Below are 60162 nucleotides of genomic sequence, written 5' to 3' on the forward strand. Positions count from 1 at the left end.
TGGAACAGAAATGGGGACATATTGGCCCTGGTTCCAACACAGAGTAAGGCAGTTCACTGAGCTCATGACTTCTGCCCAATGACACCTTCCGCACAAACTATTCCAGGCTCTACTAGACCCTGTCTGCATCAGCAGCCACAACATATAATCATGACTAGGAAGGGCATTACCTAAGTTTGACAGTGTTGTTTGACAACATAGGTTAAACAATGTATGATCATACTACTGTTGACTTCTGAGGGAAAAATGGGTGTAGGAGACCATTAAAAAAAAAAAAATGCTGAAAACGATCCATTTCAGAAGCTGGAAAAAGGTACAGATGTCTTGTATGAAAAAAAATAAACTTTAAACATATTTATTTATGCAGAGGTGTATATCAAATGTATCTATTTAATAGAAAGTGAATTAATGGAACAATGTGTATTCGGTGCACTCACCTCTTTATTTCAGTACATTTTTCTCCACTTTGTAATGTGGTGCTAACCCTCTTGCCATTTTTCATCCTTCTGAAGTGAGCTCCCCTCAGCACAGGGGCACAGGCCCCTCTGGTATCTTGAACTGGGAGCTGCTTGGTTCGCTCCCCCCGGCTGCATCGCACACCGCACTGCTCCTGACCACCCCTTCTCTGGTGCTGAACTGATAGAAGGTAGATTTAGATTAGATTCTAGGAAGAACAAGTGCCCCCTCCCTGGAAGGGTTCAAGGCTTGATGGGGCTCTGAGCACCTTGGTCTAGCGGGAGGCGGTCCTGCCAATGGATGCAGGGGGGCTGGAACTGGCTGATCTTTAAGGTCCCTTCCACCCCGAACCATCCTGTGATTCTATTATTCCAATTCTCCCCACACGCCCTTCCTTCCGGCACCCCAGCCGCCTTCCCCTCGGGACACCCCCTCACCCTTCCAGGGGCCGGGCGGATCCGCCGCCCCGCATCCCCGCCGGGCTTACAGGCCGACGTACGGGGAGCCCGCTGCGAGGAACGCTCCAGCGGCCACTCCCTGCGGGGAATCCCTCCCTGCGCCCCTGCCCCGAGCACCCGGCCCGGCCCGGCTCCCCTGCTTCCCCTCCCGGCCTCCGCCGAGGGGCGGGGCAGGGCAGCGCGGCCCTGCGCGGGGGCGGCACCGCGCCTGTGCGGCCGGGCCGGGCCGGGCGGGGCGGGGCGGGGCGAGGCGGCCCGGCCTCCGCCTCGCCATTAGCCGCGGCGGCGGGCGGGCTCCGCCCGGGGCGGGCAGCGGGGGGGGTTACCTGCGCGGCGCGGGGCGGCCGCGGGCCGGAGCGAGGCGCGGCGGGGCGGGGGTTGGTGGCGGCGGCGCGGGCTCCGGGCGCTCCTCTTGCGGCAGGCGGCGGCGGCCGGGCCGTGGTGCGCGGCGGCCGGGCCATGGTGCGTGGCGGGCGGCTGGCGCTGGTGGCGCTGGGGCTGGTGGCGCTGGGGGCGCCGGTGTGCGGGGGGGCGCGGGCGCTGGAGTGGTACACGGCGTGGGTGAGCACGGCCTACGTGGAGCCCCTCAGCAACCGCACGGTGCGGGGCAACACGGAGAGCGGCCGCTACGGGGACAGCTCGCCCAAGGAGAGCGCCCAGGGCCTGGTGGGCATCCCCCGCGGCGCCTCGTCCCGCCACATGGAGGGCTGCGCCGCCGACACCGACTACGACGTGCCGCTGCCGGCCGGCGGCCGCGGGCAGCCGGAGGGCGACCCGCCGCCCTGGATCGCCCTGGTGGCCCGCGGGGGCTGCACCTTCAAGGACAAGGTCACCAACGCGGCGCGGAAGCGGGCGGCCGCCGTGGTCATCTACAACGAGGCCCGCTTCGGCAACAGCACCGTCTCCATGTCCCACCTGGGTGAGCGGGGGAAGGGGCTGCCCGAGGGGCCGGGGGGAGGCTGAGGGGCAGCGGGGCGGGGGGGGGGGGGTGGCTTTGTCTAGCGCCGGTCCGGCTCGGTGGCGCGGAAAGCGGCTCTGCGCAGTGAGGGGTGGGCGCTGGGGGGGAGGGTGCCGGAGTCCCCGTTAAAATGGTACGAAGAGCTGGGTTTTCGCTTTCAGTGGCGGTGGGGGAAACGCTGGGACGATCCTCTTGTCTTCCCGGTTACGGCCTGGGGTGTCGGGGAGAGTATGCGGCGAAGCCATCGAAGCGGGCGGCCCCGTTAGTGGCTGCGGCTGGAGGCATCGGGAGGCAGGGTTTAATTCAGAGCTGCCTTTTTGCTTTTGTACCCCCGGCAGAATGGCTACAGCGGTGATAGATCCCGCACGCCTTGCGGAAACATGCCAGGTATCCAGAAGATGCCTTCTGGTGCCTTTGAAGGCATAGCTGTAGCTGCTTGGAAGACAGCTTTTGGTACAGCCTTTATTGTGATAGCTTCATAGCCCTCTTCTGCGCAGGTCTGTAAAGAATGGGAGAGGTACCAGCATCAGGTAATTATTAAATGCTTGCAAATGCGGTGGGAAAACAGGAGCCTAGAGAAGGATGTTGACTTGGCTTGTCTGAGTGTGCTGATGATCTGTAGCCTACAGAAGGGAGCTGTGATTTTTGCCAAGAACCCAGATGTTCTGTCACTGCAGTCTTTGCTTATGACACGAAAGTATTGCTGGATTTTTATGAGCATCAAATGCTTAAGTCAAAGGGAAAAAGCCCTCAAAACTAGGAATACAAAATCTGTTTGGAAGGCCTTGAGAGGAGGATACACAGACAAAGCAAACTAAGTTAAAAATGCTGCAAATGTGTTTCACAGGGTCCTGGTACAATGAGTTTAATACACAGGCCATTGTTCTTGGTCATGAGGAAGGGGAAGACCAGGGACTTGGTTGAAGCTGCATCGTAATGTGTTTCTAAAGAAAGCAAACTTTCTTGAATATGGTGAGCTGAAAATCTCAGTTAGGGAGCTGTTGCTTCATAGCATCTATGATATATCAGGTGAAATCAAGTCTCTCTCCTTGGAGTATCAGGTGGCACCACCTTGGGGGTTGGAAGCATGATAACCATTCCTCTTAGCCTGTTGTTTGCTTGGGTGGATCAGCCTGGCTTGTCTCTTGTGTTGTTAATTCCCTGTGAAGGAAGAGGTGAGATGCTAGGTAAGAAGTACATTAATTTTGATCTCATGTGACAATTAAGGTACTTTGTTGGGTAATAATTCTTTTCTTCTTTGCCAGTTGTCACCTTCTTTTCTCACTGTATTTTTCCTTCAGAGTTTTTCCACATTCCTCTCCATACCCCATCATAGCATCTCATAAATATTATTTGCTCTTTAATGGAATCTATTCCTCCTTTTCTTATCTTGCTTATTTTATCAAGTTTTTAAGATACTCTCTAACTGTACTACAGAAGATCTTGGGCTTACATTCAGGTTTGGACTAGGTGGTATAATTACAGCTATCAGTGGCATAAAGAGAAGTGCTCCCTGACTGCTGGTTGTTTTTTGCTTCTTAAACTGGCAGAATGTTGCTGATAAAACCTCTACCTATGTAAAGATTGTGCTTTGGTATAGTATATATACAAGAATACATTTGTACTTAATCATACTGACTTTGCAGATACGGGCTGAACTTCAGGATGGTTTGGATGGGGGAGGAATATAATAATATAGCACTAGCTCTGATGGAGTCACAAATCTTTGTTTGGTGGTCAAAACTTTCAAAAATGTAAATGTTTAAATTTTTCATTGCCCTTTGGGAATGTAGGGAAGAATTGCTGTTAGTGTTTCACATGTTGGATTTTTTTCAATGGGAAAAGAAGTCTGTGGAAGACAGGCAAGGAAGAATGTATAAGGGAAAGCTGTATTTTACAGGATCCAAGTTTGCCATTCCTGTGAAGGGACTTAAGGAAACAAACCCTGCTTCTGGGAGGAGTGCTGAGAACAAATACCCTGGGAAATTGGCAGTGCTGTGACTAAGCAGTGGAGTTGTATGCATAAGGAACATGCACTTAATGGATTTGCAGTTAGTGGCACTGAAAAAGATATGAGAAGGAGCAGTGGTTATGGCTGATAGAGGCATGGCCTGAATTATGTGAGGGTGATAAACTGGTATCTTTTCTGATCTCAAAGTTTTATCTTAATTTTCCTTCTAAAAAGCCTGGCCTTTTAGCTTCCTGGTGTGTGTGTGATGTGTGTGCTGCTGCTGGTTTTTTTTGTTTTTTTTAGACGTACTCCAACTTAACCAAAAAGAGAGATCCTTGATTAGGCAAAGAAGAGATTTGCTGTGTCTGGTGTCAAAGTATTTGATAAAGGACAAATATTCCAGATACTCTGCACTTCAGTTAATTGTCATGGGTACCTTGTGAGCTTCATGAGTGCAGTGAGTAGGGATTTTAACTGAAGTTTTGGAGCAGAAGAGTTGAGAGTTTGAATATGTAGCCTTGCAATCCTGTCCATCCTCCCAAAAGAAGGTTCTTTGAATATGACTAGAGATGTGTCACATGTTTTTCAGGCCTTTACTCTCTGCTTGAATTACGTTGCTCAAAATGCTGGGTGAAAACCCCTCTGCAAGGGAACTAATAGTGAAACAACTTCGTGTGTAGCTGAAGAGGGTTTTTATTCCAGTGGAAAGTACTAATTTTACCTGAATGACTCAAGGAGTTGCACTTCAGTTACTGAATGCAAATAGTATATACTCAAACTTCAGTCTTACAGGCATATAGACTTGTAGGCAGTCTCAGCTGTTCATTTTTGGTGGTGGTGGTGATGAACTTTATGCAATACAGAGGTTTCAAATTCCTTTCTAAAACCAAATAACTTTTGTATAGTATTGTAAATATTAGCTGGGAGTGGTTTTGAGAAGAGTCTGGAGAGGCAAGATGTGGATTATTGTGGAGAGTGGACTAAGGGAGTTGTGAGTCTCAGTGCTGCTTGAGAAATTAGGGAGAGGCAGTGTAAAGAAGAAAGGGTCTTCTGGTTCTGTATTATTCCTGATACACTTTGTGCTGGGTATCCAGCCATCTCTGAATCCCCTCTCAAGCTAGGATTCAAAGGCAAGTATGAGGACTATGAAATAAAATATGATTGTGCTTGACATGTGGGTGGAAGGGAGGAAGGAGAACTGGCTACAATAGTTGGAGATAGGTCTGAAGCGGGCTTTTGGTGCCTGGCTTTTGGATTTAAGGTACGCTTGAGACTTAACTAGAGTGTATGACTTCAGCTATGTAAAGTAAATGGTCTTTGATTTGGTGCAACTCTGCCTAAATACACCCAACTTATTTGTTCTTTCAGTGTAGTGGTTTTTTATGCAGGTACATTGAGCAAAACAGATGCAAATGACTTTGTACTCATGGTTCTATAAGCTCCTGCCAGCTCCAGAGTGTCAGTGTCATGTTGGCATGTAGTTCAACTCTTGCTATGTTGCTTTCAGCGTTACTCAGGTGTGTAACTTCTGTATCACTGATGCTTTCTACTGAGAACTTCTGGTACTGTACCACTGAAAGGACAGAACTGAAATCAGTGGCTTGCTTGACTTTTAACAGTGACTGTATGATGTTGAGCTGCTACATGCTTCTTAAGAAGCAGGAGTATCTTCAAAATGCTTAAGCGTCTTTTATATGTAAGAGTGCATACATGTTGGAAACCCATGTGGAAACAGGAATGTGCACCAGTGTTGATTGTTTGACTATTCTGGTTACCCATCCTCCTTCTTGAGGCAGGTGAAATCATAACATCCGCCAGGGGTTTGGTGAGATGAGGTTGGAGCAGATGATTGAGACAGAGCTTGTAATCGGATTATTAGTGTACTGTTACACGTTTGGTAAAGATTGGAAACATTTGTTTGGACCAGGAGCTAATGAGAACATTAAATGTTAATTGTGGCATATCAGTAGGGTGCCTGTGCTTAAGTGGATGTAAGCTTAAGCATTTTTACTAAGGTGCCCAAATGCTGGGAGGTTTCTGGTGTTTCTCATGAGGGCAAAAACTAGAGTATGTCTGCAGCTGGTTTCTGAATGATAAGTTGTTATCTGCAGGCATGAATGGGAATAAATGTGATAGTTTGGGATGCCTGGAATCAAGTTCTGTATGACTTTTTCCTCAGGAGAGTACTAGCTTTTACAAGAGAAGACTACCAATAAGACTGACCTTTCCCTGCTGCAGGAAACAGACCTTCATCTTCAGGGTTACAGATCTTTGCTCCTTTCCATGTATCCTGAGGATCTGCCAGCTCTCACTGCTTTATTTGGATGATAATGTAAAAAAAAAAAAAGCACATAGTTTTCAAATATACCTGGCTCCACTGAAGCATCAAACATTGAAAACAGAACAAATTTACTCTTAACAGAGTAAAAATTGCAAATTTATAAATATAAAATTTATAAATAAAAATTTATTTGTAAATTGTATGAATTTTATAAAAATTGCAAAATTATGAAGTTATAGAAAAATAAAGCCAACAAAGCATGCTCTCAGTAGATATGTGTGTGTGATACTTGGAGTTATTTTATAAATGTGATTTGAGGTCTCCGAGTTGTGTTGCAGTTGAAGAAGCTGATGGAATGACTCAACAGCATTTCAGTCTTTGAGTGATGTGTTTCAGAACAGAAGTCTAAAATTAGTGAGGAATGAGTTAAAGCTCATAATCTTACAGGCTGCTCAGGGCAGCTACTTCTCTGAGACTGCTCTTGTTTCTTATATAATAGTGGGTTGCAATTATTTTTTCTTCCCTGCCTTCTGTCTTGTGACCTTCAAGGCCATTGTGATAATTGCATGTGTATTTAATGGCAGGTTCATCACCAAGTCTTTAAAACTGTTAAAATGCTTTTAAAGGGTATTTGTTTAAAAATGTATGACATCCTCATTTTATTTCTAAAACTAGAAGGTGCCACGGTGTCCAGCAGCCTTTGCACAAAAGTATCCTGACTTCCATTTCAAGGAAATAACTGGCTGATAGTTGGACATGCTAGTGACAAAACAGAGAATGGCATTGCTGATTGTTGTGAGGGTTTGAAATACTTCTTTGTTAGAAATGATGCAGAGAACTAGATAGCAGGATTAAAATGACTCAAGATTTTGGGATTAAGAAGGAAATCTTTATTAATTTAAAAAAAACTCGATACTATCTTTTCTTCCCCAAGCCTGAATGAAACCACATAAATCTTTCCAGCACTGCTGTACCATTAACTAGCCATCCTTAGGCACCCCTCCTGTTACTTGTAATTCTTACAGTTGATTAAGAACATAGAATCTAATGTGATTTATGTATGGGGATAATAGTTCTCAGCAATGTGAGATAGATTTCTGCCTTTATACATTCTTTTTGTGTTAACTCCCTGTGGAGTTGTGCAGGGTCAGAAAGCAAGGAGTGTTTCATCCACTCTTCTTTGACACTCACAAGTCTCCCTGGTGATGCTTTCCTGCTGGTTCAGAGAGGGGAATAATACTAATTAACGATTTTTTAGTAGGCTTGAACTTGTGGTATTGTGTGGATTGGCACATTGTTGGTGAGCAGAACTGATAGCACAATCTAGTTTACTGTGGATTTGTCCTTTTGGTCTTCAGCTTTGCTGCTCTGTGTCTCCTAATGCACCCACCAGGCAAGGCCAGTACCTGCTGGGAGCTGGGTGGGTGCTGTTGGTGAGCAGAGTGGGGTACCTGAGGGGAGACACAGGTCCTTTCCACAGCAGCATCTTTTTCTTTGTCTCTCTGCACTATCTCAAAACTTCCAGAAATGTAGTCCTCTTTGGAAAATCTGCTCTCTTGCTGGGCCTGTATCTGGCAGATGAGCACAATGGTTCTTACAGTAGGTGACCATTAAGTGTGATGGTTGCATAAAGTGAAGCTGAAAAAAGGTAACTGGTGTTGGGATAGGATGGTTATTCAACTAGTATCTGAAACCTTTAGTGTATCATCCAGAGCAGACAGCTTGCACCTTTCAGGAGGAGCTGCTATATATAGAAGTGAAACTTCTGCAAGTTCCCCATGGCATCGTAGCAGAATGGACTGGTTAGCGAGGTGTCACAGCCAGAACAGTTTCAACAAAAGGAGTTTGTTTTAAATATTTCAAGCAAATAACCCTTTGTCTTAGTAGGCAGAGAGGTGGGTGAGCTTGGAATGTTGCTTTGAGTTCTGAAAACCCCCGCTTGTTGTAATGTTATAAATTAGGCAACCATTTCTTTTGACGTAGCTTCTCAGTAGTGAATCTAACATAGCCGGGAGGGAAAAAGGCTTTAAGTCTTCAGTGGGAGGTCTTGTTGCAGGTAGGTAATCTTGTGAGTCTAAAAAGGTAGCTGTGACATTACATCTTTAGCTTTCTGGCTAGGAAAACCTGTCTCTTCTTTCTTCTTCCTCTGCTTTCTATCTGACTCGGGCTTCATTTCACTTCTCAGAGATAGGTGTGCAAAGTAAGCTATGAAGCCATGACTTCCCAAGGATGTATGGCAGTGTTGTTACACACAAAGGACTATTCAAATAAAAATAGAGTAGTGAAAAATGTGGTATTTTTAACTAGTATATTTGTTTGTAGTTTATTTTGTAATACAGAGATTCTTTGATTTCTGCTTGTTGGTCTTGACAATATCTTGTAATTTTTGATGGCAGTATGTTGCTTAAAGGTTTTTTTGGAATTAGCTGCTCTTTCATATGGATAGAGTGCTTTCGAGTTCAAATCAAATGGAAAAATCCTTTGATTCCATGCTCCCAGAAGTGTCCCAAGGTATTTTTTGACAAGTCCTTTTCATGAAGTCTCTTTACATTTTGAATATTTAGTATTGAAGATTTTTCTTATTTCTATGTTTAATGTAATTTAATTTAAATATTGTATCTTTATTCCCTTTTTCACGTAGTCAGTGTAATTTTGCTATGGATTCGGGTTCAGACTTAATTGAATATGTCTCTCTTCATGGCATTCGTATATTGTCTCCGTCTGCAGCTAAAATTCCCACACTGACAAATAAAAGACCAGCTGTTCCTGAGTTGCATGTTAGAGCTTCAGCAACCTCAAGATGAGATGTGTATAACTTGCCTGGTACTTTTTTGCATGGTATCCACATGCTACGTTGCTGTGTGGAATGAGGAGTATAAGAGCTTGAACAGTAAAGATGCATCTATTGACGTTTATCTTGTGCTTGAGAGTTTCATAAAGCAGATAAAGGGTTCTTTACTAGCAAACTGTATATCAAGTTTGCTATGCCTGAAAAGAAGTCATAGGATTTCCTCTAACTTTGCTTGGTGATCTTAACTGAAGGGGCCCAAATTACCATCAAGCCAGAATGCCTAAATTTTTACTGTTATGACTGACTTTTTTTTTTTCCCCCCCTTCCAACAGGAACAGGAAATACAGTGGTGATAATGGTTGGCTATCCAAAAGGAATAGAGATACTGGAGCCAGTACGAAGAGGGATTCCAGTAAAAATGACTATTGTTGTTGGGACACGACATGTGCAGGAATATATTAGTGGTCAGTCAGTTGTGTTTGTAGCCATCGCTTTCATCACCATGATGATTATATCGCTCGCTTGGCTCATATTTTACTATATTCAACGTTTCCTGTATACAGGATCACAGTTTGGAAACCAGGTAATTGGAGATGATGATGCTTTAGAGTATTTACTGTTGTCTTATGTCAATTCAGTTGCCTAACTTGGCTTGTTTATTGGAGCATTATTGAAGATCTCTGCCGTCTTCCTGCTTTACTGTCTGTGGATGCTACTCAGTAATGGTTAGTGAGGCTAATAAGCAGTGTGCTAATTTACATTGCAAGTTTGGCTAGTTATAATTATTAGATACTCCTATGGAGTAGTGGGAAATACATTTAGCCACTTGTCAACAACTGAGTAAAGGCAGCTTCTTGTGTGATTTGTCACCTAACTTAACTTCCTTCATTTTGACATTAAAACTTATTTTCATTCTTCAGTAATTTTCATCCTGAAAGTACTAACTTCCCTAACCAGTTGGGTTTTTTTTATTGACAATAGGCCATGGTAATTTTTTTTCTTAATAAGATCCACAAGTAGTTAGGGCTAGAAGTTTTGATGCTAAAGCTTTCTGAAAAACTATTTTTGATACTTGTAATCCTACCACTCCACTGTAGAGTACAGAATTGCAGCAGACTTGAAGGAGCATGTGTGTTAAGATTCAGATCTCTTGGACTACCTGAAGTGCTCAGAGCAGTGAGTACTGGGAAGATCAGGAAGGAATAACTTTGGTCTTTATTTGTCCCTTCCACATTCCTGTTCTTTGATAGGTAAAAAAATAATAAGCTTTATTTTTTCCCCTGAGGGAAGTACTTAATCAGAGAATTGGAAGAAATGGAAGGGACCTCTGGAGGCTTTCTGCTTCAAACCCCTGCACTCAAGAGAGCAACTTATATGGAGTTGTTGTGGACCTAGTCCAGCTGAGTTTTGAAAATATCTTTGGATGGCACTTCCCTGTGCTTTTCAACTCTTGCAAAAAGGTTTGGTTTCTCCCATGGTCATAAGCAGCTCTACCATAGTTCTCTGCTAACAGTGAAAAAGAAGCACTTCTTTTTCTTTGTAAGCAGTTCTTTTGATTTTTTTATACTCAGTTCTGAACAACAACCAAAAAAATTGTTTCAAATGACTGCTTATTGCATGGATATCCCCTACCTTCTGTTTGACCATGTAGATTCTGGCTTTGGAGGAGGGAGAAAGGGATTTTTTTGTTTGCCTTCAGAAGTCTGAGCTCTGATGTGGACTTGAAGGACTCTTCTAGGAAAATACACAATTTTTCTTTTCACTAACTGAGGGTAACATGGGACTTCTCTATCAATTAAACTTGTGGTCTTCTTGACGTGTTGGTTCCCTTGAGTCTTTTTTACTAAGCTTTAAGTCTTAGAAGTTACATTCTGAAAATTCTTTCAAGAAAACAATTTTGAGAAGTGTTTATAGAAAAAGGAGTGTGTTTTTGTGTTGTAACAGTTGTCTGATGAAGAAAGTTGCTTCTTCCTGTTGGCTTTAGGGTAGTTCATGCTAAGAAAAGTTCACATACTTTACAAATAGTTTAGAGAGTTTTTTAGGGTGACATGGTATTTCCCAGAGATGGGTACCAGAGACTCCTAATAAATTTTGCCATTGGGCTTGTCATCTAAATGCTTATTAATTAAATGAAATTGCCTAGCTTTAGAAGATTACACCATTTTCTCAACTCTCCCTCTTAAAATGGCTATTGAAAACAAAAATTTACAAAACCATGCAAAGTTTGAAAATGTTGTGAAAATCTTAGTCCAGATAAATCTTTAGGAGTCAAAAGCATTCTGGAAACAAAAAGCCACTTTTCTTACCTGAATCTTCTTATGCTTGGCTTACTGACTCCACTATAATTAAACCTTGGGAGTTAAGTATGCCATGCTTTAAAGCAAGCTACTGCATAGCTGCTAAGTGAAGGTGAGGATGGGTATTTTAAGATTTATTCTAACATCAGGTTAGCAGTAGCACTTTGGAAGACCTTCTTGTCACTGAAGATGGAACAGGACTGTGCAAAAAACCCTGAGCTGATACAGAAAGTGGAATAAACTGCTGCTGCTGGTTGGTTGTTAAAGAGACTAATTCTTTTTACTAAAAAAAATTTAAAAAACAAAATACCAATTTTCAGTACTGTAAGTTTGTGTAATTATGTAAGTCATTGTAATTAGCATTACAGAGAAAAGCCACTATTATAATTTTTTTTATTCCTTTATGGTTTTTCATCAGTGAGGGCTGCTGCTAGGCAGGTCAACATCTGTTAATCGAGAGTGTTTAGTTTCTCAGTTTCTAGCAGTAGTTAGCACTTTGTCTTGGAATACAGTACTGCTTTCTTTTCTTACTTCCCCTCTAAGCATAATTAGGTCTGTTACTGTATAGAAGTCCAGTATAGTGTCTCATATCTGTTAAGCCTTTCTTGTTATGTCCTTTGCATAATGTGTCCTTTCAGTGCAAAGCTTTGTGTAACGTGTGAGACAGTGTTTAACTGAGGGGAAGCATTAATAGCTACAAGCAGCCTTTTGACCTGGTGGCCAGCTGTAGGCTGCTGGGCAGGATTCCACCTTCTCTCAAGCTTCTGCAAAACGTGTGCTTGCTCATGGGCTTGCCTAGCTAGAAGGTCTGGTTATATGGCTGTTGTTCCAGTTCTGATGCCTCTAAAGCCTGTTAGTGTCAGCTTTTCCATCCTTGATGCAGGCAGTAACAATAGGAGGCTGTGTATGTCAACTTGGTCTGTGTGGTTTGCACCAGTTGAGTTCATTTTAAGAGCTGTACACTCCTAGATAATTTTTGCTGCTGTGCCCTCAGAATGCAAAACTTGCAGTTCTTTCAATATCTGCTGGCTCAAAGTATTTTATAAACAAATGAGCTAGCCAAAGATGAGTCTTTAAATGCATTCAGAAGTCTGCATGATCCGTATAGAAAGTATTTTAAAAGCTTTGAAATGTAACTCTTAAAACTTAACTAGTGTACTAATATTTAAAATCTTTATTCAAGGGACATAGGAAAGAAACCAAGAAAGCAATCAGCCAGCTTCAGCTGCATACTGTGAAACGTGGAGAAAAGGTAATTCAGTGGCTCCGGTTATTGCTTTATTATTTCAAAACTGTTGTAATGTCTTTATAGATTTCAAGCTGGAATTCTGACAGTGTAACTGTAGTGTGACTATTACAATGTTAGGCTCATTTTAGCACCTTTGCTTAGAAGGCCAAGCTTAAAGCTGAAGAGTCAAATTTTAACTGCTTATGAAATGTAAGGCTGGGTTTTTTTCAAATATCTGGTTATACAGGATGTTACAGGGGACTACAGGGCTGGTGCTGTAAAGATGAGGAAACACTAATATCAGCTCTTGAAAACATCAACAAGTGGATTGCAAAATACTTCCTCGGACCTATTGATTGCACAGTTCTTCCAGCTGATGTAATATTTTGTTTTCTTAAAAACTTCCATCTTTTTATTGATCAGAAGGTCTTAGAAATCAAAAAAGCATTGTAAAATGAAACACTTGTTTAATCTTACGACATACAATACATTAAGGAGCTGTATCGACTTACTTGAAGTATACTTTTAATACATTGAATGTACTCCTAAAAAAAATAAAGCTATTCTAAAAATTAAAACAGCTTTGAAGAAGCTAGCTTTGACAGCATACGACCTAAACTCCTGGCTGTACTAGAATAACTGAAGTAGAAAAAGCCAAGATTTTGAAATAAAAGACTGGTTTTACTTGGAGTTTCAGGCAGCTCTGATCGTAGCTGCTAAATTAGTTTATGACTAGACTTCTGCTACTATGTAGACATTTTTTCCCACCCTTGTGTGTCTTATTTGATTAATTTTTACTTAAGGACTGATTTGCTCAGAGGTGAAAAAGAAGGATAAGGTTTTTTTAATCCATTAATAAAATCAAGGTGAGAAAGGATGTTTATGTCTAAAAACTGTAGAAGCTGTGTTTTAACAGAAGCTGTTCAGCTCAGGTCATGTGCTACAGAGAATGTCTTTAATTTAGTAAATCAGTTTCGAAATGAAAAACCCAACTGGTTTTGAACTTGCCTCTTTTCCTCTTATGCATTCAGCATGTTTAAGTAGCATTTTACAAGTATTTGTGACTTTCAGTTCTAAATTCCATCAAAAGTAATGTCTTCAAAGCTGTGAACAGAGGGATTTCATACTTAGGTTCATACAATGGTGACATTAGAGATAAAGAACAATGGAATTGAATCAAAATTTGTGTAAAGCGGTATCAAAATATAACATCAGTGTAGGAAGAAATGGATGTAAAAGAGTCAAGATGAAACGTATGGTGAGAACCACAAGGAAGCTGTTAACTGCTTTTAAGTTTGTTCAGTAGACATCTAAAAATGATTTGTATTAGAGATTTTTGCACTGTTCTGGGTAGTTCCTTCCAGTCAGTATACCCTTGACTAAAAATAAATAAAATGGGGGAAATTGACTAAGTTGGTATGTGGTATGCTGATCTTAACTATGAGAGCCATGTTAGTTTTGCGAAGTAGAATGAGCTTAAGATTAAAAGCTCTATTAAAAAAGAGCTTTTCTGCTTGGTAAATTATTTTCTTCTAATTATATTTGAATTGGCCTACTATCAGAAAATTTCTGTAACTTAATGATACAGGGTACTTTCATGAAGTAAGGTAAATTTATCTGGAAATACAGTCCTGTCTGGTCTGTAAGTGTGCTTTTTTTAAAAATCATAATGGCCAAAAGGAAATATTTAAAAGAGTATATTTCTCTACTGTGACACAGTATAGTCTTTCATTATTACTTCACTTGTGGTTCAGGTATTTAACTAAAAGATAGGTCAATATTGTAAAAGTGTACTTGCCATCATTTAGATCTTTCAGGAGAAGCTTATGGGATTATAGTAAAATGGATGCTCGTTTGAGTATGTGCTATATATGGTATGCTTAGACTTTGCTTCTTGTACAGAAAAAAAAGCTACTTGTTATAGAATAAACTTTGCTTTTGTAAAAAGTCTTAATTTGATTTACTTGGGAATTTAAGGCATTAATTGTGTAAACAGCTAGAATGCAAAGAAGGGAAAAATTTGCCCTGAACTTGAAAGTTGGCAGTACTAATTCATTTTAGTGTTTGTGGTAATGAAATTGAAGTGCTTCAGTAAGCAGCAAACTTGCTTTGCAGGGGTTGAAAGGGAAGAAGTTGGGTCACTGTCTGTTTTTGAATACTGATGTTTTATACAACCCAGTTAACATGGAATTATTTCTCTTGTATCTGGAGATACCCATCATATTAGCACTGCAGCTATAAGCATGCATTCAAGAAGGCAGTAATACCTGTTAGGAAAGATATTTATTTAACCCTTAGAAAGAAACAAATTGAGATGGGGAAATACTGTGTTTTGACTATATCTCTGGTGTGAGCTTGGAGAGTAGTTTTAAAAACCATGCCAAATTACTACTTCAGTTCTCTTCTAGCTACCAAGGGATATCTGCTAGGATGTGGTAGAAAAAAGTGGGGAAGAAGGGGTTTGCAGTGTTTGACCCCAACAATCTTGTCCTACTTAAGCACTTGCAAGTCTCTGGGACCATCAGTTAAGAATTAGATGGTGGGCTTTCATCTAAGCTGACCTCTTTAAAAATTTCTTCTTATAGTTACTTTAAACTGAAATTTTACTGTGCTGTCATGAGCAAAGCCAGCGCTTGAAACGTAACACAACTACTTAATGTACCGTGTGTATGTATTTAATTAAAAAATTAAGAGTCTGACTGCTTATAATATTTGGTATCACTTGATCAAATCACCCATAGATGGAATCTTGAATTAAATGAAATAGATGTTTGCATTTGCTAAACCATTTTATGCATCTTACATTCTGTGAAGCTAGCTATTGCACAGAGCTTGTTCTGTAATGAAATATGAATGTAATGCATAATAAATGTGTTGTCGTCTTTAGGGTTTAGATGTTGATGTAGAAAACTGTGCTGTGTGCATTGAGAACTATAAACTGAAAGACACTGTCCGAATTCTGCCATGCAAGTAAGTCACCATTCTTTCCTCCTCAGCATATTTTCCTGAAGAAGTGCATGATAAGCTTTCTGGAAACTCTACTGCAAGTTTTATGGCAGAGCTGAAGCTGTGCCATTTGCGTGGCATGTTACACGTTGAGCACTGGGAGACCATGTAGCACTTCATGTCCATGCAGAAAAAATGATCAATTGGAAGAAGTGTAGGAGTGAAGTAGAGCTTTCTTAGTGTTAAGCAGGAACTGTACATTGCAGGACTGGTAGCTTTGTGGTGTCCGTGTCGCTAGTCTCTTATCTCTTATTTCAGAAAGCTAGCATGTAAGAAGATGCTTCCAGAACTATACCTGTCCTGGTAAATTAAGCAGTACCAAATAGTCAAGGTGCTAAAGAAATAATTTTAATTTTTTTTTTTATGTATTCACTTGCACATTCTTTGAAGGCATAGCCTGTAGCTTTCGTGAGAAGTTCTAAAGGGCATTTCTTTTCTTTAGGCACATCTTCCATAGAACATGCATTGACCCTTGGCTTTTGGACCACCGAACTTGTCCAATGTGTAAACTAGACGTTATCAAAGCTTTGGGATACTGGGTATGTTGCATACTTTAATCTTAAAGGTAGAAGTACAGTGCAGGATGATAACCGTTGTTACTTGATGAGACTGAAGAAACTGGGCCAAGATGCAAGAGTAATTGAGTGAGAACCAGAAAAATAGGGGAATTTTATGGGTAAGACCTTAAGCAGGGTATCAAGCAACTTATGAATCCTCTGTTTACTATTCTGTGATAACTAGTTTTTTCTATCTCCAGCTGATGATAGTGAGGAAGTTGAAGCAGAGTTGAGGCAATTTGCCCAAACTGCAGAACTGTAACTTAATTCAGTAGATATAGAGCACATATTTGATCTTGTTGAGAACTGTTATTCCAAGGAAGAAATTACAGTTGTTCTATCTCGAGTGTTTGTGTACTTTCCACATATGCCCAGTGTGCCATCCCTGTAAATAAGCCAGTACTTTGAACCTTCCTAAAGACATTCACCAGGAGTTGGTTAAGTAGAGAAAACTACGTGCTCTCATTTCTTTCTGACAGCACCAGAAAAGGGAGATGAAGACACATGTGGTAGGTTTCTCAGTCACTGTTGATAAGTAGTCTTGAGTTCCACTCAAATGCCATAGGCATGAATGTACTTCTCTACTACTGATCTACAGAAATCTTCAGAAAATACTGGTGTCCCTTGGTTTCAGGGGAAACCTTTCTTCCTCTCACAGACTAGGTCTGCATTTTTATTAGCTTTCCTGTTACTTTGTTGCAGACTTGAGAGATCTATGGAAGACTTTTGAAAATTACTTTTTTGTTTTGTCAAATGTGACCATGCTCTTGCTATGTAATACATATACCAGATTGTGGAACTTGTTTATTAAGTCAAACATGTGAAATAGCTATTATTAATGTAATAATGTTATGTTAGCAGCTTATTTTTTGTTCACATTCAGTTCTTGTCACTGATGTAATTTGTGTTACATGCAGAAGGATATATCCTTTTGTATATACAGGTTGAAAACTGAAATACTAGAGCTTTCAGAATACTTCTATTCCCTCAATTCACGCTGTTGTAGAGAATACTGGTACCAAGCCTCACCAGGAGTAGTACCTCCTCTGCTTGTTAGGCAAAGTGAATGTTGGAAAGCAGGTTGAATGGGGTTATATTAAATACAGAAGCCCAGTTCTTTTTTGTAATAGAATGGAGTAAATATGCCTTGCTTATTCATCAGTCATTCAAGTCCCACTGACGTCAGTAATGTGGGAAATGGTTCAGTGTTGTTATTTTTCTAGCTTAGTTTTCAGTCTGATCCAAGTTGCCCAACCTAGTTCATGGAGTGATTGTGTGAATTTTTCACTGATGGGAGGAAAAAAATATGTGAAGAGCAAGGCAGCTTCTTTCAGCAGTGTGCTCCCTGAGTGACATAACTGCAGACAAGAATGTGCAGCCTTATTATAGAAAGCTACTGAACCTTCTATGAAGAGGCTGAAGGCTTAGTTCAGTTTCATCTTTCAGATGCTTCAAAATTTGTAAAAGCTTCAAGGAGAAATAAGGCACTTAAGTCCTATTACCTAGCTTTTGTTTTGTAAAGAGCAGACTTGAGTGGTCTAGTTCTGCATGATATGATTTCTTACAAAAAAATCCCTGCAGTTCAGCATCTCTGACTGATTAGACAGCATTGTTGAATCTTGTAGTTTCAGTGCTTATTTATTAACTGCTTTAATTTTGGAAACCAAATTAATTTGTCCCCTGCTCACATGTGTAGAGATGAATATCACATGCATCTTAACTTATGTTCAGTGGTAGCATTTCTATACCTTATTAAAATTCAGTACATTTTAAATATGCTGCTTTAGTACCTAAGGAAGAATCAGCCTAGAATTTTTTAAATGTTAAGATTGGCCTTTACTAATTGTTTAAGGAGGGGAATAATGCACATTTTTTTTATGCTGACAGAATAATAGCTACCTGCTTATATATAAATAATGTCAATATATCAATGGAAATAATGTAATGAAGGTAGAATGTCTGATCTTAGGAACAGGATTGTGCAGTTAGGACTTGTAATTAACTTTCAGCACAGATCAGAAATAGCTCACACTATACAATATGTGAAATAAATTCCTTTGCTCATGCTACAGATGATAGTTCCTGCAAAGTGATAAGCCAGTATATTTGCATTTTTGGAACAGACTTAAGGTTAGGCTGGAGGTAGAGGAGGAAGGAAGTTTGTTCTGATGCCAGATGTCTGCTCACCCCAGTAAAAAAAAAAGTCCGAGCTTGCTCAAGTCTTATCATGGAAAACAGCAGGTTCACAAGCTCGTAAAGGATCAGTATGTTTGCTCAGTGAAGACTTGGTATGTGCTGAGCCTGCTCCTAATCAGACCACAGCAATACTGTTGCTGCGGTGTTGAAGTATTCCATCCAAAAGGCTGGCTGGGTTGATTCCTGCTGTTGCTGCTCTTGGCTTTGCAGTGGCTTTGAAAGTGGCTTTTCTTCTGCTTGGCTTTCTTTCTTTGCAGTCAGACAACAACATTGAAAGTAGAGACTGCTTGACAGTGTACCCATGTGCACCTAGATAACAGGTCCCCAAAAATGGTCTTTTTTTCCCCGTAAGGTGAGATTACAAAGTGGTAACCTGGAGAAGTGTAGATGCCTAATGGTAGACAAAAGTGTCAGTTAAATTTATTTATTTTTGAAGGGGGACCCTGAAGATGTACTTGAAGTTCCAATACCCGAATCAATAAGTGGCAGTGTTTCAGTTGGAAGTCTGAGTATTGCTTTACAAGATGATGACAGAAATGACGTGAGCGAATTGTCAGCCTCCTCCACTAATGAATCTGTATTCCAGTGTACCAGTTTAAAAGAGGATGCAGGTGAAACTACAGCGTTGCTTGGTAAGTGAGAATTGAGTTTTATCACTTGACGAATCTTAACACCGTTCATTGCGTTAGAAGAAGCCATTCTCTAAGTGATGTCAGTAGTGTTAGTATTGCAGTGTGGACGAGCTGGAGAAAATTGGTCTTGAGAGGGGGGAAAAAATGTAAACAGTATCTTAGGAGGCTTACTTACACAGAGAATCTTGAGAACCTTAGGTAAATGTGAGTATTCTTGCCAGAGTTTGGATTAATGTAACACAAAATGTATTAACATAGTAAATCAGCAAATAATTTTTATTCTCATTCCTGACTTCTAGATGTGGATGTCAGTAATAACCGGCATGGAGAACATCTATCTAATGGAAATGCCCACTGAACTGCTTCACGGATGATATCTTGAATAGACTGCTGAAGAACTATTATTTTTTATTTAATTAGTATGGACTTTTGTCTAGTTAACGGGAAAAATAACAATGTAAATTATTTTACCTTTCAAACTTTTCTAGCTGGTGTTCCAAAAGGGCTAATAACTAAGAATTTTGTACACAGGAGGATTTTATAAAATCTCCTCTGGATGTCTCATCCTGAAAAAAAGATGCAATAACCCTTTTTCTGTAAGCATTGTTACAATGTCATTGTGTTCCAGAGGGCTGTTACAAAGATGAAGACTAGGCAGTGAAAACAATGTAGAATATCTAATGGATAAATACTTTGGATGCACTATTTACATTCAGTAGGTACACATGGAGAACACTTACAAGACTACAACTTATTAAAATGTTCTGAAAGTTCCAATCTGTTGTAATTGGAGATGGATATTCTTCGAAAAGACATAGTCTTAACCTTGAAGTAATCAAATAATTTCATGGATATGTTGCATATCCTTTTTTTGTGATGAAAAAAATATTGCTTGTTGCAACTTTCCTTACATGTAATGAATACTAATTTGATCTTGTAGTGTGTTCTGCTCAGAATGGATGCTGAGAGAAAAGTAGGCTTTCTCCATCTTGCTAGCTTTTATACTGAATTTGGCAGTAATAGGTTGTGCTAGGTGGTCTTCACGTGCTGAGCATGTAGACTTACTTAGGTATATGCGCACTGGTTGCCTCTTTAAATATTAAACTCAGTAGAACAGAGGTAAAGGGCTAATTATGGCTAAAATATATTTGTCTATTTATAAGAATTTACTTAATTCCTTCTTACTCCTGCTCCGTCCCACTTAGTTATGTACGAATTGAAACGATTCCTTAGGATCTTCAAAGTTTGGTTTTGTGTTGTTTTTATTTTTCTTCCTCTTTTCCTTTGCATAGAGGTGCTGGAATTCTTCTCTTGGATAATTCCACATTAGGAGTTATAACTGAGTTTGCCACTAGCATTTATTCCTTTCCTTTAAATTAGCAGTATTGTGCCTTATGGTAAAACACTGAAGAAACATGAAGCATCTGAGAGTAAACATAAACCCTGGCATCTCTCATTATGACCTCTTATTCAAATATTTATAAGCTGTAAGTGGCATAAGGAATTGCTAAACTGTTTTGTAAAGAAATATGTGTATTTAAAACACTACTTACTAAGAGTGTTAAGTGAATTGTTTAGGATTTTAGCATTATGGTGTTACAAATAATATGCTACATTCCTCAGTTTTCTTCTGTAAAGCTGTTACTACAGGTTGCTTAAAACAGTGTCTTTTAGTAGACATGTGTTTTAGAGTGTGTTTTTGTTTTTAAAATGTATATTTGGAATGTTTTTAAGAAAATATGCAATTCTTTTTCTAACTTATATTTGAGCTTCAGTAGAAGCAATAACTTTTTTTTTTAATTTTAGAATGAATGTTCCAGAAATGACAGAGGCGGGGGAAATATAATCTGAACTTCTACTTTGCAGAGCAGATGTTTCACCCTAAACTTCCTGCAAAATATTCTTATTAATGCCTAGTTTAAAAAAAATAATAAAACTGCCTCCTGGCTGTAGGAGTGTAACTTTTAGGTTTACTGAAAAATTGTCAGGTTGTAGTTCTGATGTCACCAGCAGGTGCAAGTTGTTGTGATGCCTTTATCTTTCAAGAAGCACATGAGAATGGAATATGACTGACCATCTCCAAAACTGAACAAATGAAAAAAACAACTAAACCAAACAATGTATAGGGACACTTAAGCCTCCAAAAGAAGCTTATCAACATTTCCAGAACTGCCTTTTTAACTATCTCTTCAATATTAAAATCGAAGTCTTCTCCCTCTTCCTTAACACAAAATTGAACATTGATGTAGTAAATGTTGAGAGGGTTTAAACTCTAGCTCAAGGAGGAACCAAAAGGCGTTGTCAAGAGAAGTCTTGCCAGTCTGTGGATTGTTTCTTGCTGGTACCTGCAGCGCAATATTCATGCTGAAGGGGAGAAACGTGTAAGTACTTCAGCTTTTACATAATACCTATAAAACTAAAAGCTTTTCTAAAGAATCATAGCTGAGATCTTTCAGAAAGCTGGAAGAAAAGCAGAAGAATCTGCAAATTGAAAAGCGTGTTTATAAAATCTGAAGTGTAAGTAAATACCACTGCCTGAGAAAAATACCTGAGTGTGAATGTTCCTGGAGCGTTTCTAATGCTGGCACGAGAGCGGTTTCATTTCAGCTTTTCATGTGTGTAGTTACAGTTGTTTCAGTCACAGTGGCTTGTATGTAGTTAGGTCTCATAAAGCCTCTGTGCTGCTGAGGAATGATGACAATAAAAGGCCGAATTGCAGTGCCTCCAGCAAGCAGTTTGCTCTCCATGGAAGCACGATGACAAAAATCGTCCGAAGCGAATCATTAGTCTGACCTCAGCCAAAAAGCTGACAGGCTTTGGCAAAAAGTGGTGGGTTAAAAAGTCCAGGACAGGAAAGAGAAAAATCTGTGGAGCTTAAAACAATAGCAAGAGAGGATTAGAAATGCGGAGCTTACCACCTACGGTTATAACTCAAAGTTTTGCTTTGAGAGTAAACGGATGTAAGCAGCTATAGGTAAATACAGGTTCCTAGGCTTTACTGATCTGGACTTACTGTATTTAATCTAACTGGTCTTTCTAGTTTCTAGCATTTTAGCTACCAAAGTTTATATGAAGGCTAGAACTAATCAGTCTTTCCCCACTATGAATGTTTTTGCGGGATAGGTGCTGTGTGACTCCCTTCCCTACCATTTTAAGAATATTTAATCTTCCTCTTCCGCTTAGGCTCTGTCCTGCCTAGTATGGGAGTTGATGCTCTGTATTCTGAGTCCCTTCTGTCTCCCCCTGTCCCAGCCCAATTTCCCTTTTTCTAGCATTGCATTTTTTCATAAATCATGCAGGAAGTTGGCTGAGACCTCTGCACTTGTCAGATTTTGGCGAAATCAGTCAAGAGGGTTTCCTACTAGAGACGTTCATGTGGTGTGATTATACAAAGCTACAGGATGGTGCCCACATGGATTGGACAGCCTCCCAGTGGTCATGTTGAATAATCAGCTGGGGAAAATCCCTAACAGGGACTAGGGGATGTTACTGTTGGAGAATGAGTTTTGTTAGTAGAAGGTATGGCTTTGTTAGTTCTGGTATTACTGTTAGGGAGAAAATTTGTAAAGTTCAGGTGATTTTAAGAAGGAGCTATGAATATGTTAAAATGGACCACTCTTTAAAGTGAGATGAGAATCCCTATTTGTTCAGAAGTTTTAGTTTATTAACAATAGTCTACAAATGCCTAATTGGAGAATAAATGTTACAGTAAACTGCTTAAACTGATTTCAGCCTTCACACTTGATAGCAAGCAAAAACAAACCATAGACATATCTAAATGCATGTTAAGAGTGAGTTTAAATACCTGCAGCGTGAATTTAACTAGAAAATATGTATTTTCTTTTGCCAACTACTCCAAGACTAGGTGGTTCTTTGGCTCTAAGTAGTGCTTGGATGAGATTTGCAGGTATGAGAGAAGTTTAATTAGACAGCCGTAACTTCTTCCCCCTGCCCCTCACCCACCTTGAGTATGTGAATGTAGTCCAGTAACCTGTTGTCAGTAATTTAGTGCTTGATTCTGGAGGTGTGCCAGAGGAATTGCAGGATAATTTAACTACAGTGAGAAGACTTTTCATCCATTCTGACTTAATAAATTGGGCACTGGTATATTCCTGTCAAAGCTGGGCTGTGACACTTTGAGAATTCCAGTCCTGTGCCACGGGGTAACTTATATGAGGAAACATCATTGCTACAACTTTTATCAAACAGGCAAAGACACTTTTTAAAAATAATTTCTTGATTAAAGATTGCTTGTCCTGGTTTTCTGCCTGGCCTTATAAGCCATCTCTAAGACTAGGCAGCTTCAGGTGTGTGCAGAAAGGAGCCTAGCAAGTGCACTGGGCACTGGCTATGTGATGTTCTTCAGAGGATGCCTGAGGCAGTATCTGCACTTCTATCAGGATCAAAGGCAGAAGAAGAGAGTCCTCCCAGGATGGCAGCCACGGCCAAAGAGGATATGACCGTTGTGATCTTTCAGCTTTATACTGAGTATGACATGTATGGGATGTAATACTTTAGTCAGTTTTGGGTCACCTGTCTGGTCTGCTCCTCTGCAGGAGGGCTTGCAGGTGTGACCCCTTTTCTGCCCTTTCATTTCTGGCATAAGCTTAGCAGAATCAAGCAGTGACCTTAGTTGCTATTGGAGTAAGTGTAAGCAAGGGCCTTTCTGCATACCATTCTCCAGCAATAACTAAATGTTGAGTGTTACTAGTTCTAGAAGCAGACACAGACTGAAAAATATGCTGTTAACTTTGTAAAGTACAGTTACTTGGAGGAGACTTAACTGGAAAGTACAATTACCAAAAAGAAATTTGATTCTGTCCTGGTTCAAGCAAGGACAGTGGGTTATGATGAGCTCGATCAGAAGTGAAAGGTGTTGGTTTTACATTATTATGGCAACAGATAATGCACAACAGGTCGGGCTACTTATTTAACTGCCCTGTAAATGCAGACTTCTGTTCAGACAAGTCTAGACATGCAACTAATGTTAGCAACACCAACTGTACTTTGAAGTGTACAGTAGCAGGTTAAGAATGGCATTCTGAGTTTGTGGGATATTTTTCAGTTGTTGCCACAATGTGTAATAAAGATTCTTTTTTGTTACACATCAGCATCCCAAGTGTTCAGTAAAATTGGGAAGTCTAGCTCAGCAGAGCCTGTGTCGCATTCTGAAACAAGCTGGTAATTATGGTATTGTGGCAATAGTTAGGTGGGTGTTTAGGGGCTTTGTTTGCTTTTGGTTGTGTTTTTTTGTTTGTTTCTGTGCAGTTTTGGGGGGTTTGGGTTTTGGGGTTTTTGGGTTTTTGAGTGGAGAGGTTGTGTGTGTAGTTATCATTGGTTTGATTTCTGGCATTTGGCATTGAATGCAGTGTTCCTGTACTAGACAAAGATACTGAGATCAGTAAGAATATACTGAAATCTAGTAGAGAGTTCAGCTGGCAGTATCTCATCAGGTTAACCTGAAGGGAATGGATTCTTGGTGTTGGCTGCCAGGTGAATCAAATTGTGTTGGCAGCTTGGCAAGAGATCATTCTCTTCTGTATGTCTCCTGTCAGCCACCAGGCTGGGTGAGACCTCACACAATGGCTTGGACAGGATTAATAGCTTGCAGTTATGGGGAGAGAGAGTGGTCCTTTCTGCTTGCTTTTTCTGCTTCATTTGCTTTTCTCTGTCTCACATCCAGATTAAGAGTGTGTGATAAACTAATGCATCTTAAGTGGCAGCAAATTAAACCTGTCAAAGCTCTATTTTGATAAGCTAGGAAACGGAATATCCTTACTGTGCAATTTAGTTTTAGAGCTGGGCAAAGGGGATAAGGTGGGGTGGAGGAGGGAAGACCAAGACTCTCCCCTTGGGTAAGCTGAAGAGGTGCATTTTTATAATAGGACCATGATGAATTACAATTGCTGAAAAGGAAGATGGTAACAGGGTGTGGTGTATGTATGTTTTAACCATGGCTATAAAAATTGAAATGTCTTCTGTCCTAAAGACTGATCTTTATTTGATGTGTTCTTTTCTCTCATAGGTGATACGTGAAGATTTGGGAATTGGAATTGTAGATTAAACATGCACAAATCAAGCTGAAGGCTTTTGGTTTTGTTCAGTATGGGTCCTGATCTCTCTCTTCAGATATCCTGCTGTATTACAAAACTTGATTTGAGAAAGTTTTAAAAGTAGAATGTCTCTATAATTGCATGTGTTTGTGTGAAGAATGCATTGCCTGGAAAATGTTCACTTTACATCCATTGGACCTGAAGCTACTTTTCACCATCTGAAACATGGTAATGATCCTGCATTTTTAAATGAGTATATCCTACTTAATTCAGAAGAGCAAATTCTTTTGAGTTTCCATTGTTTTGTTAGTCTGAAGCTTAAGTCCAAAACTTTGAAGCCAGTTACTTCTACTACAAACATAACTGCAGAGAACGATTTGAACTTGCTAGTCTGTCAGCAACAATTCACAATGAACTGTCTCTTACTGTAACCTTGTGCTAACTTGGTTACATTGTTTGAATTAAGCACTGGACTATGTCTTTTCCATTGTGTATGTACAACTGTAAAAATGTCAAGTTATGCATTGTTGTTGTAACTTAATGGCTAAAAGCTCAAATTCCATAATAAATTATACAGACCTTTTAAAAGCAGTGTCTGAGAAGCTTGAGGGTTTTGTTTTCTTTGCTACACCTACCTAAATGGTCTGAGACACCAAAGTAGCACAGCAAAATGCCAGCTTTACTTCATTCTGGGTAGCTATGGGGAAGAGCCTTTCTGCATGTTGTAGCTTTCCCTGTGTAACCGATCCCCAAGTGTGGTGGGTTAACCTTGTCTGGTTTCTAGGTAATCCAGCCCGCTGCTCTCCCTTTCCTCAGTGGGACAAGGAATAAGATGGAAAAACTCATGGGTCAAGATAAGTGGGCAAAACAGACTTGATTAAAATTAATTTCAATTTTCTGCTATTTAAAAATAGAGAGGGACAGTGAAAAATAAGGACATAAAGTAAAAGCACCTTTCTTTTCCCCCTAGACTTCTAAAGCTTCCCTTTACTCCCTGCCTTCCTTGTGAGTGGCAGCAGGGGGCTGGGAAAAGAAGGTTGGGCATAACATTTTGTCTCTGCTGTTCCTTCCTCACACTTCTCCTGCTCCTGGGGAGTTCACTCCCATAGGCTGCAGTTCAAAAAGAACTGCTCCAATGGGGTTTCTCTCTGTGGGGTGCATGGAATTATCAGAGGTGTCACCAGCCTGGCTGAGGGGCTCACCTGTGTCACCAGCGCAGCAAATTCAGTAACAAGTCTGAATGTTTTCATCAGTGCACACAGAGCTCTGAAATTAACGGGCTGAACCTATTTTCTATGTATACAAGTACAGGACAGAAGTGCCTGTGATAAAAAAAACCACTAAAACTGTTCTTGATAATTGATTTTTTTTATTACAGGACAAATCCAGGGATTGGGGATTTATGTATGTCAGTACAACTAAAGCAAATGCTAAAAAGGCAGAACAGTTAGGCTTTTGCTATGGTGTTATGGTAGCAGTTATTTGGGTTTTTTTTGGCAAGGCTTAGTCTTTCAAAGTAATTCTGTAAGTCATAAGGTAGATTGCAATGTTTTGCAGCAGTAGTAATTGGTTCTCTGATGGAGCCTACTACTATGTTATAAACTGAATCTGTATAAAATGGTCTTTTAACCATGTTTTTGAAGAGGACTAATAGTACATAGATGATAGTCAAATTGTACTTTAGTAGATGTAAAGCATTAAGGTACAAATTTTAGCACATGAACTAGTTAAACTGTTGCTGCTAATGATGACTTACAGCAGATGTCTTGGGTTATAGAAGGAATGTCTAGAATTGGAACAGACCTTAAATAAATGCTTTTAGTTGGCCTAATACATCTTAACTTGGGAAGCTAGAGAATTCTAATCCCTAATGACTAGAGAAGACTTCTCCCAGGACTTCATACCAAAAGATTATGCTGCATGAGATGGGAGATGGATGAGATTTTCAATCCAAGCAACTTAAATTACTTACAAAGAGAAAGCCGAAAGACACTCTTGACCTTGCATTATTGATCTTGCATTTTGTAAAAGCTTGAGGAGCAGATGTAATTTAAAACAGCTTTCACTTATCAAGCAGAATTAAATTAGAACTAGCTTGCTTTTCAAACTCTTCAGTCTCAGGGCTTAAATGACAGCAGCTATTCTACTCTCAGCTTAAAATAATGCTCCTTCCCTAGTTTCCCTAACATCTGCCAGCTAACACCTTAATCATACTTTTGACTACATGCATTTGAAAGAAGAGGCTATTTTAATTTTGGTATCCACAGAGCAACTGTCTGCAAGTTCTGAAGTGAGAAGAGGCTCATGACTTCGATTTTTTTAATGGAAGAAATGGAACTGTCTTTCCTCAGTGAAACATCCTTACATGCATTAAATAGGTGCACTACTTAAAGTACTGCTGGTATGAGGCCATTAGTCTGGAGATATTCAGGGATCCTGAAATGAGGGTATAGCTCTGAGCCTACAGTGCACACCATTTCCTTTCTACCATGTAAAGATAAGCTGTTAGCTATTTCTAGACAATAAGAGACTTTCCCTTAGTCACTGAAAACAGCATCCATCAGTAGAGGTTGTATCCAGCTTCTAGAAGGTTTTGCACAGTAAAGGAAGGGCAAACAAGGTAAGCAACTTCAGTGCCTGATACAATTTGACTTCAGTTAATTCACAAACAGTTTTAGAAACAAAGACTGAGTGCCACAGGAATACTTAAATTTGCTGTGAAAGGGCAAGAATAATTTACATTGCCCTTTGGAATTAGAGCCTGTAGTTCAGGGTATGCATATGAGATAGAGTTTAACCCACAGTAAAAACACAATGTAACTCGAGCAGGTGTATCAGAAAAAAGCATTTACTGTTTAAATGCATAAAATGCTATTTATAGTGTATTACATCATTAATCCAGTGATTTAAGTTTAAATATACAATTAATTGGTATGGAACACAATGGTAGGGGTTGGGGTTTTTTTTGTCAGTGACACAGTGGTTTTATTTTGATGTTTTTGTCTCTGATGGATTTTCCCCCGTGTCTAGTGTCTTCAGCAGTCTGAAAAGGCCAGCTGCTTCTCGTATCCGACTGAACTCAATGCAGAATGCTTGCACTTCTATAAACAAGTCCTGTACATTAATAATTTTGTTTCTGATTAAAGACTGAAGAAAGACACAAACAAGACGTACCAGGCGATTCTGAAACAGAAGAGAAGAGAGTTTCATAAACCAAATGTTTGCAACCGAATCAGGTAAAAGGATTGTTGGCCATCAGCAGTACAACTGAGGCATTTCAGGAGCAATTCGGCTTCAGCACTAACCTTGTTCCCCAATTTTGCACATGCTGCCTCTATTTTTCTACCTCCCATATTACTACTATTTTAAAAAGGCACTCTGTGTTGTAGTACTGTACTTCTGGATACAAGAGCTTTCTCAAGATTACTCACATGCACAAATGAAGCAGCAGATCTATATCTGCACTGTACTTTATTCTTTTATTATGTAATCTCTAATGTCAGAGAGAAGGGATCCTAGCTCAAGATGAGGTCATCACTAGAGTCTTGCTTATTCTCATTTTATACATTAACACCATTAAGGAAAAATGAACAAGCTCCACATCTCAGAATTCCCAAGTCACTGCATGATTAAGGCACTGCAGCTGGCAAGTGACAGCAGCAGAACTGATCCCACACTTGCTTTGTGGGAAACACCCTATCACTGAATTAGCACACGACCCTCTTCCTCCATCGTGGAAGGAAAGACAGTACAAGGGACACCTGATGGATGGCATCAGGGAAGTGCTGTCCTACGGGCTGCTTAGATAGCACCTTGCAGAGCATGCCAGGAGTTGAGAAGTGGATACCTAGGAACTGGCACCTACATTTTGATCCAGTCGTTAACCGCCTGCTTTATACAGAGTACATTCTTCCTCGAGGACAAAAGCAAATGTTATTCTATCATTAAAGTAGTCTCACAATTCATATTGTGAGATAGAGTTGAACCCAAACCTTTCTCTAAAAGCAACTATATACATGAAGGATTATCAGACAGATAACTTTAATAGCAAAAACATAAAAATTCAGAACTAAAGTGCAAAAGCAAAATGCTGGCTGACTCCCAGTCTCCAAAGCTGGTGCCTCTTTCCCTTTCTATAGGAGTGCATTTCAGAACATCTTGTGTCTCAGTTGCTGTGAGGCCTCATACACAGTATTAACAAATGTTAGATCTCACGAGCTTTGCATGCTACTTGGAAAGCAATATGTGTTCCTTAACACTCTGTTCGTTTTTGTTCCCAGCATGCCTCCAGTACAGCTGCTCTATGGTCTCATTAGCTCCTCTGAGCACAGTGTCCCACTCTGTGGGCAAATTCTCAGCTGCAACCCAGCTCTGCTGCTGTTGTCCTATTCTGCTACCAAATGTAATAGGCACAGCTATTCAGCAGGTCACATATCAAGCCACCCATGCGTCACTGGCAGTGTCCCAAAGCAGAGAAGCATCAGCAGCCACAAAAAGATAACAAATGGTTAGTCATCATCTGGAAAGGTACTGAGAACAAGAACAAAACCACACTGCACCCATATCCTGTGTACTGCATGCAATTTTTGTCTCTGCAGCTTAAGGATACAGTAGAGCTAGAGAAGGCACTAGATAAGGACACCAAAAAAAGCCTTAGAGAAAGGAACAGCTGCCTTGTTGCAAGAGACGGAAGAAGATGCAGTCTTTCAGTATTGAGCGGAAAAAGCCGAGGCAGGACTTGGTCAAGATCCACAAAGCCTTGGGTAAACTCAATATGGAACTGCTTTTCACCAATCACATATCCAAGAAAACAAAGTTCTACTTGGCACTTGATGAAATCAACAGATGGTTTTAGGATAGAAGGAAGTCACTCGCACAACATGTAAGACAACCTTGTGTGTCAAATATGTGGAAACCTCCCTAGGGGGTAAATACTCTTAAAGTAAGAGGCTACAACTTGCATGCTGGTACTGAGAAAGTATGACAGGCTTGGAAAGTAGAGAGTATGGTGCTGGGAAAATAGAAGAAAGGTTTTTTGATCTTTGAGGATATCTGCAAGCTGTTACAGGTTGCTAATAGTCACAATTGAAGGACAAGACTTTCATATGAGTTTTGTAATCTCACCTCAAAGGTCTAAAAGTGATGGGCACACTTGTACAGAGAAGAAACTTGAAGCTCAAAACTAAGCATAAGGCAAACATCTAATGCTGGGGGGGTGAAGAAAAGTCACACTTAGTAACAGATAAACCCTTTGCATGTAAGGACCCAAGTTACATAAAAACTGCACTTTTGTCAGAGAGAAGTGTATTATTTCTACAGAAAGACAGAGAACAGTAATTCCCTATGAAACCTCCTAAAGAGGTGAAGAAGCATCTGTTGAGCACTATGAAGAACTGCATAGTGCATTAGTGGGGGAAAAAAAAAGTGCCTTTGAAATAAAGAGGCAGTAAGACACAATAGTTTATTGCTATCAACCTTATAAAAATCTCCTGTTACACAGAGCGATATATGGGATCATGCTTCCTAACCAATTTACTGAAGTACTCACCTGCATGTATTTGTCTTTAATCTGTTCACAGGTGGAAATACAGTTGGAGATATACAGATGAATAAATTCAGGTGGGAGATCAACTGCAGTAGTAAGCCTGTTTAAATTAAAAACACCAGTGGTTTATGAAGCCAAAAATCTAATGAGTCCATTGCAAAACAAATGAATTAGACTTGTGATATTAGTTTATTCCCAGTCATGTCATACAGAGCTGGTTTCTGACAGCTTTCACAGACAAATTTCTAGTCATTTAAATTCCTTAAGTGAGAGTCCAGAACTTTTTTTTTTACTCTGATACAGCACAGAAGCTGAGTCAGATCAGTTTCCAGTATATTAAACATACCTATAAACATTTGCTATGTATTACACATATGAGTCAATGAGGCTACTTTCCATTTTACAATTAAGTCCCCAAGCTGTCCCAGTACCAAGCTTCTTCTGCAGTAAGCTTTGCAGTACAATTTTTCTTATTCATATTTGAAATTCAGGTACTTAATCTAGATGCTGAAGTCCTTCCTTAAGTATACAACTGGAATAACTTCTTTGTTACAGCAAAAGAGAAGTTTCATTCCTTCAGATTCAAATTTTAGTCAAGTTTTAGATAACAATATACACTAAATGTAGAACTGCCATAAAACTGCAAAAGAATTTGACTGAAGTAACTCTAATCACAGTCCTATCTCATGTAGTGAAAGGAGGGCAATACGAAAAACAGTGCATGTTTTTAGACATTTTAATTTCAAGTTTTTGTCTTATTTAACTTATAGATCAATGCCTCCCTGTTTGCACTGACAGTCATTTTTCAGTTTGAGGACAAAGTCATTCCTAAGGTAGTTACACTGTGTGGGAACCAGCCTGCCTGACTGATGGGGTAGCTATCCTGGGCAGGAGTAAAAACTTTTCCTACCATTTCTGCACGTCATGATCATCAGCCCAACTTCAGGGCAGTAAACTGCTCAGTCCGCACTAGTAGGGTGAGAGTTATTTCAGAAATAAAATGTTTCTCTCCTCAAATGATAGCTGAGGTCCTATTCAACTCCGTTGCAAAGGGACTGCTGAACAAGGCTGATTTGTGAGTTCACATTCAGTAATTGCCAAGAAATGAAAAAAAGTGGGAGAAATGTACTTTCATAGCTTGTGGGGATTAGCTGTTTGACAAGTTATCCCATTGAAGGGACTACATTCTGTTAAGAAAATGAGTTGTACTTATATGCAGAAGTTATTCCCAGTGGAGACAGGGCATGACCATAAAACAGGATGGCTATTTAACAATACCACCTTTTGTTCACTTCAGCTGCATCAGGAATCCAAGTTGGGCTTTAAGCAGATCAGCTGTGTGGCAAGAGCTTTTTGTGGAGGATTCTCAGAATAAATGCCCTCGGTCCCACTGCAGTGTTCTATTTTCCACACAAGCATACCTCAAGAAGGATCAAAATTAACATTTTCAGATGTTGTAATAAAACACAACTGCTACCTCAGTTAGAAGAGAGAAGCTAGAGATAAGGCTGTTTTTTAGAGACGCAAAAAGAGGGTGAATTCTTCATCAGGAATAACAAGATGGTGACCCATTAGAGAGAGTGACACTTACCGCAGTGACAAAACCATAAAGATCCAGTAACTGGTCATCTCTGCAAGTCAGTGACTAAACTTACACCTTCCTGGGCCAAAGGACACGTATTTGCTACTGAAATTCATATATTAACTGGGGGCCTGATTTGTGAGTAAAACTAGACAGAATATACATTGCAATGACAGGCTGCCTGAAGTTATACCCGTTTTAAAGAGTTTTGAGCTGAAAATATCAAACAGTTGGATAAAATTACTTTTCTAGTAATTATCAACTCCAGTTGAAGTTATCCACAGCACAGTATGTATTTCCCTATTCTTTTCCAAGTAGAAACACTTTGCCAATACTGAAGAGTAACACGTGTTTTCTTTGAATAAGCCTCTCCATTCTTGGGGTAGGGATGAAAGATTAAGCAGCATAGCACCTGTGGAAGAAATGTGCTTCTTTACCATACCTAACGTGGTAAAATATGGTATGTTGTAAATAATGAATATGAATCATAGTGATTTTAATTAAAATAGAAAATATTTCCTTATTATAAAAAAATCTAAACAATAATTATTAAAAAAAATAATGTATATGCCTCCAGTCACATCCTTCTGCTAGGAAACTGTGAGGTTTTTTTTCCTGATAAGCACTTTTGCTGCTGCTATTATGAAGCTGTTAACATTACATTCAAATTTTCAATAACATTGCTGTAAAAATGAATTTTAAAATTGGCAGGTTTCCATGAACTTAGCGCTGGAGATGTTTGAGAGGTTCAATTCTTTAAAACCAACTAAGAGCTAACTTTACAAATTTAATCTGGACCTTTATAATAAGAGATTTTTCTTTAACTACAGGTACCACCAATAAGGAATGATATGAAAAGCAAGTAAAGCTTTTCCAGTAGTCATAGAAAGCTACAAATCCATAGTACATGCTTCCTCTGCAGAATTAATCAGAGCACACAAAGTTTAAGTCTTAATAATAAGAAAGTATTAAAAAAACAAAGCCAAATAACACCAACATCATAGAAAAATTGAAAAGAAAATGATAGTTTGATACTCTTTTCCTTCACTGCAATCTGACAATTAGTCTTTTATTCAATTCCTGTTACTTTTGGTAGACTTTGGAATGCATCAAAAGGCAGCCCCTTGGCCAAGCCTCACAATCACTCAATAACTGTTCAGTTATTTTACATACTTAAGGAATCTTTCTTACATTTGAGATAGTACTCACCGATTGACAACTTCCATTGAATGTAAGGACATGTCCATGTTGACCAAGACAGAAAAATACTCTGTTATCTGACTAGACTGCATCAGTTTCAGTAACATTTCTATAGCTACTAAAGGATTGTTTTCAACCAGGTCTGGCAATTTGGCAGGAGTGAGACCAATATGGTAAACAAGCTTGGGGTCCTTTTCCAGTTCTCCCAGGAGCTGTAAAGAAAAAAAGATTCAGTTGTTTGTTTGATTTTTTTTCTTAACTAGTCACATTACTGCTTGAAGAAACTGTTATACAATACATCTAAACTACACCAGAATTACAACCCTTTAGATTTAGACACCGCTATTGAAAGACACTGGAGGTATACTTTACAATTTTTATGTAAAGGCAAAACTGTGCCCATAAAACCTTTACTAAGGCATTTAACAGTCTTGAATCGGTGGATGGCAAAGAACAGAGGAAAAAAATACAAACTAAGTTTCAGCCTTCTTCAGTTTCCAGTCTAGCAGAAAGAAAACGCAATTTCAAGTTCACTGTTATCAGAAAAAGTTCTGCAAATGAGATATTTTATAGTGCTAGCATAATGATTATCAAAAAAGCCCACTGAAATCAAGGGTTCTACTATCAAATTGAAGAAAAACAAAAATTAATTCAGCGTTGGCATTTCTGAAGTAATCACTTAGAATAGTTTCCACAAAAGCATGAACAACTTTGTTATAAGAGATTTTTTTCATGCAAAAAAATATTGGTGCCACTTATTGATCAACTGTAACACTGTCAACTCAATGCTAGAAGCTTAAAGTTTTCTTCCTTATTCACACAAGCCCAAGTAAAAACGATTGGGTTTTTACAATATAAAGTACTTGGAGATTTCTGAATCCAAACACTGGTCTAAGTTTTTTAATACATGAGTTAACAGACAGCTTTTTAGAAAATCGTTTTAGACAGAAAAGTGCATGATACTTTACCTGTGTTTGCTGTGGGGAAGTCAAAGGACTTTTAAAAGCTTTTGCCATGATTCTTTTTATCTCAACTCCAGTGCTGTTCTTAACACACATTGACTTATCCCACTGAATTGTGTGATCTGGCTCTATTGGATTTAACCATGCCAATTCATCCTCACATATATGGAGTGGAGGTGGTGGTCGAATGAACTCTGGTCGAAAGTGGCCTAAAAAAACAACCGCGTGAAGTGTTTTTTAAACTCCAGGTACTCCATTTTCTATCAGTACAAAAAACCCTGACCATTTCTTTATGCTGTTATAACACTAAGAACAGCATTACAATCTTACTTGCCTCCCAGACAAACATTCCTAAGTTTAATTGATGCTGTTACATTAGTCTGTTTTCCCTCTTGATTCATACTGCTAAGTTATCAATTCTGTCATTTGTCTTTTTTCCTTCCACAGGAGCTTCTTTGGAACGTGTTAACAGTCAGCGCAGACCTTAGTGTACAAGGTCAAGATCTGAGGAGCATCAGGCCCAGTGTTTTAGCCAACAGATGACACTGGTAACAGCTTCAAGACAGACTTCAGATTTTTAAAAGCCCGGAAAGGTGAACACTATGGAATCACATCTAGAGACAGCCTGACAGTGTTTTGCACTTCATTTTTATCCCCATTTCATACCTTGAAAATACTTCTGAATTACATTACATTACCTGTGGAAAAGTGTATCAATATAGCATGAAGTGAGTCACAGAAACAAAGATGTGGAAATGCACGTACTTTCTATAGGAGGTTTTGGTCCACTCACTAAGGCTTCTGTGATCTGGGAGGCAACAGAGCTGTCAAAACCAGAGTTGGAAGAATCTGGGTCAGGATCGCTGAGAATGCTGGGGAAGCTGGCCTTGCTCTGTGTTGGCAACTCAGACTGACGTTCTGAAAGAAGGCCAGTCCATAATATTAAAGCATAAAATTGAAACAGAGATGCCTGGAATACTAAAAGCAGTCAGAAACAATCAGCTTTAGACAAGAACTAGCTTGAAAAAACCAAACCTGATAACATCAACATGAAATTCGGTACTCGAGAGTGCCAGCTGACAAGTGAGGGACAGAGGCACAAAGCAAGCACAAAGAAATAGAAATGAATCTGAAACATAGTCTTGACTTCAGAAAAAGTAAGCAACTGATGTAATATGCTTCTAAAAGCACATTAGTAGATTCACACAGCACTCCTCAAAGAGGTCACATGCTTTATCCAGTTTTGCAATCACTTCTTCTCAGAGCCATGGAAGTGAAAAATCTACTCAGATCCATTAACAGACTCGGCAACAATAACAGCCATACTAGACCTGAAGTCACCTCTTCACATTTATCCAACACATTTCAGGGGCACTGCATAAGCTACTTCTGCATTCACTGACAAGCTACAGCAAGTGCTTGTGTGGGAAAAGATGGAGATTGTTACGTAATTCTACACAGAGCGTTATATTAAAGCATAACTGAGAGAGTAGCTGAAAGTGCCCCTTTAATGGCATTTACAGAACATATATTACATAAAAATAATACTAAATTTAGTATAAATAACAGAAGACTTGAATAAACTGGCCAAAAAAAAAAATGGTGAGGCTCAGGACTTGCACTGTCAGATTTTCAGGTGTTCTGTCACAATCTACCATTCTTCTGTACCTAAACTCTAAACATCTGATCTTCTGTATCCTGTTATTTTGAGACATGTTTTCCATTGCTTAGGCAAAAAAACCACAATCCCAAAACAAACCCCAACAGACATAAACCAGAAAAAAACCCCACTATAGAACACCACCTTAGACTACACCCCTCCACACCCAGAGAACATTAAGCAGCAGATTAAGCCTTATGTAATCTGACATCCAAAACTTTTGGACCACACAAAGAACCCTAGAAAAAGTTCTATGTGAAACTAAACACCACTCCTGACTAATGAAGTGATTTAGTGTACTGTCCCTATCACTTACAAGCAAAGTGTGCTTACTCCTTTTTGTGCAAGTACATCCCTTCCCAACTTCCCATGCGTATGAACACTACTTCGTATGACTCTACCAAATCCACAAGAGATGCTGAAACTGTGAGTGGCAAGAGGATTCGCAAAACAAAGCAGCACCCATTGCTAATTTTTTTTTTTTTTTGGCTTTCTGTCCTACTTTATCCAATTATTTCAGTTCATACAAACATTTGAACATATGCACACTGAAGTGGCACAGTAAGGCATGGTTTTCTCTGAAAGGCAGCATTTAGCATACTGTCCAGTTATTTTAAAAAAGTATTTTGAAGTCCAAACGAGCTGGTTTATAAAAAATGTCTCCAGCTTTAGAAACTGTTTCAAACTCCAGCTTGTGAGTACTTTAAAAGTTAGCCATTGAACAGAAGGGTTGATACTACAAATTAAGTTATATGGAAAAAAAAAAAAAGTGTGTTATCAGTTTTTCTTTATAGTCTAGAATTTCAGTCTATCAGATGGTTAACATAAAGTTGTGTCCTCATAATCTCAAATGGTTTATGAAGCTTAATTAGAAATATAAAAGTTTAGGTTACAGTCCTTCAATTCAGTGATTTTAGACGCCTGCCTGAGCCCTTAGCTATATGCAATGAAGCTCAAAAGCTCATCCTCAGTGCTTCAAGGACTGGATCAACAGTTTCAGGTAGGCAAAAGCAAGAATTAGAACGTGCTGATTTAACAAGACAGAATATAGCCCCTTGAATTAAGACTAACCACTTGGCCTCCCTTATGGAGCTTTTTTTTTTTTTACAGGTAAAAAGAAACTTCTTTTGATTCTTGAAGGAAAGTTCTACAATGTATTATGAACTTCACTCTAATGCAGGTCAATTACTCTAAAATCAAACAAGGGTTAGAAGACAGTTAGGAGCATTTTGCCAGAAGACCGATTCCTGCAACTGGAATAAAGTGACATTTTTGATGTGGTGACACACCAGATCAAAACCAAGTCATAAGGACAGACAGACCAAAGGGAAAAGAGAACAAGCAAGTTTTAGTACTTGTTCCCAAGGTGCTGTATTCCCACACCTTACTTTTTTGGCAGGAAAAGCCCCAAAGAAGCCAAAACCAACACGGACAACAACAAAAACAAAGAAAACCACACCCAGAAAAACAACCATACAGTTGCAAGTCAATTGTCAAAAAAAAAAAAAAAAAAGGATTGATACAGATAGACTGATTTTAAAAAAATTAATGCTTTCTAAATTATTTTTAAGGGCCACCAAGTCTTACAGCTGTTAAGTTCTACAAAATGTGGGGGGAAAGGGTGTAAATGCAGCCCCTTAAACATTGTATCTAAGCACCACAATACAAATATTTATGCACTGTCAGCATCACAGCTTCATCCTGCATATTGAATCATTAGGAGAAATATACTGAAAACTTCTCAAAAACTCACCAACCTTTCAAAAATGACAAATATTCAAGAAGCATCACGATATTAAGATGAACAGAAAACTTATCTTCTAAGAAAGTGATTAAAAAGCAGACATTTATTCTAGGGAGCTATAGCAAAAAGCCTGAGAAAGAGAGCAGAAAGTTTTTTCAGATGGATGTTGGTTTTACATAACTCGTATAACTGCTCAAAAAAACCTGATTATGCAAGTTTACTGTATTATGTAAGCAATGATACAAACACATCTCACAGGGCTTAATTTGTACTGTACTTTAAGCCACCAGTGTCTTCTATTTTAAAAAAGATGGCCTAGACCACCCATTCATACAACTGCAGTTTTGAAGTTCTCTGTATATTTTATTTTTAATGAAAACAACCTGTTCTGAAGGCAAACACAGCACCAAGGGGAAAACAAATGAAAAAACTCTAGGGTTCTTTAAGGCATCACATATGCCTTATGCTAAAAATCACAAGTTACCTCAAGTTTCACAAAACCTGAATTCACAAAAGCATTCTAGAAAACACAGATAGGATGAACAGAGCAAGAACCTGAAGAGTTGGTTTCCCCCTTGAAGGTATGTTAGGGTATTCACCTTACATTTTCAAAAGATCTGAATCTGGAAAGGCTACCTAAGGAAGACACTAGAGGATATTTGTGGACTGTGAACAGGGAACAGCACATCACAGTATAACAAACCAGTGAAAGATTCTACAGAAAAAAACCCGACAACAAAAAAAACAAAACACACACACACAAAAAAACAACAAAAACAAACACACACACTCAAAAAAAAAAACCACACACACACACACACAAAAAAAAACACAAAACAGGAAAAATGACAACACCAAGATATAACTGCAGGATGGAAAAAGCCTAGTTACTGCCTGACCTCAGAGCTGGGAACCACACTACAAAGATACAGAAGTGGAATGGTGAGTTTTTAAGCAAGTAGATCCATTTGCACATACCTAGGAAAAAAACTACTATTTTTTTGCTGTTCAAACTGGTTCTTTGTTCCCAACAATATTTTCATAATTCAAAGTAGTTCCAGATGTGACTCATCAGTCAACAGGATCAGAACAATCATGTTCCTTCTCCTTTTCTCCTGTCAAAGGATAAGCATCACACTGCTTTTCTTTTCAATGTAGTAAAAGTAGACCACCTTCCCACTCTTGAGCTAATGCTGCAATAACTGACTTTATTTTGTAAAAGTGAAGATACAATTGTAATAGCCAACTTGCCAGATGCAGCTGAAGTACTGGTACGTGACAACATGACGGTTATGCTCTGTTCTATCATACTAGAAATACTGCGAGAAGTGAAAAGGGATAAAAATACACACACAAATCAAAACAAATCTTAGATGAAAATCTTCCTCTACCTGCAAAATGTTCTCATGTTTAAGACAGTGACATAAATGCTTAAAAAGCTGCTTGTTAAGTAGAATAAAACAGTGAAGATGTAACCTCTGCTTGAAGTTTCTCTTTGTCCGTGAAGATGGGTTTGAAGACCCTAAAGCCCAGTTCGACCTTTTTCTCATTTAGGATAAACAAGAGTGTTTCTCACGAAACTCACAGCTACATTACAATTAGCATTTCCATTCATAATTGAATTACAGCTGCAATTCTTCCTTACCTGCTAATGCCAGCTGAAGCCCACTTATATCCACGGACTGGGCCATGTTCCCCACATCCATTGAAGCAATCTGCCGAGGAGTCTTCTTGAACAGCTCTCTAGGGGGGGCCAACATCAGTTGAGAAAGAAAGAATTTTTCTGGAGGCGTTATGGGAGGCAAGAAGCCTGTGGATACACAACAAAAAAACAACCCTGGATTGGTAAGGCAGTAGCATTAATGGTTTCTATATGTTTCACACAGAACAAGCAAAACTAAAATGCAAAATGTAATTATGGCAAGATAAATGCAACTGAACAGTCTCTGTAAGTACATACAGACCTGCTACCTCCTTCACTCCCCCATCCTCATCCCTGGAAGTGTTCAAGGCCGGGTTGCATGGGGCTCTGAGCAACCTGTTCTAGTGGGAGGTGTCCCTGACCATGGCAGAGGGTTGGAACTAGAGGATCTTTAAGGTCCCTTCCAAACCAAAGCATTCTGTGTTCCTCAAGTGATGTAAAACACAGCGTTATAGTGATCAGCATCGTTCACCTCGACACCAAACATCTGATGCTCAGGCAGTCCCAGTGGTTTCTTTACATGCTTTCCCAATTTAGACAACTATTAAATATGACCAGGCGTTCCAATTCCTTCTGTAAATTCCAAAGTCATTTTTTTTTTTTAGAAACTGATGCACCCATCGCTGTCACGCTTGCGTTTACCGACGAGGGAAAAAGTGTTCGACTCTCACGCCTCTTAACGTCTGTCTCCCAGCTCTAACAGCTGCCAAACCCCTCCTTTCGCCCCCAGCTTTCCGTCACGGCTTTCCCACAGCAGCCCCCTGTTCCGACCCAACCGAGCGGCCCTGACACCAAGCCTAGAGATTCTTGCCGCGGAAAAATCATAGAATCCTAGGGGTTGGAAGGGACCTCGAAAGATCATCTAGTCCAACCCCCCTGCCAGAGCAGGGTCACCTAGAGCACATCACACAGAAACGTGTCCAGGCGGGTTTTGAATGTCTCCAGAGAAGGAGACTCCACAACCTCTCTGGGCAGCCTGTTCCAGTGCTCTGTCACTCTCACAGTAAAAAAAAATTTTCTGATATTGACCTTAAACCTCCTATGCTCCAATTTGTATCCATTACTCCTTGTAAAACCCAAGACCTCCCACCGCCTCTCCCCAAGACGCCGGGCGGGGACCGGCAGCCGCCCCGCGGCCCGGGCAGCCGGCGGGACCCACCGGAGAGCGGCGTCCGCTCGGCCTCGTCGCCGCCCCGCTCGGGCGCGGGGTTCAGGAGGTGGGCGAAGACGGCGGCGAAGGGGTTGGCGGCGAGGGGCTCGGTGCGGTACATCTCCCAGAGGAGGTAGAGGGCGGTGAGGCGCTGGGCCGGGCTGGGCAGCAGGTCGGGCTGCTGGAGGAGGAGGACGAGGACGGAGCCCAGGCGGAAGTGCTCGGCCTTGCCGAAGTAGTGGTGGAAGGCGCTGGAGAGGCCCTCGAAGGTGCTGCCGCCCGCCTCCTCCGACACGATGCTCAGCAGGCTCGACAGCTCCTTCGGCGACAGGCTCATCCTGCCGCCCGCCGCTCCGCCCGCCTCCGCTCCCACCTGCGTGCCGGGCGCCGGACTCCCCCCACCCCCGGGCATCCGCCGCCCGCTCCGCTCGGCCCCGCTCCCAGGCCCGGCCCCGCTCCCAGGCCCGGCCCCGCTCCCAGGCCCGGCCCCGCTCCCGGCCCCGGCCCCGCTCCCGGCCCCGGCCCCGCTCCCGCCGCCTCCCGCTGCCGTAACGCGGCCGTAAAGCGCCGGGGGCCGCCGGGACGTTCCGGCCGGGGCGGTGAGGAGGCGCGAGCCGCCCCCCCCCTCCCCCCGCCCCGCCAAACAGGATTGGCTGGAACCGGCCGGCCGGGGGCGGGACGGGAGCAGCCGATTGGAGAGCCCGCGCGGCGGCAGCCAATCGCCCGCTCCCGCCCCGCCCCCCCCCCGGCCGCGCGCGCCGGCCGTTGGGGGCCGGCAGGGGGAGCCGCGGGGCGGTGCCCGCCATGATGGCGCGGCGGGCGGGGCCGGGCGGCCGCGGTAGCGTGAGGCTGGAGAAACGTCCCCGCTCAGTGCCGTGGTGTGTTTCAGCAGCTCGCCTTGTGCGTCTGGCGGGACAGCGGCGCACGGACGGTTCGGGCGTAGCCTGAAGAAGTGCTGAGGGCATGGCCTGGAAGAAGGACTCGCTGTGGTATGTGCTGAGAGAAGGTGGGCTTGGAAAGCCCTGTGGGCACACACTGCCGCTGCTCTCCGATTCTTCTAACATCAGTACTCCTCCCAGGTCAGCCAGCCCGGAACACTTTGCCTCTCTAGTTAGCCATGCTGGTGTAAGAGATGGGATTCAGTGTCTAAAGTAATATAAATTGAAAGCTAGTGTTCTGCATATAGACCCAAGTAATAGATGTTAGAAGGACAGGTTGGACGGGGCTTTCAGCAACCTGATCTAGTGGAAGGTGTCCCCTTAAGCAGGGACTAGATTATCTTTAAGGTCTTTTCCAGCCCAAGCCATTCTGTGATTCTATTGTTCCAGTTCTCCTGCCTGTCTCTAATTCATATTATTGGTGGGAAAGAAACTAAGATCTGAAAGTTGTAAAGGTTTCACATACATACACAGTTGTTAAATAAGTACAAGTGTCCTGGTTTGGGAAAAAAAAACAACAACACAGAGTCTGCAGCCATGTGAGGTGTGATCTGTAGGCCTTATTGATAGAGCAGCTGCTCACCAGCTGACCAGATCACAGTGAGATTTCTGCTTGCAAGATACACAGCTAGAATAGTAAAGCAGATGAAAGAGGATGCCAGTCAGCTTCCTGCCATGGGCAGTGGATTCAAGGAAACAAATGAGCCCTTCGAAGTTTGGGTGAATTTAGAATTTTCAAACAACTGCAGCAAGGACTTAAACTGCAAGTTTTAGGAGGAAGATCAAAGGGTTGCAGAGGTTGCAGATCACTGAGGAAGTAATCTGTGTAGGGATGTGGTAGGGCCAGCTGGAGAATTTGGGAAAGCATGGACTTGAACGAGACCTTTCCACCCTTGTGGTACATAGAGAGAAGTTCAATATCTTCAGTCAAATAATGTGAAAGCACAGTAGTTTAGAGAGGAAGACTGTGGGAGAAGAAGGTTCCTCATAAATCATATGGATTTCTTTTTAAGTAGGTAGAAGGATTAACTTTGTCAGCTGACTTGAATGCTCAGTCTGTGAGATGACATTTCAGTTTACAGAGGAGCTGAGGATATACACAACAGGCGACTTTGTCTTTTCCTCTGTCTTGCTGACCAACAGAGAAACTATAGTTCTCTGTTCATGTCAGGGAAAGAGGTTTGGTTCCGTGGGATTGAAGAACTGTTGCAATAGACTGGGAAAGTGAAACCATGTGAGTGATCTGCAGAGTGAAAAGGCCCAAGTGGCTGTTTCTGGGTCTCTTATAATCCTGCTAGAGAGACTTAAGAGAGATGGTTTGATACAAAGGTGTAAAAGACTTGAGAGAGTGATAGCTTATTGGATTGAAACTATGTTTTCCTGATAGGAGTGACTGGTCTAAACTGAAGAAACTCCTGTGAGTAGCTGTGCTTATAAACATCCATAACTGCACACAAAAACATAGGGTGATGTCCATATAGCACAGTGTCTTGTCCATAACTGCCACCAGAAGTGTCTGGTGTACACTTGGCTTCTTGCCAACTGACATTTAGGTACTGCCCCAGTCAAAGGTTGAATGGTGATTGTTGTGATTCCCAGCCCCAATGAAGTTTTCTTCCTTGAGCTCAATTTTAAGTGTCCTATGAACTAATTTATGTTTTTGTTGTGCAGTGAATTCTGAGGTTTAAGAACCGTGCTGTGCAAACCAGTACTTCCTTCTCCACTCTGTTAATTGCTCATCATTCCGGTGTATCTTTTATCATGTCTTACCTTGGTTGTTCCTCTCTTAGGTCATGTCCCCTTCTGTGGCATCCCCGTTCTGTTTTCTCTTTTCTACTTCTGCTTTTTGAGAAGGAGGTATCAAACTTGCATCCAGCATTCCAGCTGCGAGTGTCCCATAGATTTATACACTTTTATAGTATGAGTCCTGTTTATTCCTCCTTTCTTTTTCCATGTTGGCTCTTTTGAGCCATGAACCTTACGCTTTAAAAGAACAGTACAGAAATTGGACTTGGTGGTTTATGGCTTGTTGGGTTTTCTCCACGGCCTTTTAAAAAGATTGGATATCAGACTTGCCATCCTTATTTCTTTGATACTGAGACCATTTTGATGAGCAGGTTGCACATTGCAGTTCATAGTTTAGTGTCTTCATCCTTCAGCTGATGAAAATCTCTTGGGTGGATCCCATCTGGTCCTGGTGCTTAACAGTGAGTCATTTTATGCATTTCATTTAGCATCTCTTAGTAACACTTCACTGTGCAACAGTTCTCTTCACTTGTTCCCCACCAGTAAAGGTTCTTGTCTGGGAACATACCCAGTATCCCATGTAGAGATGCAAATAATTTAGCTTTTCTCATGTAGCCTGCTTCCTTGAGGCTTTTGTATGTTGCCCTCATCTGTTGACTTCAGACTGACCAGCAGATTATCTGTTTTTGGTGTGCTGGCAAAAGTTTTATGATCATGTCTAAAATTGTGCCTTAAATTGAGGGATACTTTGTTGGGTGCTAATCCACAGTCAAATAGACCTGTCCAGGTGGTCTTTTTTCTACAGCCTGCTCCTAGTAAACTCTGTTGAAGATAGCAGAGAAAAAAGAAGAAGCACAGTTAGAAAGAGAAAGCTGCCTCTTCTTTTCCTATAAAATTCAGAAATGTAAGCCACTCTTGCATAATGTACTTACTGTACTGTCCATTGCAAAAATGGACTTCAGAGCAATAAAAAGTTTCCCCAATGACTGAAATAGCAAAGAAATTATGTGACTCATATGTAGCTGATGCAGCCCTCTGAAATGATTCTATCCAAATCAAAAGGTTTCTGGTCAGAGCGGGAATGCTAACAGTTTAGAAGATGGAGTATTTTTATAGGAAGTGGAATGGACACAAGAGTCAGTTGACAAAGGGGATTCTGGAGCCACAAAAACTGTTTTTTGTTTCGAAGTATCAAAAACTTAATATAAAAAAAAGGTGGGTTTAGAATACTGGGGGAGGAGGTGTAGTAAATGTACTGCAAAAGAGGGTTCTGTAGCTGCACAGGGTGCAATATTTTGTGGGTATGTGACATTCTTGGGCTCAGAACTTCGGTAATGAAGAACTGAGAGTATGTGATACCTGGGAGGACTCAAATACATGAGTTCTGAGCCAGATTGTATTTCTGAATTGGATCAGATTACACTTGAGGAAGTTTGGGGCCCCATTTACCTCAGTGGGCCTGGGGGGGTTGGATTTCTCAGGAGATAATCACTGCAGCACAGTCTTACAGTGTAAAGGGAGGGGTTCAGTTTTCTGCCTTTGCAGAATAGCTCCTCTGGGACCAAGCTGAGCATATTCCATTTCCTTTAGATGGCTTATAGAATAGCTCTTAAATGGTCAATAAAAGCATAAAATATACTCATAACTCTTTATGTTGGGTTTGAATAAGAGCCTCAGTAAAAATCATGCTTTGAGTTCATGAAGAGGGCTAAAGGGATTTGGGCTATATTTAAATTTCTGATTCTCAGTCTCCTTGTCTGACTCTGTCCTGTTGGGTCATAAGTGCTAATACAGATGCACAGATTCCAAACTAAAAGTGACACAGACAGTCTAGCTTGGCAGGTAACCCTTTGCAAATACAAATAAACTTTTATAAATTATTTGACCATTGGTATGCAATGGCTTTAGTATTTAAATGAACGCCAGCCTTTGATAAATTTTAATTGTTACCAGAAAATAACCAAAAGAGCACATTCAGTTTGATTTGAGTTCCTGAGCTAAGGAAAGGGACGTGTAATTTAACTGTAGAAGTTGTTTTTCCTCCTTTCCTTATTAAAATCGATTGTGTTACTGTATGCTATTGTATCTTAGATGACAACCAAGGAACAAGAACTGCATTGTGGGAACAAGAGAAAAAACTTCTAATGAAGGAGCAATAGAAAAATCAGCATTAGGAAGGAGAACAAAAAATCAGCAAAGTTATGTTAAATTGACTTGTTATGCAGCAAGTGTTTGAGTTTCTTCTAGCAAAGCAGCTGAATACTTAGGAAGCAGCTCCCACCAGCTTATCTTTTATCCCACATTTCATTTGGGAAGGTCACAGTGGGAAGGAATTAAATCACACCTTAAAGTCAAAGGGGAAATTAAAGCACTTCCAGATTGTTCTGTTTATTCTCATGGGACTTCTCTCTTTGTACACAAAGTCTTTTACATAGTAATTTAAGTGACCCATCCCACCTACAGTGTATTTTAAATAGCAACATTATCAGAAAGAGGAAGGAGTAGGTGTGTTTTGTAAGCATCTCTTCGTGTGTGTCTTTATAATGACTATGGCATGTTTTTCTTCATAGTTTACCTCTTGAATTCAATATACAAGATGGGACCACCAGTGCAGAAAGTGATATTGTTATTCCTGGAGTAATCAACAATACTGGCATGCTAACAATGCCAGAAAGTCTTCCTGAGTAACTGTCTGAGAAGGCACCTTCACTTGTTAATCAGACCTCAAAGTTGGCAAGGGATTCTTCGATGCAGATTGAAGAGCACTTCAGAAACACCAAAAATACTGTAGCATGAATGACTTCGTAAGTGCTGAACACTGGGTGACTTGGACAAACAATAAGCATGTTTGTTGCTGAATTCTTCGACTACTGTGAATTTTAATTATACCTTTGCATTTCAAGCCAATTGTTGAATGGCAGATGCTCACACATATAAATTAAAGTTAGTCCACTCATTTGATTTCTTGAGTATGTTTGACACTTCCAGAGGAGATGGTGCTTTGGCCTCAGTGAAAATCAATGGTGAAATTCCAGTGGGGTCAAACTGGCATATAAAAGCAGCATGCAGTATGGCTATTTGCATATGTGTCTTTGCATAGACCCTTATTCTAGCTAGGAAACCCTTCCTTGATAACTCAGAAACATTTTTCCTCAAAAAATTATTTGAAACAAAATGACCTTTTCATTTGTGCTTTTGTTTTTAAAACTGTTTAATCAGACAGGGATGGTTTTTATCCATCTGTAATTCTAAAAGAGCTGAGCATGTGTTTTGTGTGAAAACATTCAGTATATGCATTACTCAGGAACTCTTCACTGTGTACTTTAATTTGAGTACTCAGCATTTATAATTTGAGCTATGCAATTGCACTTCTGACTCAAATGGGACTATTTCCATTCACTGCTCAGTGACTTGATTTGTGCTTTATGTTTCTGGCTTCATCCAAAATCAATTTCAGCTGAATCTTTACCTAGACAAATAAAATTGCAGAAGGAAAGACATCATGCTTAAGCTACAAATTTGAAATCTACCTTCTGAAAGTGTATTCAATAATTCAGAGCGGATTAGAGAGGTCTTCTCCAGGAAGTGGGAGATTCAGGTTCTCTTTCTTCTCTGCCCAGAGGGTTTTACACTCTAGCCCAGGCTCCGGCTGTTAGGAGCAGAGAGAGTGGTGTTCATCTCCTCTGGCTTAAGTTGCTTTTCTTTGTTTACAGGGAGCAAGCTCTCTGTCCTGGACTTCAGGAGAGCAGATTTCAACCTCTTCAGGGATCTGCTTGGTAGGATATCATGGCATAAAATCCTGGACAGGAGAGGAGCCCAAGAAAGCTGGTCAGTATTCAAAGATTACCTCCTCCAAGCCCAGGAGATAGGCATCCCAATCAAGAGGAAGGCTGGCAAGAATGCCAGGAAACCTGCATGGATGAACAAAGAAATCCTAGATGCTTTTAGATGAAGAACGAAAGTCTTCAGAGGATAGAAGCAGGGACAGGTAGCCTGGGAGAAATACAAAGAAGTTGTCTGAGAAGCCAGGGATCAGCTTAGGAAAGCTAAAGCCCAGTTAGAGTTAAGCCTGGCCTGGGACATCAAGGGTAATAAAAAGTGCTTCTACAGGTACCTCAGTGATAAAGAGGCAGAACAGGGAAAACGTGGGCCCTCTGCAGAAGGAAACAGGAGATCTTGTCACACAGGGTATGGAGAAGGCTGTGGTACTGAACACATTTTTTGCCTTAGTCTTACTGCTAAGAGCTCTGACAACACTGTCGAGGTCACAGAAGATAAGGGTGGAGACTGGGAAAAGGAAGATCTGCCCACTGTAGAAGAGCAGGTTTGAGACCATCTAAAGAACCTGAAAGTGCACAAGTCCATGGGACCTGACAAGGTCCATCTGCAGCTCCTTGGCGAGCTGGCAGATGAAGTTGCAATGCCACTTTCCATCATATTTGAAAAGTCATGGCACTCTGGTGAAGTTCCCACTGGCTGGAAAAGGGGAAACATAACTCCCATTTTCTAAAAGGGAAGGAAAGAAGACCCAGAGAACTACAGGCCAGTCAGACTTACCTCTGTACCCAGCAATATCACGGCGCAGATCCTCCTGAAAGTTCTGCTAAGGCACATGGAAAACATGGAGGTGGTTGGTGGCAACCAATGTGACTTCACCATGGGCAAATCATGCCTGACAAATTTGGTGGCCTGATAATGTGATGCTTTTCCACGTGACATTTGGCCAGGAAGATTATTGGAAAAGCTAATTTACAAATGTGCTTTGAGGACCTAATACATTTGTGCAAGAAGGCAAAATGTCAGTAGTATTTTTAGGGGCATCACCGAGCATTGTTGTACAGTGATGCATATAGACCAGGCAAAGAGAGAACCTCAAACTACAAAGACCCATTTATAAAAGTATGCTTTAAAATACTGGATGATTTTGTTTCCCTCAGGCAGTGGTGCAGCTCCACTCGTTTGTCTGAATCCTGAGTTCTGCATCATTCATTTTCTCATGTTTCCGTATGTTTCAAGCACCCAGTGAGCTCTTTGCAGGGCTTTCTTTCCAAGTGCCTACAGTTTCTCTTGTGCCTGACTCTTCATTGCCTTCTAAGTATGGTGCACATCTTCAAAGTGTCTTGTTATTCATCCCATCTCCTGTTTTATGCTGAAAGCTTTTAAATACGTTTTAATGATGCATAACAGCAATATAATGAGCCTAACAGCATGCTATTGATTTTCATTTGAAACACTGACATTTGAACATTTCAATAGCCTTTTAACAGTGTGTATATTTAATGTGATTCAAAGACAAGGCAAATGCAGTACAATATCTCTCTACTAAAAAACTCCACAATCTCTATCTACTGAACATCTCCTCCCTTTGCCCACAGTCTGTTTGTTGAAATCAGCCACATTTTGAAGTGCATAATTTTCAGTGTCTTAAAACAAGCAAGGCATAATCCTTGGTAAAAGGAAATAAAAATGAAAAACACAAAATCACTGTCTTGAGACACAGCTTTGTTTATCTGGTCTGATCATGATGAAGGTTTAATGAACCACATCCAGTCAGTGCTGTCAGAGAATGAAATGTTTTTGCTATACAGGGAAGTGAATTGTCCAAGGATGCCCTCTAGGTAGGAGATAGCTCAGTTAAGGCACACCCTACCTCAGGCAGGCTAACTGGGTGGACTGAGAAGCACAAAAAGAAAAATTAAGGCAGCAAACATACATATCAACAGTTCCCTTTGGATGAATAACTCAGTAGTTGCACCGTATGAAGGGGACTGTTTTCAGGAGAGGTTTCTGAGAAATCAGTTAGCAAGATGTGAAGCAGCCATACAGTACCCTGACTAGCCAGTATGTGTGGCTACTTGCACATAATGCATAGTTGTCAGGCTGTACCAGCAATATATTTTCCTGTAGCACCTTGTATTTTCAGTAAAAAAAAATAAAATTTCAGTGCTGTGACTTGATTTTTCAGGCAGTATTTATAGGAAATGAGTACAGGTCAAGTTTACATCAAATATAAGCCTCACCCTTCTGGCTTTTCACAGCATTACTAGTATGCTTTACACATCATTTATCTGTACAGCCACATAAATGTGAGTGATGCTGTCAGGTATTAGGAAATACAGTTTTTGCCCTATGGATTAATTGAACATAAGGTTAGAGAGAGACACCACACAGAGAAAAACAAAAGACCAGGGAAACAAGGAAGACTTACACTTTTGTAAGGTCTTCAGTTCATTTGCTTCCTAATGTGCAGCTGTTGGTTTGTAACCACATCAACCAAGAGGACCATCTGAGTCATGACTCAGACTTTGTTGCAGTTGAGTATAATTAGACAGGGGTTTTGCTGCTGAGCTTAAAAAAAAAGCTGCTTTGATTTCCATTTTGTTCAGATGTTTTTCCAATCTCTGTGGTTTTCTTTCAAGATTATGATGCAAATGAGGTTAAGAGCAATATTTCTGCCATTATGTGAGTGATTTTGAAGTCTTAAGATGCTTTTTAAATTAGTAGTTCCCAGTGTGCAAGTTAGGCTGACATTAAGATACACGAGTCTCAGAAGTTACCTAAGAAATTAAAAACTGTTTAACAAATAAGGTACCTAAGACAGCCATAGGCACGTTTTGTGATTAAAACATAAATGAAGTTCTATTTCTGCCCATACCAGAGACAGTTACTTCTGACTAGTGACAGAGAGGATCAAGGAGATCATCTTCATTTGGTTGACAGATTTGGAAATAGGAAAAATTGTCTGTCTTTATTAGATTATAGTAGTAACTAGTAACTTTGCTGAAAGCAGTAGAGTGGAGCATGGGTTTTAAACCAGTCTGAGAAGAAATCTCAGATGCATATAATTGTAGACAAAATAAATAGCTGTTATAATTTTATTTAAGATAAATCATGTGAATGGTCCCCTGGAAGAACCTAATGCCCTTGGCTGACCACAGAGGGATCGTAGAATGTTGAGCTCAGATGTCTCATTTTTGACCTCTAAGTTAAGAAAGATCAATCCCATTCCTAAAGTGCTGAATCCCCTGGGGAAGCAAGATCAAGTTTAAAGCTGAGTTGAGGCTAAATCCCGGTAAAAGCCCCAATGTATCTACAGCCGAGATACATGTTCCTTTCCTTATCTTCCAATGGTGCATTGCATCCCTTTTTCCCAGACTGTGCTGGTCTTTCGTAGTTTAAACATAAATTCTTCAGGACAAGGACTGCCTCTAGTGACAGTCCTCAGTATAGCATTTGCTGGGACTGCAGAGTAGCCCTGAAATGAAAATTCCAGTGTCTCTCAGGAAGAAGGGGCTTCCGTGAATAGGCTGTTGAAGCAAAACCCAAAAGGTACTGCAAAAGCAAAGGAGACAGACAAAACAACCACTTCTGTTCTGCCAACTTGTCATGAGGGAAGTCCTCCTCAGCTCCTGCTGTACAAACCATTCTCTTTTTTTGATGTTATGTCTGCACTGCTGTCTCACAATAATTAGAAGTTTCTAGAGGATGTGGAACTATTTTGTTCCCTGTCTGTTAAGTACGACTGTAAGGCCCAAGACCACAATGCTGCCAGTTCAATGAAACTGAAAGGCAGTAAATTCAAGTCTTGTAAACAAAAAACATTTTATATTCAGTGTACATAAAAAACCTTTACTGCCACAGACTGTTGCCAAGGCCAAGGTTGTAAGGAGGCATACAACATCTTCAAAGGTAGCAAAAATATCTAGAGTTAATGCAGGAAAGGAGAAATTTAGAAGGAGTGGAAGTGTTTCTTCAATTTACACAATCTATTAATGACGGATGGGACCTTTTTGGGGATTATTTCCTTTGAAGTAGGAGTCTTGGTCACTGTCAGACAGGAATCTCTAGACCATAACTCTGATCAAATATAGCAATTTCCGTGTTGCTCACTTGCACCTGAGAGAGCCTGCTGACTTCAAAGGGCACAAAGGGTTTGATCTCATCATCTATCATCAGTGCAGAAAAAGTGCATTCGTTCTGTGGTGGTATGAAAAAATGCGCAACAGGCAGTTGATTTGCAGGCCAACAATGTATACACATGGGTAATGTGGTGTTAGTTTCCAAGACCCTACATTTGTTGCTCTGCTGTCTTATGCCTAAAAGGATCCTAGGCTTTGAAATTCACACACCTCCTGCTCTTCCTTTTAATTCTTTACTCAAAATCCAGTGCAAACTTCCTCTCTCATCCTGACTATTTATAAGTATGCATAGGAACAAATGTTTTGTAAAGATGTGAGAGACATTCTGCTTTATTCCCAGGGGCAAATAAAGCCTTTTATTTTTAGCCCAGTTTCCTAAGGAAATGAGACTGATGCAATCACATTGTCTGTTTGTCTGTCTATCAAATCTGTCCCCTTACCCCCTTTCCCCCCCCCATCGACTTCTCACCATTAATCTTTTCCAGCCAGATCTGAGAGAAAGACAGAATTATTTCAAAAGTGCTAAATGCACATAAGTTTTATGAAAATCAGTGGCTGGGCCAGAGACCTTAGCAGTTCCCTCACTGGAGAAGTACTAGTTGAATCCAGCAGGTAGGCAGCAACACGCTGGCATGTCACCTTGTGCGTGGCTGTAACACTGCCATGATGTGTGTTGTCACCTGAAGGTGAAGAACAGGAAAGACTGGGGTGGCAGTTTGGAGGTACTTCTGGAGGGGCCGTCCTGTATGTGTACTGTGAAGTACTTGGCAGTACTTCAGGGGTGGGGAGAGAGACATGGCACAGGGGAAAGGAAGGGAAGGAGTGGGGTTGTTGGACATGTGGGAGGCAGGGGACAGAGCACACTTGGGACTTTTCTTTGTATCTCAAAGGAACCAAATGTTAAGGTCACTTTCTGGTGAGCTTCTCAGTGGTACCTCAGGGAATCGGGTGAAAAAGAAATGGCAGCATGAGAGAAGCGGTCATCACTGGCCTTGTCATTACCTGACCAGTCTTTCCTGGGTAGTTCCTATCATCAAGAATAACATGCAGTGGAGAAATGGGCAGGATCACATGTAAATAGTCATTTGATAAACCCTTTGCAAGTACATGTGCTGCCTCAAATGTAGAGTGCAGATTTGCCCACATATTAGGTTATGAGCAGTTTCTTGAGGTTTTCCAGTGTCATGAACACACCAAGTAAATTCAGACCCAGCCTGTCCCATGGGTGCCTGACCACCTTCCTGCTCCAATGTGTTAGAAATGAATTGTAGTGTTGATTTTGCATTCTAGTGTTAGAAATGTAGTGTTTGGTTTGGTTCACATATATATATTCTAGTGTTAAGACCACATATAGTTTGTTTGACCACATTTATATTAGGACCACATATAGGAGTATATAGTTTGTTTGAGATATATATTTTAGTGTTAGGAATATAATTGTTTGTTTAAGAGATATCTACACATTCCAATGACACCTGGAGTGGTTTATGGGCCAAGAAACTGAGGGACTTAATTGGGCTCCATCTGGGGGATCTGAACATGGAGAAGGATTTATGGCTCAAGATAAGGCCGAACAAAGCTACTTCTATGTTGCTCTTCAGGGCAGGATGACACCAGTAGATTGTTAATTGGGAAGACAGCCAAGGGGGCAAGAAAGGTCAAAATTTTACCTTAAAAGGTAAAAAGTAAACTGCTAGAATGGAATGTGTAAACAGGGGCGGGAAACTTATAGGATAATTTGAAGCGTCGGATAGGCTGTAAACCCTGGAGTACTCAGCCAGTGGGGAAACAGGGGAGGGAATTTTGCGTCGGGAATAGGGAATATAAACCGTTATTCACCTTGCTATAGGTGTGCCTACTTGCTTAGGTCACCCATTCTTGCAAGGATGTAAATAAACTGTGCTTCGCAGAAGGATCTGTGTGGGCCTGCTCATTGGCGCGACAAACGTTTCTCACAAATGTAAGGTACAGCCCTGAGCAGCATGTGTGTGTTTCTGTGTTGGAGGGAAGTATGTAACTTAAGTATTTATTTACCTTTGCAATGATGTCTGGAAAATCATCTAGATGCCTGGAAAGCAGTCTGAAGATTAGCTAGGATTAGAAGCCCAGTGAACATGATTTCATATTTCTTTTGTGACATGTATATTATCTTATATTTCAACATCACAGCATTGTCCTCAGTGACCTGTATTTTAAGTCTTGGGAAATGGAAGTGCCTTGGAGATGTGTAGTGTGATGCAACATTTTGGGAGAAGGGCACACTCTTAAAAAGAAAAGCAATTTTGGTTTTTAAAAAGCTTCTCCAACTTAGTTTGACATCTGCTAAAAGCTTCCAAACATGCTTATTGTGATGTTTAAGAATTATTTTTATTACAGAGTAATTGGTAAGATCATTTAGAGAGACTAAGCTTCCTTTAGTTCCTCCCTATTCAACAATATGCTGGTCAGCAGATAATGATTAAACATCTTTTTAGCAAAGACGTAAGGTCTCTCTGGAAAGCAGCTTCTTCTGTTAGGGTGTTGCAACATGTTGGTACCCTAAAAATCTATTTAGACCTGTGTTGGTGGCATGCCTTTTCTTTAATTGCCCTACCCTTTCTCACTAAACCTGCTTCCTAAATTCTTTTCAGCCTAAATCTGAAGTGTCTACAAACTATGGTCTTGCAAGGGATTCAGAACAGGCTAGTGGGTAGACAGGAGATGAAAGACATACCACAAAAGCAATGACCCTGTCATGATGAACCATGTAAATAAGGAAATTCTACACACACACACAGACACACACACTCTCACTGCTCCTTAACAAAAAAAGTAGTAGAGGGAGTAGAGTACAGTTTTCTTCTTAGATAAGATGACAGGGCAGGAATCTGTTCAGGGAGAATAAAGGTTTCCCATTCTCCTGCAAAGGCTTAGTGATCTTGGACACAGATCCAAATTACTGTGAATGTGGTTGGCCTTGGAGTGTGTGGGAAAGGAAGAAGAGTCAAGAAGTACCTACAGCATGAAATTCTTCCTCTCACATACACAAAGTATGATGCACACAAATGTTCAGGTATGCTACTTACAGCACAGAGATATGAAACTATGTGCCATCCCTGAGTTCTCTTGCTGTCCCTGCCTGCCACAGAAGACTGATATCCTGAAGCTGTAAAGGTGCAGAATACTGTGTTAACACAAATGGCACCAAGCACACTGGGATCTAAATAAGTTTCAAGGCTGGGCCCTTTTTGCCTTCATCAACCAAAACCACTCTGTAAGTATTTAATATTAATTAATTAAACCTTGTTCTCCCATCAGGTGACCTCAGCATGTAACTTTGGGTGCCAGGACAGAAGATGGTGAGGTGGTCAAATAATATAGTATCAGGCAGAAACATCCTACTTGTAAGTGTATTACTGGAAATAAACTAAGATCCTTCTCTAAAGGGGAAACCCTAGCTTTCCTTGGGATCCTGGTTTCATGCACTATACATCCTTTGCGTGTGTCCATACATTTTTCCCTGTGATCAACCACCATCTGTAGATCTGTGTCCCTGACTGCCAGTCATTCTGGTGTTACTTGCAGAGATCACACCAAGGACACAGGCGTGCAGTCAGTGAGGTTGGAAAAGTGCACTCCCCCTCAGCCAGCTACAATTTCATGTGTATTAGCCACTGGAGTCTGTGGTTTGGCATCAGCAACCACAGCACAACTATCTTACTATCACAGCTTTAGAAATTGTCTTATCAACATGAACCTAAGGTTACCTAAGCCTGGTGCAGCCATCCCCCGATTAGTACTGGTGCACCCATTTGTGCACTGGTCCCTCTTCCTGGTTCATTACAGCACCTGTGGGTCAGAGCAAGCACTTCACAGGGCTCCACGAAGTGGGCTTTCCCTGTGCAGTAGATTTATAGCTGCTGCTCGTCACCCCTACTCTAGATCTTTATGCAATTTCACAGCCCTATGGCACCAGAGACCTCAGCTGGTGAGGGCTGAGGCAAACAGCAGCTGCCTGTCTTCTGCTATGCCAGCAGCACTGTTTCTTTGCCAGGAACTATCACTGTCAAGTAAGGGTTAAAAAAAACCACTGCTGAATTGCCCTTCAAGGCCAGAGCCTTCTGTGTGCATCCTTTTGAAATAACATCACAGTCCAAAACAGGGATAGCTCATTCAGTGATGCAGGATCCATGCCTGGGCAGCAGCTGGAGAGGACACAAGGGAGTAAACGCTGAATCAGAAGTATTTTATTTCTGGTAGTTAAATAATGGACTAGGAACGTCTGTAAGCAGGAGTTGAGAAAAGACAAGCTTGTCTTTCTGCAGCACACGATGAAACAGTTCCTGAGGCAGTTCATACCAGTGATGCTTTGAAGTCCTAGCCACTTTCCCAAAACTCCTCTTGTGGAGTTGTGTATAGAACTGTGATTCAAAGGTGTGCTTTTGGGCAGGTTTGGTTTGCCTGGTATCCACACCCATGTATGTAAACCAGAGTAAATCCTACAGTGAGAAGCATGCAGAGATTTATCTTGCTACAGGTCTGGATGTGTGACAGAGCTGACAACATCAGGTCCTCAGAATCCTAGGGCTGCTTCTCTAGACAAATTTTAAAAAGTGCAAATTGCTAAAACCACTTGCTTAATTTTGCTTCCCTCATTAGTTCACTGATTTTTCCATGTAGGTATACAAAGTGCCTGTGTGGATGTACATGTTCCTGTATTTTTGCAGTTATATTATTTGTTTTTAGAAGATGGCATGCCCCAGCAAGCTCCTCAGTTTACAACGTCCTTCCTCTGGCCAGAAGGAGTTACTGCAGCTTCCACAAGCCATGCTGGGGCAAGGTAAACTTCATGTCACATTGGCACAAAGTAGTTGGGCTGAAAGCTACTACAGGATAATTCGGTAGCATCAAAATGTTTCTGAAAATACTTTTTTGTTAAAGTCCTGAGTCTTGTTGCTGGCAAGCTTCTGAGACAAGCCTCTGTGTCCTTCAGAAGACTTAATCTGTGCCACAAATGCATCAGCTCACTTAAAACTACCACTGTGAGTACAACCTTATAAAAAGCAGCAGAGAAATGTCAATGCTGTACTTAGATAAATGGTTTCTACAGGAAAAAGTGAGTTTGCTCAGTGTGACTTTTTTATGATCTGAGCATTCAGAGCATTTCAAACATCTACTTGATCAACAGGAAGAAATCAACTCTGCATTTACACAATCTTGTACTAATCTCCCTGTTCCCAGTAACTCTTAAACCTATGCTAATGTCAACCAAATGAGAGGGGCAGAGGCCTGGAACAGGCAGAGCTATAGAAGCTTTATCACTATGAAGTTGGTGGAAAAGGGCTCCACTGTGGAGTCTGCCTGCATTTTTGCTCTTTGGTCTCTCAAGTCTAATGAATTTTCATGCTCTCATTACTTGGCCACTCTGCAGATGTGCTGGACCAGCCAGCCTCAGTATGGAGGTCTTGGGAAGGAGACCAGGACCATACTGGAAGGTGGGGAGCCAGAAGACACTGTGGGAAGGGGAGACTGAAGGTGTAAAGGCAACATAGGAATCTGGGGGGGAGAGTACAGTTACAGTGGCTGTTACAGTGAGGGAAGGCAGAGGGGAGAGGGAAAGCTGTTACAGGTTCTCCTGCTTCTGCTGCCTGCAAAATCCTCTTCTTTGACGCATGAAAGAATGTGAAGGTGCAAGACAATGGGAATTAATAAATAATCAGTAATAGTAAGTGCTTTTCAGTTCCAAGTGTTTTATAAACAGTAATGAACCTTCATGAGTTGGAGAAGTATTTAAGCTGTATTCCATTTTCCTAGATAAGAAGATGAAAGCTCTGGCTGAAGTCCAACGTTTTCAAAAGCAGAAACTACTTTGAAGAGCTCTCCTCAATACTCAGCACAAGAACTCTAAAGGGATTGATTTCACAGTTGTCATCATTATCAACTATACTTTTTTTTTAACTACACGATTACTTCTGCAAAGGTAGGTCCAAACCCGCGCACTTAAAAGCAGCAATAGTTTCTGAACATTCAGGGTGTGCTAGCTTTTGTTGTGCTTTACCAAAAGTGTATAAGCAGAGGCTGGTTCATGAGACAAATAGAGATGTAAACAAATTTTAATTAGTCACTATTGCACCATGACAAGAATGGAAACAAGGATTTTGCAGGCTTAAGACATTACAAAAAGGGCAAAGAAAAACAAAGATTAAAAGAAAAGACTTCCAAGTAAACCCACTCATCTGTGCAAATGGGAAGAGAAGCAGAGCATGTTTTCAAATCTTTCTACATCTCCTGTAAAGACTAGGCAGATGGTTTGGGTGCATTTCTGTAAGTGTGTGATGAATATTTTATTCCTGAAAGAAATAGAAGACATGGTCATGCATGAAGTCACCAGCCTTGCTGAAGTAAGGGAAAAACAACACAAGACTTCATTAGAAACCATGTGAACTGGTAGTCCAGAGAGAAGAAAAAAAAATATTTTGTTTATCACAGTAAAATAAATTTAAAAAAAAAAAAAGGAAAAGAGAGTTCGAGTTATTTTCTTTGGAATGATGCATCTCCAATTTTACTTGTTCTGTGGCCATGTTTGTTTCAAAGACTAATTCTTGTTTGCCTACCTGCAAAAACACAGGTGGTGAAAAAGCCTCCAAATTCTGTTGTATTTGAATTAGCCAGCAGCCAAAACTGAAGGAAACCACAGAGATTTCAAGCAGCATATAGCAGTCAAGTAAAAGCAGAAATGCAGTACTGATCAAAAAGAGCAGGTTCAAACCCAGTCCTAGGCATGAGCAGCATGGTTCCTACCTGACAATATCAGTGATGTGCCAAATACAATCTCGGCATAACCCTGAGTGTCATAGCAGATCAGTGGGAAGAGGCAAGAATCACAACAGAAATGCTCCCTTGGAGATCACCAGTGCACAAAAATTAGTTAAAAATTGCCAGCAAACATTAAAGGATACCTCAAAGGCACCTGCATACACATTTAAAAACTTGTCTCAAAGTGCTGACACTTGCGTGACAATCAGGTTTATGCTGTGACACAGTTTTGTCACTCTTGCAGCTGCTGCTCCCCATGGGTGGTTTCAGATCCTCAGCAGGTGAGCAGAAAACACTGGTTCCTCCCTGTTCCTTCTGCCACAAAGAAGTGCCCAGCCCTGGCACCACCGGCAGCCCCACCATGCTCACCCTAATGTTGCTTGGCTGTTAAGGCAGCATGGAGCTCTATGAGGGGAGATGCTGACTCCTCCACAGCTGCCAGACAGGTGGGTAGGATTCACTAAAATGGAAAGCAGTAGAGTTTTATGTGGCTTCAAGCTGGTTGTAGGGTCGCTGTGTGCTCAGGGGTATGAGAAATCCCATGGAACAGGAGTATGGTATCAGATCCTGCTGTGTGTAGCCAAGACAGAGACCATCATAACCTTAATGAGACAATATACTTTAATGTCTTTCTCTTCTGCAACTCTTGTGTGCCTCAGTCATCTATGACTGAGAAAAAGGCAAGGTTATTTCACAATTTCAAAAGGGTTTTACTGTCCACGTGGATGATATTCCACAGGATGGATGTCCAAAAACAGGGTAAGCACCTAAAGGAAATCTTTAAAACAAGAAGCTCTTGTTCCAAGTGCAGCAAAGCAAAGTGGAAATTCTGCCAGCTTCCTAGGTCATACTTTTAGCAAAGGTGGCTTGTACCCAGAACCAGTAAAAGATAGTCGTGGTAGAAGTACCACTTCTCATCTTCATATGGAAACAAGATGGGCACTGTAAAGAATTCTGGCATGCTTTTGGAGGTGGTTTCGATGTGGTTTTGTCATTTGTTTTTTTTTTTTCCAAATCACCTCACTGTAGTTGAACTCCTGAAGACTTTTTGATCTTGGAAGATGTTATGGTTTGAGGGGGCAGAAACGAATTTTATGGCATTGATGGGATGACCTCTGATGGCCAAACCTGAGAGAGACAAAAGGCATTAATTATGACCCTGAGGAGGTCCAGCCAGCAGAACAGAGAAGGGCCAGATCACCTAAGTATTTTCTCCCATTTTCTGCTATTTTCTATAAAATTCCAGAGGGGTGGGAGAGGGGTATCTTGCCTCCTTTCTCTCTTCTAGTGGACATATTAGAAGGAGACTTCTGGCTCTCTGTCTTCAGCTCACCACATGCTCTGCAGAATCTGACTTCATCTGTTGCTGAGAAGAGTCCTGGCCCTTTTTTCCCATGTCAGTTCTGCCACAAGGGACCTTGGGACTTTTGTATCAGCTACCATTAACAATGGGTTTTGTTTATATATATGTGTATATTTTTCATTACTTCCCCAATTGTTACTATCCCTTCCCTGTTTCATTAAACATTTTCTAGTTCCAATTTCCAACCTTGAAGTCTCTCTTCCTTATTCTCCTTTTTTTATCTTCCCCTGGGAGGGTGGTGGGGGGCAATTTTGTTCCCTGGGTTTTGGTTTGCCCTGACCACTAAACGGAGACAGAAGATGAATTAGAATGGGGATTTTGGATCAGGAAACAGCCCTGGAGGAAGTTGCTGCTAACACTGGCCACTCCACTTCAGGCTTCCTTTGAGACTGCCTTGCACGAGCGCATGCCAGCAGCTACGCTCTCAGTAGCGTGTTAGCGCAGCAATACCTTTTTCCTATCAAGGTCATTTGCTTTCACTGCTGAAACACCACTACAGAAAATGACAATTAAAAAGGGGGCAAGTCAAAACCTCCCTTTGAGAAGTTTTGTCCTCTTTGCTCTGGGCTTTTCACCTTGTCACAGGTTATGGAACCTTTGCACCCTTACTTCTGATTCTGCCACCTTTGTTCTTGACACTGCTAATTTGCTCTGTTGTTCGAGATCTTGTATCACCAAGTATATTTCATTACATTCCAAAAGGTATAAAAAGCACTGGCTGCTTGCTTCATTCTCCTTAAAGAGTGCCAATGCATTTTAGGAGGCCAGCCTTTCCATTCCCACTACGCTATAGCAACTATGCCATGCCAAAAATAAATTGTGTTCTTGGAATGCAGGTTCTTATATAGGGTTGCACATTCCTCTCCTTTTGTACCAGAATAGTTGTAGTGTCTTACTTCAATGTCAAACTGGGTAATAGATAAAAGCCCCGAGAGGATGTGGTCTATCCATATTTGTCTTGGAGAATGGAAATGCCTCTGAGACAAGGGGTC

At 40.9% G+C, this 60162-nt stretch overlaps 2 protein-coding genes, 2 long non-coding RNA genes and 1 other non-coding gene across 8 annotated transcripts; 4 read left to right on the plus strand and 1 right to left on the minus strand.

Annotated features, from left to right (window-relative positions):
* Positions 1-1358: 1358 nt before the first annotated feature.
* RNF149 (ring finger protein 149) lies at positions 1359-25455 on the plus strand. Its single transcript, XM_051626893.1, has 8 exons — positions 1359-1833; positions 9228-9478; positions 12376-12444; positions 15308-15390; positions 15869-15965; positions 18616-18811; positions 19111-21192; positions 24837-25455. Exons 1-7 carry the CDS (start codon positions 1374-1376, stop codon positions 19167-19169), a joined length of 1215 nt encoding a protein of 404 aa, XP_051482853.1. The 5' UTR covers positions 1359-1373; the 3' UTR covers positions 19170-21192; positions 24837-25455.
* Positions 21495-21610, plus strand: LOC127380323 (small nucleolar RNA SNORD89). The gene has a single exon (XR_007888481.1). It is a non-coding gene; the product is annotated as a small nucleolar RNA SNORD89 (small nucleolar RNA).
* Positions 25456-27694: 2239 nt separating the features above from the next.
* On the minus strand, positions 27695-40876 carry CNOT11 (CCR4-NOT transcription complex subunit 11). Of its 3 annotated transcripts, none has more exons than XM_051629445.1 (7): positions 40419-40876; positions 39203-39367; positions 34919-35071; positions 34160-34362; positions 33201-33403; positions 30413-30509; positions 27695-28047 (listed from the first exon to the last, which is right to left on the minus strand). In XM_051629445.1, the coding sequence occupies exons 1-7, from the start codon at positions 40819-40821 to the stop codon at positions 27850-27852; spliced, it is 1422 nt and encodes a 473-aa protein (XP_051485405.1). In that variant the 5' UTR covers positions 40822-40876; the 3' UTR covers positions 27695-27849. The 3 variants fall into 3 exon arrangements, 2 of the variants coding, with proteins under 2 accessions (XP_051485405.1, XP_051485417.1); XR_007890568.1 differs by lacking the exon at positions 27695-28047 and adding an exon at positions 31691-31830 and having other exon boundaries at positions 30425-30509; positions 40419-40833; XM_051629457.1 differs by lacking the exons at positions 27695-28047; positions 30413-30509 and adding an exon at positions 31847-32403 and having other exon boundaries at positions 40419-40833.
* A 358-nt stretch (positions 40877-41234) lies between these two features.
* LOC127396368 (uncharacterized) lies at positions 41235-54146 on the plus strand. The gene is made up of 3 exons (XR_007891989.1): positions 41235-41488; positions 45664-45897; positions 46807-54146. It is a non-coding gene; the product is annotated as an uncharacterized LOC127396368 (long non-coding RNA).
* Positions 54147-54221: 75 nt separating this feature from the next.
* LOC127379924 (uncharacterized) lies at positions 54222-59336 on the plus strand. Of its 2 annotated transcripts, none has more exons than XR_007888386.1 (3): positions 54222-56486; positions 56806-56971; positions 58052-59336. It is a non-coding gene; the product is annotated as an uncharacterized LOC127379924 (long non-coding RNA). The 2 variants fall into 2 exon arrangements; XR_007888387.1 differs by having other exon boundaries at positions 54222-54395; positions 55738-56971.
* The last annotated feature ends 826 nt before the right edge of the window (positions 59337-60162 follow it).

This window comes from Apus apus, chromosome 1, assembly GCF_020740795.1.
Source record: "Apus apus isolate bApuApu2 chromosome 1, bApuApu2.pri.cur, whole genome shotgun sequence".
Taxonomy (NCBI): domain Eukaryota; kingdom Metazoa; phylum Chordata; class Aves; order Apodiformes; family Apodidae; genus Apus; species Apus apus.

Excerpts from the sequence above, each read along its gene's own strand:
- RNF149 (XM_051626893.1), top strand. The coding sequence starts at position 1,374 with ATGGTGCGTGGCGGGCGGCTGGCGCTGGTGGCGCTGGGGCTGGTGGCG. Across the intron at positions 1,834-9,227 it reads CGTCTCCATGTCCCACCTGG|GAACAGGAAATACAGTGGTG; the intron begins GTGAGCGGGGGA and ends CCCTTCCAACAG. Across the intron at positions 15,966-18,615 it reads TCAAAGCTTTGGGATACTGG|GGGGACCCTGAAGATGTACT; the intron begins GTATGTTGCATA and ends TTATTTTTGAAG.
- CNOT11 (XM_051629445.1), bottom strand. The coding sequence starts at position 40,821 with ATGCCCGGGGGTGGGGGGAGTCCGGCGCCCGGCACGCAGGTGGGAGCG. Across the intron at positions 39,368-40,418 it reads CGAGCGGACGCCGCTCTCCG|GCTTCTTGCCTCCCATAACG; the intron begins GTGGGTCCCGCC and ends GTGTATCCACAG. Across the intron at positions 35,072-39,202 it reads GCTTCAGCTGGCATTAGCAG|AACGTCAGTCTGAGTTGCCA; the intron begins GTAAGGAAGAAT and ends GCCTTCTTTCAG.